The 71,443-nt window shown below is 40.1% G+C and overlaps 6 protein-coding genes across 7 annotated transcripts in view; 2 read left to right on the top strand and 4 right to left on the bottom strand.

The window, feature by feature from the left end:
• Window positions 1-8,881: 8,881 nt before the first annotated feature.
• Window positions 8,882-13,179, bottom strand: LOC130138496 (uncharacterized). Its single transcript, XM_056312718.1, has 3 exons — window positions 13,141-13,179; window positions 9,319-9,772; window positions 8,882-9,216 (listed from the first exon to the last, which is right to left on the bottom strand). The coding sequence occupies exons 1-3, from the start codon at window positions 13,177-13,179 to the stop codon at window positions 8,915-8,917; spliced, it is 795 nt and encodes a 264-aa protein (XP_056168693.1). The 3' UTR covers window positions 8,882-8,914.
• A 171-nt stretch (window positions 13,180-13,350) lies between these two features.
• On the top strand, window positions 13,351-22,550 carry LOC130138495 (protein LEAD-SENSITIVE 1-like). Its single transcript, XM_056312717.1, has 4 exons — window positions 13,351-13,483; window positions 13,566-13,645; window positions 20,189-20,393; window positions 22,054-22,550. The coding sequence occupies exons 1-4, from the start codon at window positions 13,351-13,353 to the stop codon at window positions 22,548-22,550; spliced, it is 915 nt and encodes a 304-aa protein (XP_056168692.1).
• Window positions 22,551-40,794: 18,244 nt separating this feature from the next.
• LOC115690795 (anthocyanidin 3-O-glucosyltransferase 5-like) lies at window positions 40,795-44,117 on the bottom strand. The gene is made up of 2 exons (XM_030617258.2): window positions 42,712-44,117; window positions 40,795-41,479 (listed from the first exon to the last, which is right to left on the bottom strand). Exons 1-2 carry the CDS (start codon window positions 43,775-43,777, stop codon window positions 40,953-40,955), a joined length of 1,593 nt encoding a protein of 530 aa, XP_030473118.2. The 5' UTR covers window positions 43,778-44,117; the 3' UTR covers window positions 40,795-40,952.
• Window positions 44,118-54,061: 9,944 nt separating this feature from the next.
• LOC115690829 (protein LEAD-SENSITIVE 1-like) lies at window positions 54,062-55,369 on the top strand. Its single transcript, XM_030617304.2, has 2 exons — window positions 54,062-54,260; window positions 54,649-55,369. Exons 1-2 carry the CDS (start codon window positions 54,140-54,142, stop codon window positions 55,044-55,046), a joined length of 519 nt encoding a protein of 172 aa, XP_030473164.1. The 5' UTR covers window positions 54,062-54,139; the 3' UTR covers window positions 55,047-55,369.
• A 6,863-nt stretch (window positions 55,370-62,232) lies between these two features.
• Window positions 62,233-67,982, bottom strand: LOC115690800 (probable serine/threonine-protein kinase PIX13). The gene is made up of 6 exons (XM_030617277.2): window positions 67,555-67,982; window positions 66,376-66,671; window positions 63,984-64,119; window positions 63,732-63,874; window positions 63,103-63,226; window positions 62,233-63,010 (listed from the first exon to the last, which is right to left on the bottom strand). Exons 1-6 carry the CDS (start codon window positions 67,616-67,618, stop codon window positions 62,685-62,687), a joined length of 1,089 nt encoding a protein of 362 aa, XP_030473137.1. The 5' UTR covers window positions 67,619-67,982; the 3' UTR covers window positions 62,233-62,684.
• Window positions 67,983-70,516: 2,534 nt separating this feature from the next.
• LOC115690799 (probable serine/threonine-protein kinase PIX13) overlaps window positions 70,517-71,443 on the bottom strand; it is a 10,214-nt gene continuing 9,287 nt past the window's right edge. For both annotated transcript variants that reach the window (XM_030617275.2, XM_030617273.2), the window contains exons 5-6: window positions 71,071-71,194; window positions 70,517-70,915 (exon numbers count right to left, since the gene is read on the bottom strand). In XM_030617275.2, the coding sequence (XP_030473135.1) occupies window positions 70,581-70,915; window positions 71,071-71,194 (459 nt within the window). In that variant the 3' untranslated portion in view covers window positions 70,517-70,580. The remainder of the gene's footprint in view (window positions 70,916-71,070; window positions 71,195-71,443) is intronic.

The following is a 71,443-nucleotide window of genomic DNA, read 5'->3' as shown; positions in this document are numbered from 1 at the left end:
AAAAATTATTTTGGAGAAAATTTATTACAGATATATCAATTTGGGGTTTTTCGTGATATTTACTTTTTTTATAAAATGAGTTCATCGAAAACCTTGAACTGACCACCTAAAGCTTCTCATTATCTCTCTCTCTCTCTCTCTCTCTCTCTCTCTCTCTCTCTCTCTGCATGATTGAGGATCCCCAGGACCCGGGACGACCACCTGAAGCTTCTCATAGTCTATCTCTCTCTGCACGATTGAAGACCAGTAGGACAGACCAAAAAGAGTAGCAAGATTCACTTGAAAGACTTCTCTCTCTCTCTCTCTCTCTCTCTCTCTCTCTGAGACACTTTACGAACCCTTCATACCATCATCCTCATCGCCATCGCCCACTTTCTCCCAGTTCATCCTCACTCACTTCTACCTTTTCCCTCTCCTCTCTCTTTCGACAACACCGCCATCTTTCTCCTCTGTTTGCCATCGACCTTTTGGAAGCGCAGGTAATCATTTTAGCTTCCTCATCCTAAGTCTTCTTGTTCTTCACTTCACTGCCATAACTATCTGAGATCTCAACCCGATACATCTTCAGTTTGGGGTTAATCAGCTCAAGCACAAGCCCAGGAGAGTGAGCCAAAAGCGAAAATGGTGATGGAAATCATCAGCAGGGTATTAACGACGTTGATGCAGTTGGTGTGGACGGTGGTGAGACCTGAAGATCTGAAACTTGGAGATCACATTCATAGATATGGGTTGTATGGCTTATACAGCCATCATGGTAAATCCAATCCTCATCATCTTCCTAATGTTGCACTAGTCCTTTTTTTTTCCTTCGTCTTTTTCTGGCCAATATTTTTGCTCATTAGCCAATCAATTTTACCCTACCTCCCTCCCTCCTAAAAAAACCAAGAAAAGACACAGTTAAAAGTAAAATATTTCCAGCGGATAGTCCGTTGATATTGACGCCACCAGAGGACAAAATACTGCAAAGATTTGTTGCCAAAGGAGATTCAATTTAATCGTAGCAGATGTCACCTGCCTGTTCATCTTGTTGTTTATCCTCTTCAACTCTACTCTTCCTCTCCCCATGATTTTCTCTTCTTTCTCTCGCCAAACAAATACAGTTTGATCGTAGCGAATGTCACTTGCCTGTTGAAGAGGATCGAGAACAAGTGGCCAGTGGACATTCGGATCAACCGCACATAAATCTTTTTTCAGCAATCAAGATTTGGCGTTTCAATTCCTTCTCGGTGTAAGTGAAGTACAATGATTAATATCTATGCACCTGTGGTTTTTGGAATCCACTTTCTCATAACAAACTTAAACGCTTCCCCTCAGCACAGAATGAATGATACAATCAATCCCCACCCTCGAAGAATCCCGGGATGAGACGCACCTAAACCCGGGTCACCTTTTGAGACTCTATAGTGTTGAGTTTAGTCCATCCCACGGTTTCACTCTCCTCTCAATTCTTATTCATTTATTGCAAGGCAATTCATATGTGAGGTCAGTCAAACATGCCATCATGCCAGAGAAAAAGGCCTGAAAGGTTCTAATGGCTATACGGAAACCCTAGAAACTTGGGAGAGAAAGATGAGGGAGAGAGAATTTATTACACGGATTTTGGCCTTGCAAAACCGACCAATCAACCGTAAAATGCTAAAATGTCAAACCCAACCCCAAGATGAGTCCATCTCATATCAAAACTACAATTATCTCTTCATTTGCTCAGCCATAAAACATTAATAAACATCAATTGGTTTGAAATGGTCTGATTGGAAGCGCTATCATGAAATTAATAAGAGTGTTTTTCCATTCACACCAAATGAGAGAGTGATGATTTTACTTAGAAAAAGAGACTGAGAGCCTGTTTGATAACCACCGTGTTTTTCTATTTTTTTATTCTTTTGTTCTCCAAAACATAAAAACAGAAATATGTTTAGTAACGTCAGTTAATTTTTCTATTCCCTGGAATAGACTAGTGGTCAAGGAAGAAATTTGGAACAGAAACAATAAGTAAAAAAATATACCTTTTTTGTTTCCGAGAATAATTTTTGAAACAAGGTCATTTTCTTTTCTTTTTTTTTTCCTTATTCCTCCTCCTCTAGCTGGTCGCCAGGCCTCGGCGATGGCCGACGACTAGCTAGAGATGATGGCCGGTGACCGGCTAGAGGAGGAAGAAGAAGGGAGGAAAAAAAAGAAAAAATTCAAAAATTAGAAAAATCTCAAAAAATTATTAAAAAATTCCACGTCAATAAAACAATTTAGGGTTGTACCAACGCTTTTCTATTCTAAGAATAGAAATTTTGTGCAGTTACCAAACGCGTTCTTCTGCTCAGAAACTCGTCCAAGGAATATAAAAAAAAACTATTTCTACAAAGAAATTGTTCCTTAGAACATAAATATTGCCAAACGCATTCTAAAATAACTGCCAAAGATGTAGCCAGATGAGCTATAGATAAGTAGAACTGGGAAATGGCAGAGAAGAGTTAAAAGCACAAAAAAAGGTACAGAATGAGAATGAAATGGACAAACTGTATCCTTCTTTCGGAGAAAGATTGTAATTAATTTAGTAAGCCAGACTATAATTAATTCATTATAGTAAGAGAAGTAGAACAAAAGCAAACAAATAATATTCTCTTTGAACTGAAGTTAGCATTTCTAAAGTTTCTTAACTCAATACAAGTCTCACCTAGCATCGAGATTCAGCTATTTCGGAAAGCTACTTTTAGGGTTAATGAGTTTTTTTCGCCAACTTTACCCACACTAAATTATCTAAATTCCAATTTCATCCTCAGCCTCACTTTCTGATTCAAATCTGACCGGCAACGCGTGTCATTGGCAAAAAGCTCAAATGACCGGCGTTGCCTTAGATCTGCCACCAGTGGTCGATGACAATCGATTGAGGTCACATGGCCCAAGCACCGCCTCGTCTAGGCTGCGCAACCTCGAGCAAGGAATTGCCGTGTTCAACCAAGGCTACTAGCTCCAACTGCTTCCAGTTGGTTTTCTTTGATTCTCTCCATTCTCTTTTTCTTTATTATTTTAAAAAAAACTTTACAAAAAACCCTACTCTAAAACAAATAGTATTTACCAAATGTTATTTGTATTTCATGAGAACCCTTAGTATTAAGCTTTTTGCAATTATGCAAATGCATTTGGCGAAAGCTCTCCCAAATACACGCTTAACTATTTTGATTGTAGCACGTCTTCTTTCTCCACCATGCAGTGAACGTGCCCTACTTAGCTTGTCCGTGTATGTACATGTTTATGTGGAGATATATTTATAACTTTATAAGCAACTACTTGTTGGCGTTTGGTGTTCCTGATGAGCATAGGCGGGTCATCTTAAGTCAAACGTGCTGATGGAATCTCACATTCTAATATCACTTCTTAATTATGATATTTGGGGAAAAAAAAGGAAATGTTCAGGATGGTCCCCATGCAATTTTTTTTAGTAGGGTTGGAAATGACTCGCGGGTTAACAAGTGTTTAATGAGAACTCGTCATATAATTTCGCAAGTCCATTTTGTATTTATTTATCTCTGGACGTGTAAGCAATATTTTCTACTGTGAAAGAACAGCTTAGTGTGGACTGATACTATATATAACGTCTAGAAACATGGCCGATGACAGTATATTGATGCATGTATCGGAGTATATTTTCGGTTGTCACATTCAACTTAAGTTCTCATCATTTCTTTAAGCGAGGGAATTCAAATTCCACACAAAAAAAAAAGTATCAAAAGGGGTTCGAGATTATTCTTGTTACAAATAGAAAACCTCTCAAAGCCATTGACACCTTTTTATAATTTTTGCCCAAAAATTAATTACTGGAGGTCGGTCGCGACAAAAACCATTTGGATCGAAATGAATATTTTCGCAAAGACTCGAAAGAAGAAAGTATAGCATTTGAGAATGCATGAAATCGATCTTTTTCGTCCATAAACTTTCTAGTAAGAGCAGGTTATGGAGACATATTTTATTTCTATTGAATGAGTGGATATACAATTTCTTTTAGCAATTTTGTTTGTTTCCTTTTTTCTTTTACTGTGTTTGTTATCTTGATAGAATACTTCTTGATGCGTAGGAGGCCATTCACTTAAGAAAATATGTCATGCAGTGAAAATTTGACATATATAAAATGTAATAACAACCTATATGACATATATCATAATATGTATGTGAGCGAATAACTTATATTATTATTAGTTATCCAAATTAAATTAATAGCATAAATGATTTTCGCGACGTACCAACTTCGTTAAATTCAGTTTAGGGGTAGACTATGTAATTATCATTTAGTGATTGTACAAACAGTAAGAACCGCTGAGTGTGCCAAAATACCTGTTTTTTTTTTTTCTAATTACAATTAAAATAAACTCAAGTTCCTTGATCGGCCTTATTTTTTTTCTATTTTTTAATCACAAAGAGACAAAGAAAAGATCCTTGGTTTCTGTTTTTCTCTTCAATGATTAGTGATGGGACGGGCCCCACGCGCGTGAAACAGATATTATTTTGAAATCAGCTTTTGTCACGACAGTTGGACTCTTTCTGTCTGGGATGCAGACGTGGGAGGAATGTTAATGATGAGAGAGTTCCAAAGTATAAATATTACAACTTCTTCTCTCTCTTTTTTTTTGGGTATGAATACATATTACTTTTCAATAAAAGTACTCGGTTTGAGACTTCTTTTAATTTCTGGTTTCTGCTTTTGGTAGGCCTCTCTTAAGAGTTATTTTACATTCTGGACTCCTCAAATATTTATTAAAATAGGACTTAAAAGACGATTTCAAGTAAAGCGAGACCATAAAAATATTTCAAAGTTCGGAGTAATTTCTGTATCTTGACTCAAAAAATTCATGAGCAAAGTTAGAATCCTGTTCGGACACACTTGCTAATAATCTAAAGGCATTTCTTTTATATCACGGTAACCACACCGGTTGCGTAAGTGCCGTTGTGCCCATCAATATTTAAATGGGAAGACCTGAAGATTCCAAATACTTAAAAAAGTAAATGATAAAAAAAAAGGGGGAGAAAGATGAAAGAAGATGACCCAAGTTGACAAGAGTTCTTGGCTTTAATTATCAATGTAGAAAGTGGAGATGAGAAATTCTACACTCTTTTCTGATTTAAAAAGTAAAAGAGAAATAGTGAAGCTCCGCCCTTGGGCAAGAGGAAGGTGCTGAGAGGCCCACGTCCCTTGACTAGCTGAGAAGAGAGATAGATTTGAGATTTCCCTCACATCTCTTGACTAGCTGAGAAGATTAGATAGATTTGAGATTACCCTTTATTAATTTTTTTAATCTTTTCCTGGGATTTTCTTTCTATCTTTTTGTCTTTTTATGATGATGATCATTACGTGACATTTCCAAAACCAGCAGCACGCAACCATTTTAAATTTTTAATACGGTCATCTATTCTCTCTCTCTCACTTTTCATACAACACATGTTGCCATCCTCTTTCCATTCACGTTAAGATTTTCGAGAAATAAAATTGTTAACTTGTCCTTTCCATTCCCGTCAGATTCCATGATTCACTTAGAGACAAATCCTCGAACCGTAGTTCTTTATATTTTTTTTCATAATTTATACATAAAATTTCGCAACATGCAAAAACTTAAAAATTTTACAATCAACGGACATAATTTACATTTTCGTAATTCTTTATAAAACTTTCCAACGCACAAAAATTTAAACAATATAAGACCAACGAGCATGATTTACCTTTTTATTGATGATTGTCGAAAAATTGGAGATTGGGCGAGAAACACTGCTCTCTCTCTCTCTCGTATGCACGATAACGGGGGAAATTGTCCAATCAAATTGCTTCTTGGCTAGCCAATGTAGTAGACCAATAGAAATGTCACGCACGCCCGTAGGATCGAACTACCTTCGCTTCCACAGCAAGACTAACTTTATTTGCTCAACTGAACCATGTAAATTGCTTCCTAGTATCACACTAAGCAATTATTATTTTTTTTGGTAAGTGACACTAAGCAATTATTGATAGTGCACGCATCAAAGAAATGCCATGGCGAATCATGTCGAGAAAAGGAATCCGTTTTCCCTGATAATTAACCCAATGCCTCAGCTAGATGGTCCGGAAAAATTCGAAACACTCAGCGTAAGGACCTTGGACTCATTATAATGACCGCCAGACCTTCCCCAACAAAAGTTAATTGAAATTGACATGTTTGTTGGACCCAACCAGAGGTTTAATGTGGACAGCTTGAGTGCAGTGTTCATGTACAGAAATCTCATTACTCCAAATATGATTATTGTCATCATCTTCAGAGTTTTTAGTCCCATGCATTAGCCAATATTTCACGCTAGCAAAATTTCTTTTCACGCTAGATCTGGCCCTCTCCAATAGATACATGAGTTTCAATTAACCAGATTAGGAGTCTGAGAGACTTGATTAATAAGAAAAAGTCTTGGGAATTCAAGAACTTCATTTTGGACAAATTAAAAATTAAAGGATTTGATTCGAAAAAAAAAATGCTAGTTTAGGGACCAAAGTAGACGTTTACCTTTTAAGAAACACAGGACACATGTCATTGTTATTCACTTCAGATCTCGATACTTCATATGTACGCTTCACCTTATCAAGCATCTGAGTGTTATGAATGAGTATATATTCAACGTGTTGTATTGTATCCACGATCAGAAGAAAGGGCAATTTTTTATGATTTCAGTTGAAGTTTTTCTTAACAGACATTGGGCCCATCCAGCCTCGTTTGATGACTTTGGGCCTACGAGATTTCGGCAAGCCTGAGCTAAATCCATCAAATTAATCTTGTAAAGTCAGTCATCAAGGTTGGACAATATACGCATGCATCATGAAAATTGCAAGGGCCATGCATGAAAGCATTGTTTCTTTCTAGTTTCCAAAGTGAAGCATAATGAAAGCGGGACGGATTAGGATGAATTTTAGTGAAGTAATCTTGAATCCTCAAGGGAAAGAAAATCTGGTTCACCAGAGAAATATGAATGAACTCAAATATTATTGATGCAAAAGCGAATTATAATCGAAGAGAATGTACGCAACAGGAGACCATGCAAAATTCTGCCTCAAAAGGTGCACGTAATAGCCCAAGTTGTTTTGGTCGTGCAATCATATGGGCGCCCTGAAGGACAATCATCTTCGTACTTTTGGTCTATGATCTTTAACTCTCTAGACCTTTCTATCTTTGTGAGGACTTGATCCTTGAGTTTGTACAATTTGCATGTACAAATCAAACTAATTTGAGCCATTAAACTAGATAGGCCCGGGAGATCCACATGATATAATGGAATATATGCCCCGGGCTCACGCGCATAAAGGTCAACTCTTGGATTGCCTATAATAATTATAATGCCATATCGTAATTCAATCTTGGGCATACCCACGAATCGTAAGATAGGATGTAAAACTTTTGGGTAAAGTTGGTATACTAAATAAGTTAGACAAACTGTATTGCAATAGGTCTTTAGTAGGCAAGATACATTTCTTTTTAGTGATAATTACAAAAAAAAAGTCTTAAATCTATTATACGAATGCTAATTCAATCATATACCTTTCAATTTTGCTTATTGAGTCATAAACCTTCGGACAATTGTGGTCAGCAATCGCTGACATAGATTCTGGTCGTCCTATATGGCACGGTATGCATTCACGTGGACAATTTTTTCATTTTTCATAAAATTTTTTGAATTTTTTATAATTTTTTTGTTATTTCTTTTCTTATTCTTTTTCTTTCTTTCGTTTCCCTTTTTTATCTACTAAGTCCATCGCCGGTGTCACAACCTCCCCGAACTGGCCTCGCCACCTAGGGGATTTGGCTAATGGATTACTAAGTTAAACCTAGCTCGAGCTCTCCCAAACTCATACCAATTCGCGACTTAGGTTTTGAGTTATTAACACGCAAATCAATTTCATCTAGGAGTCGCCACTAATCAGTTTTTAGTGGATCGACTAGACACCCAAGTAAAGCACGGGAGAAATGCTTCACTTCTACGAACTAAAGATTCAATGAGTTTGGGAACTTGATTACACTAATTAATCAACTAGTGCCCTTTCGATACCTAACCTTGTTCAATTATTGCCTAATGTGTTCACACTAATTGGGAGTCTAAAAATTCCATTCCTAACCAAGCTAGGGGAAGCAGCAATCAACACATGAACCTAACATGCATAATCAACCACGTGCAAGGTTAAATTAAACGCGCAATTCAAGGTGTGTGAATCAAGTAATGTGCAATCAAACATGATGCTAATCACACGAAGAGTGCAAAAAAGGGGCAATTCCAAAGCCCAATTTTCAATTTTCGAAATTTCTTTAATTTTTTAATTTTTTTTAATAAAAATATTAACTTTCAATCTGAAAATAGGGAATCGGGCAGGGCCTTGGAGCCCAATCCGAATATGGACTGCGAACAGGCCACTTGATCGTGCCATAGACAAAAGTGGGCCCTTTCTCAAGCCTACTCAAACCAACAACAAACCCAAAGAAGCCAATTTAAACTCAACACTCACTGCTCTTATGATAAAAACTAAGCCCAGACTCACCAAAATAACACTCTAAGCCCAAGGCTCACTAAGTCTAAATGAGCCCAAAGTCCACTACTACGGTACTGCTCTCGGCCCCTCCTTCACAAATTTCCAACCCACGTCTCCTTCTTCAAGCATGCCCAGAACACCCAAAGATTTGCTTACCGACTCCAGAACAAAAACATTCCAGCCATGAACATTATGTTTCACAGTCAGTCGATACGCGTCCATTCATCGGACCTCTACCGTCTGCCACATATTCGTCCATCGCCTATTCTCGACTACCGAACATTTGACATTCAAAATCACAGGATAAGAGGACCGAATATAGTAGAGTTCAGAGAAGCAAGCCAACGCAAATGTCTCAAAAGATTGACGTTTCAAGCATGGACATTTATCATTTCCTCATGCACAAGAATGCTCAAAGAAAATCTCATGCTCAGACTTGGTTCGACGATGAAAGTAATGCTCAACAAGCAAAAAAGAGTTTATAATGACGTCGAACTTACTTATACGCACGTAAGAACAAATGGAAATCAGCAAAGCCAGTACACGGGCTGAGTTGGGCATATTGTCAAACACGTGGTGAGCAAGAGCCGAGCACAAGACATCGAACATTTTTAAAACTCGAATCGAGATATAGACCCAACGGAAACCATCACCAGACCAGCCAAATAACCACGTCAGCTCACCCAAACTTAGCACACCTATGGACCCCGAACAAAGAATGAGTAGGTTTTACGGTTCGGTCAAAACAGGGGAAGACGACGAAAAGTTCGCGGCGCGAGCGTTTAATCGCAGACCCCTACCTGGCTTGGAGACGATGGTTAAAGGGTGCGCTCGACACAAATCGTGCCATGGCTGACTGCCTCGACGCCTCCGAGCCGAGATCCTCGGGTATGGGGGTTCAGGACCAAGAAAAGGGCTCACCGGAAACACGGACACCGGGGGGGTGGCATGTCGGGGACGTTGGCCGGGAGAGGTCGTCGTCCAAGGTTCGGCCGCGATGGTCGCCGTAGGATGCGTCGTTCGTTCTCGACTCCGCTTCTCACTCTCGCCGATCTCTCCTCCCGTTCTCTCTTCTTTTTTGCTCTCTGTTCTCTTCCCTTTCTTCCTCCCGTCTCTCCTCTCGCTCTCCTTCAAACCAGCCCCCCAGTATCTCTCGCCGAGCCTCCTCCTTTTAGACTCCCGCCGGCCCTTTCTCTTTGGCGTCCCTCCAAAACGGTCCCCGGGGTCAGTCAATGGATCCAGCTCTTTTTCTTTCTATTTCCAGCTCGAAGCTGCCACTGATCAGTCTGCCCTCACTGCTCTGCTCTGCTTCTTTGTCTTGGTCAGAACGCATACGGGGAGGAGAGAGGAAGAGAGGAAGAGAGGCTGGGCTTGGGGGAAAGAAGAAAAGAGATGGGCCGAGCTGGGCCCAGACGCGAAGAAAGAAAGAAAAAAAAGGGGAGCTGGGCTGACACGGCCCCGATTCGCGCCCTTTTTCTATTTTTCTAATTTTTTTTTAATTTTTATAATGATTTTTTAAATAAAATAAATTAAAAGGAAAATATGTTTCACTAAATTCTATTAATGCAAATGCGCCTAATATCTATGTGCCATGTAATTTAATGAAAATATTTTTGCTTAAGGGTTAAAAATAAACCCCTAATTTTCTACACACTTAAACCCTAAATGACTTGGCAAAATTTAGGTGTCAACAGCCGGCCGACCCTCACTGGCCTTAGACGAAAAAAAAAATGGAAATCAAAGAAAGTAAAAGAAAAATCAATAAATTTATGAAAAAATCATAAAATTTAAAAAAATTGTAAATATTGTTTACATCAGCGCCAATTGTATCACGTAAGACAACCGACATATATGTCGGCGATACCCTGACTAGAGAAGTAATTTTTGGAGGCCAAAATTCGCTGAAAGGACTATATTGACAAATCGTCAAAAAGTTTATAACTAAATTGGCTATATTAAAAGATTTGGGATTGAATTGACATCCGTATAATAGGTTTATAACTTTTTTAGTAATTTTTCCTTTTTTTTAAAAGGGTTAATACCACAAAAAACCCTAAACTGGTACACTTGTGACACATTTACCCCAAACTACTTTTTTTTACAAAAAAAAACCCCAAACTGGTACACCTGTGACAATTTTACCCTGAACTATTTTTTTGACAATCAAAAACCTCAAACTGGTACACCTGTGACAATTTTACCCTGAACTTACCAAAAAAAAAACCCTAAACTAGTACATATGTGACAATTTTACCATGAATTAAAATTTTAATTTTAATTTTTTATTTTTTTTTCGAATTTTTATTTATTTTTTATTCTTTTCTTTTCTTTTTTTTTTTTCATCTTCAAACTCTGGCCGGTCGCCGGTCCGGCGACCGGCCAGAGGCGGAAGCCGGCAAGGGCCGCCCTCGCCCGCCCAGGGCAAGGGCGACCCTCGCCCGGCTCAGGCGAGGGCGGCCCTCGCCCAACGCAGCGAGGGTCGCCCTCGCCGGTATCGGGCGAGGGCTACCCTCGCCGAAATCGGCGAGGGTCGCCCTCGCCGGTGCTCGGCGAGGGCTACCCTCGCCGAATCTGGCGAGGGCCGCCCTCACCAGCGTCGAGCGGCCCTCGCCCGACGCCTGATCTGGCGAGGGCGACCTTCGCCTGCGTCGGGCGAGGGCCGTCCTCGCTTGAGTCGGGCGAGGGTCGCCCTTGCCCTAGGCGGGCGAGGACGGCCCTCGCCCAACGTAGGCGAGGGTCGCTTGACGCAACCGAGGGTCACCCTCGCCCGATACCGGCGAGGGTCGCCCTCGCCGGATCTGGGGAGGGCGGCCCTTGCCCTACGCCGGCTAGGGCGGCCCTCGTCGGCTTCCGCCTCTGGCCGGTCGCCGGCGACCGGCCAGAGGTTGAAGGTGAAGGAAAAAAAAAAGAAAAGAAAAGAAAAGAAAAAAGAAAAAATTCAAAAAAATTCAAAAAAAATAATATTAAAAATTAGTTCGGGATAAAATTGTCACATGTGTACCAGTTTAGGGTTTTTTGTGGTATGTTTGGGATAAAATTGTCACAGGTGTACCAGTTTGGGATTTTTTATAGTCAAAAAAATAATTTGGGGTAAATGTGTCACAAGTGTACCAGTTTAGGGTTTTTCGTGGTATTAACCCTTTTTAAAACAAAAGGGCAAGATAGTAAGTCAAACAAGATATTTTACAATCATTTCCAGATGAAGGTAACATAAACTAGGATTAGATGGAAGAATTTTAGTGTAGAAATTCTTTACGCTCACACCGGACCTGTACCCGATTATACTCCTGTATCATGCTTTCGCTCATGAATGGACGAACGTACGTACTTAACATTCCAAAAAAGAAATATCAATCTCTGTGCTTTCATGAACACATGCAATATTCCATAGATGCGTACGATACTATATAATATGGACCGACTGATACATTTCATACACGTGTATCGGAGAATCGGGAAAGAATGAATTTTCGAACTCGTAACAGATACTGCACTATGTAACGACGAGATATACAGTCCAACCTCTGCTTGTCATTTCGTCAACTGTCGGTAAGCGTTCAGCAAGTTAGCTTAGTGCAGATCTCATATTTTTCATCTTCTGTACAAATCAGCTTGCTTTAATGCAGCACGTACGACTAGAGAATCACTCGGGTTTTCCTTAGTTTAGTTCACCACCTTAAACAGCTCACTGACAAAGACACTGATGGAGACGCGATCAATTTGTTGTATCCATCATCTTTCCATTGATCAAGTCCTACGGCCTTTCGAGAACAATGAGAACATCGATCGCATGAAAGCGATGCGCAACTTGCTCTACCACGAGACATGGAATTATTTGATTAGTTTTTTCCTTACGTAAATATTCATCTGTGATCCAAGTGCAACTCCCTAAAAGCTCTCGGTTACCAACTTGTGATCCCAAATTCTATTTCCTTTTTTGATCAATCAATGAGTCTTATGTCCGATTATGTTGGTATCTCCGTATATATTATGCAGATACGAGAACATTACCGACACAAAAAATAAAACGAGACAGTTCATTTGCATCCATGAAAATTAATCGGGCCATAGGTTTTGTCTGTCGTATGCTATCCCAAGAATACGTGTTCAATACGATTGAGAGCTCACCCGGATCGCGTTCTGTTTTTCCAAGTCATAGACAGTATCGCTCTTTTCTTTTTGTCTTGTGCCTCAACGTTTTATGCCGAACCCAACTAAATCATGTGTCCTCTTCAACGGGTCAAATCACGAGTGCTTATATTGCATGCCATCTTTATCTCTTTGTTATGAGGTTTTGCATGATCTAGAATTGCATGCGTTGCATTTCTCCAACTTGCGATCTAAGTATACCACATAATCCTGCAGCCCCCAGCTCGCTTTCTTGTTTTTTATCTTTTTTTTCCTTCCTTAATTTTTGCAAGGAATTATCTTTTACAGCTGGAGGAGTTATGTATGTTGAAAACAAAAAGAATGTCGTGCCAAGAAGAGCGGCAAGACTTCAACATCAGAGACCGACCCCTCTCTCTCTCTCCCTCTCACACACACACACACATTGACCCACCCTCCTCATACTAATATCCTATGGCCATCCCCCGCTGTCCCACCGGTTTGTTCTCACTCACTTCTTCCTTTTCCTTTCCTCGCTCTTCAGACGACGCCATCTTTCTCCTCCGTTTTCATCATTGCGGGCATCGACCTTTTGGAAGCGCACGTAATCATATTAGCTTCCTCATCCTGAGTTGTCTTGTTCTTCTCTTCAGTTGGTGGGTCTTTTGCAGGTAAATCAGCTCAAGCACAAGGTCAAGAGAGTGGGAAAAGAGCCACGAGAGAAAATGGTGATGGAGATCATTAAGGAGGTACCGACGACATTGATGCAGTTGATGTGGAAAGTGGTGGGACCTCAAGATCTGAAACTTGGAGATCACATTTATAGATATGGGTTCTATGGCTTGTACAGCCATCATGGTGAGTCCTCGTCATCTTCCTCATTTTGCACTAGTCCTTTTTTAACCTACTTCTTTTTCTGGCCAATCTTTTTGCTCTTTAGCCAATCAATTTACACTGATCAACTCCAATTCCAACAACACCTACGAGCCTCAGGAGAAAGTAAAATGTTTCCAGCGGATGGTCCGTCATGTTGAAACCACGAGAGAAGAGAAAAACTACAAAGATGTGTACTCCTAAGCAAACGTCACTTTCCTGTTGAAGAGGATATAGGGTGCGTTTAGTTTAGTTTTCCAAAATGACTTTAAGCCTCTAAAATTCATTGGGAAAAGTTAGGGCCTTTGGTAAAAAAATTTCAGAGTATTGAATAAATGCAATATTGGTAAACCTGAAAACCCAAGGCAAGAGCCTAAGTCAATACCTGCCTTGGGCTCTTATCATTTTAAGAACTCTATTGTGACGTTTAATGACTTTCTTTTCTTCCAATCTTGCCCTCACTAAAAATTGGGTATTCCACTATTGCCCTCTAAAAACTCTGTTGATCTTCTTTCTCATACACTCTCCATGTGCTCGCTAGTTGCGCTGGTCACTGAGGTTGAGGTCGTCGGTCGTCGTAGTCGAGGCTCACTTGGGGTCATGCGAACTTGGTGGCGGTTGCCTGGGGTCACACGACCTCAGGGCGACCCAAATCTTGCCCTTCGGTAGTGGTCATCGAGGTCACGTGATCTCGGCGTTGCCTTGCCTAGCGTCATGCATTCTTGGCAGCCCATCGCTTGGGGTCGCACAACCTTAGCGGCCCGCTCTTGGGTTGTGTCAACCGTCAGAGGGCCAAAACTGGATTGCTTCCTAGCGACCCTCACCTAGGGTCACATGACCTCGGCAACGGGCCGTTGCCACTCTTTTAGGCTTCGCCTCGGCTGCTGTCTTTCATTAATCTATGCTTCCACTTTCATTCTTCTTCTCTTTTAAACTAAAGTCCTTTGTAAATTTGTGGCAAATAGTGATGACCCAAATACTATTTGCATTTTGCGAAACCCATTTAACCTAAACTCCTTTGCATTTATGTAAAGGTAGCTCACAAAAGTTAAATCAAACGCACCTTTAAAACAAGTCCACGGCAAGTGGACATTTGGGTCGACTGTGGTTTGTGGAGTTCATTTTCTCAAGCTATTTCTCCCAAGCCAAACTTCAACGTTTGCCCTCAGCCCAAATTAAATGATAAATCAATTCCCACTTGTCATCTCGAAGAATTCCGGGTCGAGCCGCAGCCCCACCCGGTTTACCTTTGGCTTTGGAGGCTCCATTAGTGTGGAGTTCAATCAATCCCCACGGTTTCGCTCTCTTTTCATGCCATTTTCTTTCATTTCATATGTCTATTCCTGTAGCCAGAGAAAAGGCATGAAAAAGTTCTGATAATCTTTCCTTTTTCTTCAATCAATCCTGGAGTGAGAGAATTCTAGAGCTGAGCTGGAATTACAACAGATTTCATTTCAATTGAACCTGCCAAAAAAAGATTAGAAATTAATTTAGATTGCTAATCCTTTTTAGGTAAAATCGGCCTACACGTCTATCAAAATCAGATGTTTGTGAATATTTCTTGCATGTTCCACAGTTCGAACCAAGATCGTCTCTAACCAAAAGTCAATCTTCGTTCATATGGATTAAAATTTGATTCCTTACCGTGTTCCATACGCATATATATAATAGGAATTTACGTCGGCGACGGCTACATGATTCACTTTACCCGAACTCAGAGCCAAAAAACAATAGTCCCGTCGCTGTCCAATATTAGCCACAAGCAAGAAAATTTGCCTCCCTGCCCAAAATGTGAATACCAGGAGAGCATCCACCGTGGCGTTGTCAAAACTTGTCTCGATTGCTTTCGGCGGGACGGCAAAAAACTTCGATCCCTTCACTGTTATGAATACGGGTGGCCAGTACTAGGGTTTAAGCTCGCGAGGCGAGGAACTTGCACCACACTACTCGATACCAAATTGCCCCATGAAGTCGTCGTCAATAAGGCTCACAACCTTCTTGCCAACGGTGCGTTTGGCAACTACAGCCTAATCAACAACAACTGTGAGCATTTTGCCACATTTTGCCGGATCGACGTTCGTGCTAGTGAACAGACGACACTTGTCAGTGATTGTGAGCAGAAAATTGGGGAAGCTAAAGAATGGACCATGAAGTTGCTGCAGAGAAACTGAATTCAAGTGATCCAATCTTCCTCCAATCTTGTATTGTCTGTCTGTCTGTCTGTCTGCTTTTTTGTATATCTGTTTCTTTGTATATTCAATTGCGAGAGACATCCACACGTGCACAGAAAAACAAATTTGAATAGAAAAATGTGTCCCACTTAGCTTATTCGTGTATGGACATGTTTATGTGGAGATATATTTTTTAAGTTTATGAAAAGGGTCTAACAATGGTCATTATATTCCATGTCCAGAAATATGATTAATTATTTGTTGGCATTTGGTGTTCCTTATGAGTAATGCTTTGTGATATTTTTTGAAATCACAGCCTAATGTTCTAAAAGTTTAAACCTTCGCATGAAAATTTGATTTGATATCTATATCTCTAACACTCCCCTCATGAGTAAGCGAACTTTGAGCTAAGACTAAGCGTATACATGTACAAGTATAATATATATATATATATATATATATATATATATATATGTAGCAGGCAAATAAGGGGTTTGGAAAGATTTAAACACAAAACCTCCAGCTCTGATGTGATGTATGATTTTGTGGAACCGTTGCCAACTATTATAAACACTTAGAATATTAAATGAAAGCGTGTTGTGATATTTTAATATTCTCACGAGGCGAACGGTCCTCCCAGTCAAATATGCCGAAAGGCAAGAGCAGATGCTGATGGAACCTCACATTCATATACCACTTCATGAATAATGATATTTGGCACCACATAAAATTGATCTATCGATGACAACGAGGTGAGTTTTTTAGTAGGGTTCGAAAAATGACTCGCAGGCCAACGAGTGTCTAGCAAGAACTCATCCTATAATAATAATACAAGTAGACGTAGAAATACAAAACTTTCGAAAACGATTTGAATTGCAGCATATGTACTAATTTTGATTTTTTATTTCCTTCGCTTCAAACCCATTTGCATTGAAAATATTGGCAAAAACCCAGAAAGATATTTGTAATTTTAGAATGCATCATTTATCTGTTTGGTCCATAAACTTTCCAATTAGGGCGGGTCATGGAGACACAGATTTAATTTCTATTAGATGAGCAGATATACCTTTTTAGTATTGTTGTTTCTTTTTCCCTTATTTTTTTTACATTAAAATAATACTTCTCAAAACCAAGGAGTTCCATTCATTTAAAAGAGGTAATACTAACCTATTTTTTATTTTAACGTAATGCCTTCCCAAACTTGTGGGTCTCTTCAACCTTTGATAGATGTTCATGCTGAACATTTGTAATATTCCATGATACAGACCGACTGATACAATTCGTACAAGTGTAGCACAGAATCAGGAGAGCATTATTATTTGAACTCTTAACAGATATTGAACTGCGCAACGACATAGATTTATAGTCTAACCTCCGCTTGTCATCTTATCAACTGTCGGAAGTGTTCTTCTTCTTCTTTCTTTTGTTTTTGTTCTTTGAGTAGAACAAATCAGTTTGCTTTCAATTTTAGTGCAGCATGGACGACAAGATCCGCTTGGGTTTTGCTTAGTTTTGTTCACCACCTCGAACAACTCACTGACAAAGACACTGACAGAGACAGGATCAATCTGCTGTATTTAATATTCATCATCTTCCCATTAATTAAGTCCTATCGCCTTTCAAGAAGAATGGGGACATTAATCGTATGGAAGAAAGTCGCTTTGGTATGAAACCTGAACATGCATAACTTGCCCAACAAGACCCGAAATTACTTGATTAGTTTTTTTTTTCTTACTTAAATATCAATTTGTATCGAAATAATTTCTTCATAAAGACGAAAAGGAGCTATACAATTTCAAGGTTCCTGTCAAAATTCTGTTTCGTGCGGGAGGCCTGTAGTACTTAGTGAGACCGAACCTTCGAGATGTATTTTTCATTTCATTGTATGAGTGGGAGATACATTAATCGATCGTCTCTTATATTTTACTTTTGAAAAGTGTATCGTAAAATCGAGGATGCAATTTCACTTAAGATAAAAGTAACGTCATTCTTATAAATTTCGAATCATGTATTAGATATAAAACTGACCCCCTGTTTTAATATTAGTTCCGATGCCTTCTCATGAAGTTTGAAAAGTATAATATACATCAACAAATTTGAATGAGGCTATCTTAGCATGGATTGAGTATGATATGAATGCACAACTCATGTATTATGTAAGATGTATTCGAAAAAAAAAATCTTATTGAAGGGAAAATTACAAAAAATCATAAACCTTTTCATATGTGTCATTCAGTTTTAAACTTTTTACTTTGACCAATTTAGTGCTAAACCTTTTGACATTTTGCTAATATAATCCATCATGCCAATTTTCGCCTGACATCACTGATGTGGACGTTGGCCATTCTACATGACATAGCCGGTACTAACATAAATAATTTTTTTAATTTTTCGATTTTCGTTTTTTCTTCTCTTTTGCTTCTTCTATTCTTTTTCTAATTGTGGTCGGCGAGCTTCGGCAAGGCTCGTCCAATGGGGCCACGAGGCCTTCGCCGGCCATAGCGAAAGGTAAAAAAGAAGGAAAAGAGAAGAAAAGGAAAAAGGAAAGAAAAACGTAGGACGGTCACCATCCACGTCTGCAATTTTTTACCAAAATTCAGTGGAAAATTTTCAAAAGGTTTATGACTTTTTTTGGTAATTATCCCTCTTATTGCACTACATTGATCAAGTCGGGATGGATGCAGATGGTTTGAACTTGAGCACTATTAATATCCCATCTTATCAAGATAATTACATAATTTTTCCAACGGACCCAATTTCACGGTGAAATTTACTATATATTCTTGTGTTGTATTGGGAATTGCCAAATCCACATCTTCGTGTTATTAAAAAGCAAAGTAGATTTTTATTTTATTTTATTATCTTTAATATTTTTAGGAATCTCAAACATATTGTTTATTTTGATTTAGAATTTATCAGTTTAAGTTAGGATCATCTTATTAGAATTTTATAGTTATATATTTCCTAGATCGAACATATCAGCTTTACCCTTTTTGTAGTTATAAATATTGCTCTAACTGCGTTTGACCAGCAGACAATTTCTTCTTTTTGATCCATCGATGAAACTTATGTCCGATTATGTTGGTATCTGCCGAATATATCATGCAAATACAAGAACATTACCAACACAACAACAAAAAACCCAAAACCGGTATACTTGTGATAATTTTATCCCGAATTAATTTTTTTACCATAAAAAACTCCAAACTGGTACACATGTGACAAATTTACTCCAAACTAATATTTTGACCACGAAAAATCCAAAACCGGTACACCTGTGATAATTTTAATCGGAACTAAGTTTTTGACCAAGAAAAACCCCAAATTGGTACACCTGTGACAAATTTACCCCGAATTAATTTTTTGACCACCAAAAACCCTAAATTGATACATTTGTGATAAATTTACCCTCCGTTAAATTGGATTAATATCACAAAAAACCTCAAATTCGTAAAATTTTGATAAACAGAGGATAAAACCCCAAATTGGTACACTCGTCCACTATTATATGTCATCAAACTTAGCAATTTGAAAGTAAAATTTAACAGAAACTAACATAGGGTAAATTTATCACATGTGTATCAGTTCGGGGTTTTTGATGGTCAAAAAATTAGTTCGGAGTAAAATTGTCACAGGCGTACCAATTTGGAGTTTTTCGTGGTCAAAAAATTAGTTCGAGGTAAAATTATCACTTGTGCACCAGTTTGGGATTTTTTGTGGTCAAAAAATTAGTTGGGGATAAATTTATCATAAGTGTATCAGTTTGAGGTTTTTTGTGATTTTAACCCCAAATAGAAATAAGACGGTCCATTTCTATTTATGGAGGTTAATCGGGCTGTAGGTTTTGTCTGTTCCTATGCTATCGCAAGAATACGTGTTCAATACGATTGAGAGCTCATCCGAATGGCATTCTGTTTTTTTCCAAATCATAGACAGTAGCCCTCTTTGCTTTGCGTCTTATGCCGAACCCAACTAAGTCATGTGTCCACTTCAACGGGTCAAATCACGAATGCTTATGGTTCATGCCATCGTTATCTTTTTGTTATGAGGTTTTGCATGATTTAGGATTGCATGCGTTGCCTTTCTCCCACTTGCGATCTAAGTATACCACGTATTCCTGCTGCCCCCAGCTTGCTTCCCTGTTTTTAATTCAATATTTCCTTCCTTTATTTTTGCAAGGAATTATTTTGTACAGCTGGAGGCGTTATATAAGTTGAAAACAAAAGGAATGTCGTGCTAAGAAGAGGAGCAAGATTTCAACATCAGAGACAGACCCTTCTCTCTCTCTCTCTCACACACACGCACATTGACCAACCCTCCTCATATACCAATATCTTATGGCCATCGGCCGCTGTCCGACCGGTTTCTTCTCACTTGCTTCTTTCTTTTCCTTTCCTCGCTCTTCTTCGGACGACGCCATCTTTCTCCTCCGTTTTCATCATCGCGGGCATCGACCTTTTGGAAGCGCAGGTAATCATATTAGCTTCCTCATCCTGAGTTTTCTTGTTCTTCTCTTCAGTTGGAGGGTCTTTTGCAGGTAAATCAGCTCAAGCACAAGTCCAAGAGAGTGTACAAAGGGCCACGAGAGAAAATGGTGATGGAGATCATCAAGGAGGTACTGACGATACTGATGCAGTTGATGTGGAAAGTGGTGGGACCTCAAGATCTGAAACTTGGAGATCACATTTATAGATATGGGTTCTATGGCTTGTACAGCCATCATGGTGAGTCCTCGTCATCTTCCTCATTTTGCACTAGTCCTTTTTTAACCTACTTCTTTTTCTGGCCAATCTTTTTGCTCTTTAGCCAATCAATTTACACTGATCAACTCCATTTCCAACAACACCTACGAGCCTCAGGAGAAAGTAAAATGTTTCCAGCGGATGGTCCGTCATGTTGAAACCACGAGAGAAGAGAAAAACTACAAAGATGTGTACTCCTAAGCAAACGTCACTTTCCTGTTGAAGAGGATATAGGGTGCGTTTAGTTTAGTTTTCCAAAATGACTTTAAGCCTCTAAAATTCATTGGGAAAAGTTAGGGCCTTTGGTAAAAAAATTTCAGAGTATTGAATAAATGCAATATTGGTAAACCTGAAAACCCAAGGCAAGAGCCTAAGTCAGTACTTGCCTTGGGCTTTTATCATTTTCAGAATGCTATTGTGACGTTTAATGACTTTCTTTTCTTCCAATCTTGCCCTCACTAAAAATTGGGTATTCCACTCTTGCCCTCTAAAAACTCTATTGATCTTCTTTCTCATACACTCTCCATGTGCTCGCTAGTTGCGCTGGTCACTGAGGTTGAGGTCGTCGGCCGTCGTAGTCGAGGCTCACTTGGGGTCGCGCGATCTTGGCGGCAGTTGCTTGGGGTCGCACGACCTTAGAGCGACCCAAATCTTGCCCTTCGGTAGTGGTCGTCGAGGTCACGTGACCTCGGCGTTGCCTTGCCTAGCGTCATGCATCCTTGGCAGCCCATCGCTTGGGGTTGCACAACCTTAGCGGCCCTCTCTTGGGTTGTGTCAACTGTCGGAAGGCCAAATTTGGGTTGCTTCCAAGCGGCCTTCACCTAGGGTCACATGACCCCGGCGACGGGCCGTTGCCACTCTTTTAGGCTTCACCTCGGCTGCTGTCTTTAGTTGATCTGTGCTTCCACTTTCATTCTTCTTCTTTTTTAAACTAAAGCCCTTTATAAGTTTGTAGCAAATAGTGATGACCCAAATACTATTTGCATTTTGCAAAACCCATTTAACCTAAACTCCTGTGCATTTATGTAAAGGTATCTCACAAAAGTTAAATCAAACGCACCTATAAAACAAGTCCACGGCAAGTGGACATTTGGGTCAACTGTGGTTTGTGGAGTTCATTTTCTCATGCTATTTCTCCCAAGCCAAACTTAAACGTTTGCCCTCAGCCCAAACTAAATGATAAATCAATTCCCACTTGTCATCTCGAAGAATTCCAGGTCGAGCGGCAGCCCCACCCGGTTTACCTTTGGCTTTGGAGGCTCCATTGGTTTCGATCTCTTCTCATGCCATTTTCTTTCATTTCATATCTCTATTCCTGTCGCCAGAGAAAAGGCATGAAAAAGTTCTGATAATCTTTTCTTTTTCTTCATTCAATCCTGGAGTGAGAGAATTCTAGAGCTGAGCTGGAATTACAACAGATTTCATTTCAATTGAACCTGCCAAAAAAGATTAGAAATTAATTTAGATTGCTAATCCTTTTTAGGTAAAATCGGCCTACACGTCTATCAAAATCAGATGTTTGTGAATATTTCTTGCATGTTCCACAGTTCGAACCAAGATCGTCCCTAACCAAAAGTCAATCTTCGTTCATATGGATTAAAATTTGATTCCTTACCATGTTCCATACGCATATATATGATAGGAATTTACGTCGGCGACGGCTACGTGATTCACTTCACCCGAACTCAGAGCCAAAAAACAATAGTCCCATCGCTGTCCAATATTAGCCACAAGCAAGAAAATTTGCCTCCCTGCCCAAAATGTGAATACCAGGAGAGCATCCACCGTGGCGTTGTCAAAACTTGTCTCGATTGCTTTCGGCGAGATGGCAAGAACCTCCGATCCCTTCACTGTTATGAATACGGGTGGCCAGTATTAGGGTTTAAGCTCGCGAGGCGAGGAACTTGCACCACGCTACTTGATACCAAATTTCCCCATGAAGTCGTCGATAAGGCTCACAACCTTCTTGCCAACAGTGCTTTTGGCAACTACAGCCTAATCAACAACAACTGCGAGCATTTTGCCACATTTTGCCGGATCGACGTTCGTGCAAGTGAACAGACGACATTTGTCAGTGATTGTCAGCGGAAAATTAGGGAAGCCAAAGAATGGACCATGAAGTTGCTGCAGAGAAACTGAATTCAAGTGATCCAACCTTCCTCCAATCTTGTATTGTCTGTCTGTCTGTTTGTTTTTTTGTATATCTATTGCGTTGCATATTCAATTGCGAGAGACATCCACACGTGCACAGAAAAAAATTTTGAATAGAAAAATGTGTCCCACTTAGCTTATTCGTGTGTGGACATGTTTATGTGGAGATATATTTTTTAAGTTTATGAAAAGGGTCTAACAATGGTCATTATATCCCATGTCCAGAAATATGATTAATTATTTGTTGGCATTTGGTGTTCCTTATGAGTAATGCTTTGTGATATTTTGTGAAATCATAGCCCAATGTTCTAAAAGTTTAAACCGTCGCATGAAAATTTGATTTGATATCTATATCTCTAACACTCCCCTCACGAGTAAGCGAACTTTGAGCTAAGACTAAGCGTATACATGTACAAGTATAATATATATATATATATATATATATATATATATGTAGCAGACAAATAAGGGGTTTGAAGAGATTTAAACGCAAAACCTCCAGTTTTGATGTGATGTATGATTTTGTGGAATTGTTGCCAACTATTATAAACATTTAATATTCTCACGAGGCAAACGGTCCTCCCAGTCAAATATGCCGAAAGGCAAGAGTAGATGCTGATGGAACCTCACATTCTCATACCACTTCATGAATAATGATATTTGGCACCACATAAAATTGATCTATCGATGACAACGAGGTGAGTTTCTTAGTAGGGTTCGAAAAATGATTCGCAGGCCAATGAGTGTCTAGCAAGAACTCATCCTATAATTATTATTATTATTATTATTATTATTATTATTATTATTATTATGATACAAGTAGACGTAGAGATACAAAACTTTCGAAAACGATTTGAATTATAGCATATGTACTAATTTTGATTTTTTATTTCCTTCGCTTCAAACCTATTTGCATTGAAAATTTTGGCAAAAACCTAGAAAGATATTTGTAATTGGAGAATGCATCATTTATCTGTTTGGTCCATAAACTTTCCAATTAGGCCGGGTCATGGAGACACATTTAATTTCTATTAGATGAGCAGATATACCTTCTTTAGTAGTGTTGTTTCTTTTTCCCTTTTTTTTTCCATTAAAAGAATACTGTCCATTCATGTAAAAGAGATAATACTAACCTATTTTTTATTTCAGCGTAATGCCTTCCCAAACTTGCGGGTCCCTTCGACCTTTGATAGATGTTCGTGCTGAACATTTGTAATATTCCATAATACGGACCGACTGATAAATTTCGTATACGTGTACCACACAATCAGGAGAGCATTATTATTTGAACTCTTAACAGATATTGAACTGCGCAACGACATAGCTAGATTTATAGTCCAACCTCCGCTTGTCATCTTGTCAACTATCGGAAGTGTTCTTCTTCTTCTTTCTTTTGTTTTTGTTCTTTGACAAGATCAAATCAGTTTGCTTTCAATTTTAGTGCAGCATGGACGACTAGATCCGCTTGGGTTTTGCTTAGTTTTGTTCACCACCTCGAACAACTCACTGACATAGACACTGACAGAGACAGGATCAATCTGCCGTAATCAACTTTCATCATCTTCCCACTAATTAAGTTCCACGGCCTTTCAAGAAGAACGAGGACATTAATCGTATGGAAGCAAGTCGCCTTGGTATGAAACCGGAACATGCATAACTTGCTCAACAAGACAAGAAATTACTTGATTAGTTTTTTTTCTTACTTAAATATCAATTTGTATCGAAATAATTTCTTAATAAAGACGAAAAGGAGCTATACAGTTTCAAAGTTCCTGTCCATATTCTTTTTTCGTGCAGGCCTGTAATACTTAGTGAGAACGAACCTTAAAGATGTATTTTTTATTTTATTGTAGTAGTGAAAATACATTAATCAATCCGTCTCTTATTTTTTACTTTTGAAAAGTGTTTCCTAAAATCGAGGATGCAATTTCACTTAAAATAAAAGTAACACCATTCTTATAAATTTTGAATCCTGTATTTGATATGACAGTAACCCACTTTTTTAATATTAGTTCCGATGCCTTCTCATGAAGTCTGAAAATATAATATACATCAACAAATTTGAATATCTATATTAGCACGGATTCAATATGATACGAATGGACAACTCATGTATTATGTAAGATGTATTCGAAAGAAAAGAAAAAAATCTAATTGTAGGGAAACTTACAAAAACTCGTAAACTTTTGCATATATGACATTCAGTCCTAAACATTTTGACGTTTTGCTAATGTAATTCATTAAGCTAATTTTCGCCGAAAATCGCTGATATGGATATTGACCATCTTACGTGGCACAGCCAATACTGAAGTAGATAATTTTTTTTCAATTTTTCAATTTTCCATTTTCTCCTTTTCTTTTTTTCTTCTCTTTTCCTTCTTTTCTTTCTCTTTTTAATTGTGGCCAGTGAGCTTCGGTATGGCTCGTCGGCCACTAGGCGAGGGCCAGGAAGCCTTCGCTGGCCACTATGAAGGGCAAAACAAGAAGGAAAAGAGAAGAAAAGGAAAAAGGAAAGAAAATCGTAAGACAGTCAACATTCACGTTTGTAATTTTTGGGAAAAAATGGCCACTATATTGGCAAATTTTCAAAAGGTTTATAATTTTTATTGGTAATTATCCTCTTATTGCACTACATTGATCAATTCAGGATGAATGCTGATGGTTTGAATTTGAGCACTGTTGACACTTAAATTTTAGCAACCCCCTTAACATTAGTTCACATTTTCATTATAGGCATTAGTAACACCTTCATAGCACTCAAGTGGGTCCGATCATGAATGACATTGGCTTGATCGGGGATTGCATTGTAATCGGCCTAATATTTCCCTTTTACCTAAATAAGATTGCATGCGGTGATTATGGTTGGCCGTGAATGGTGAATGAGAGAAAAAAGGAAACAATTCTGATCGGGAGCTAAGAAAAGAGAAAGAAAAGCTTGTGCAGATTCAGTCAACATGAAGGGATCAAGAAGCTTAACCATTGCAAGATTTTTGCGTGAAACAAAGAAGAAACTATGGGCTGACTGGGTTGAATTTCAATTGGGACAAGGGGACCAATCAATCCAGCAAATTTCGATCAGCTAAATGGAGGAATTGGTGGGATATTTTCCATGAATTAGATAGCTCAGTCAAAGAATTGGTCATGAAAAGATTGGGAGCTTGAAGTGATAAGAATGAACCAAATCCCCATTCTTTCGTGAGCACCTCCAGATTTGATGAAATTCTTTTTGGCAAGATACATTTTGGAGAATTGAAATCGTGATAGGAATCAATGGGATTTGTCCAGCAATATGAAAAGAATTAACACTCAAGAAAAGCCGAATTGAAAGATTGAGAGAAGAGGAAATTAAGGGGATAATGCTGTTCGTGAAATCGTAAACAATGGCAAGTGAATGTGGACACATTCAAGGCAATATGAGTGGGAGCGGAAAAGGCAACCTGAAGATTTCGAGGAGAGGCGATATTTGAAGCACTAATTCACGGCGACAAATCAAGTCTAAAATTCGGCAATCCCCACGATTATAGGAGCACGGGTTTAGACTTTCCAATGATAAATGGAAGTCTTTTGCTATAAAAAGGGGGCTGGTTGAGCCATTATAGAATAGGAAGTGGAACTCGAAATAGAGAGAGTTCAAAAATACGAGAGAAACAAGAGAGTTCTTTTCTGTGGCTATGGTTCTACCACATCCTTCTTCTCGATAATTTGCAGCGAATTCCTTTGTTCTAGCAGCCTAGTTGCGTCGCTCTTGCTATTCTCAATTCCGTGTCGCTGCTGCATCGCTGCTGTTTGCTGCTGCGTCACTGCTGCTCGCTGTTGCTCGTCGCTGCTGCTCGCTCTTGCTCATTCGCTGCTACTCGCTGTTGCTCATCGCTGCTGCTCGCTGTTGTCTACTGTTGTTCGTCGTTGTTATTTTTGTGTCGTTGCTTGTTTGTTGTTGTTTCTTTGCTGTTATTTCTTCTTTGCATCCTCACCGCCGCTGTTCGCCATTATTGTTGCTGCTACTCATCGTTGCTGTTCGCTGCCGTTTGCTGCATTGTTACTTCTCATCATTGTTTTCTGTTCATTGTCGCGACCGAACTCCCGAGCCCTTTTTTATCGAACATGCAAAAAAGGGGGGGCTCGCCTGGTACGTGCTAAGTCTAGGTTCAGGACTTAACTCGGGCTCTCCCAAGCCCATACCATATCGCGACTTAGGGTTTAAGTTTTTAACATGCAAGTGGTTTATATCGAGGAGTCGCCACTAATCGATTTGGGGTGGGTAGATTAGAAACCCAAATAGGGTGATGGGAGAATCACCCTATTCCTGCGAACCAGAGATTAACTGAATTCGGGGACTTGGTTACACTAATTGGATAACTAATGCCCTTTCGGTACCATTTTACCCTGTTCATTTCTGAAAACATTTGTCAGGCAATTTGAATTGATTTTAGGACCTTTCTCCTAACATGTGAGGTGATCAAGCGAGTGCATAATCAGAACCGATTAGCAGTCAGGAACACAACAATGCATGCAGCCTAAGGTTCTAACCTTAACTAAGTCAGATGACATTCAAAACACAACAGCTCATGCAATTGTATTAAAAAACATGCATAATAATACAGCGATAATAAAAACTAACATGCAAAATACTACCGCGCAACCTCAGGCTTGTCTAATTCAAACAAGACAAAAAAAACATGCATAATAATACAATAAATTAAAACACTTAGATATAACATATAAAAAAAAATTAAATAAATTTTTTTTTCTTTTCGGAATAAAATAATAATAATAATAATACAGAAGAAGGAAAAAAAAAATTTCTTAAAAAATTTTTTTTTTTAAATTTTTTTACAATTTTTAATTTTTAATTTTTAAAATAAAATAAAATAAAAATATAATATTAACCGGGTCGGGTCGGATCCGACCGGGTCAATCTGATCCGACCGGGCGTTGACCCGGTCGGATCGGTCAATCCGGTCGGTCGGAACCGACCGGGTCAACGGATCCACCCGGGCGTTGACCGGGTCGGAACCGTGACTGTCCGGGTCGGTCGGAACCGACCCGAGTCAACGGATCCGACCCGGGCGTTGAGCCGGGTCGGATCTGTTGATTCGGGTCGAATCCGACCAGAACAAACAGACCCGTGGGGAGGGGGGCGCCGGCGAGGCCAAAATTGGCCGTCCGCCGGCTAACCCAGGCCAGCGCCGCCCCCAAGTCGCCCGACTAGGACCGCCTGTGGGCTGTGCCACTCACCTGAGCCGCCGTCGGACCACCGTTCGCCGGCCGGCGATGAAACAAAAACCGGCGTGGTTGAGACATTTCGTCGAACGCCTGGCGGGCGCGTGGAAAAACGGGGGATTCCGACCTCCTCCGGCGATCCGGTCGACTCCAGCGGCTTGGGTTCATCTCCGACGGCGACTAGGAGTCGGGATCGACGACGGTATGGGCCGGGATTCGCGCGAAACGGCCGGCGCGAGTCCCGGCCAAACCGAGCCAAAAATCAGGGGAAAACAGGGGAGCTTCGCGGCCGAGGGGGGCTCACCGGTCGACAGCGCGTCTGGGCGGCTTCCGGCTAGTCTGGCGGCGTCGACGACCGTTGCTGGTTCTTCTTTAGCCCCGGTGTGACCTCGACTCACTCTCTCTCTCTCTACCCTCTCTCTCTGCTCTCTCTCTCTCTCTCGGTTTTTCTCTGAAAATCGCCGACCCCACTCTCTCTCTCTCTGTGTCGCCGTCGTCGGCTTGGCGACGGGGATGGATGGCTGAGGCGCAGTGGCTGCCGGAGGCTTCCTGTCTCTCCCGGCTCACGCTCTCACAATCCCTCTGTATTTTTCTCCAAAATGGCCGACCGGGGGCCTCTCTCTCTCTCTGGCCTTAAGGCGGCGTCCCTCGGCTCCGTTGCATCGGCAATGACGACGGCCTGCACCGGCCTACGCCACCCCACGACTTTCGTGGCCATGGCAGGCCGGTGCAGAGCAGGGGGGTCCGGTTCAGCGAGGCAGCAGAGGCGAACAGGGGGGGAGAGAGAGGCCGGGAAAACAGAGAGGACGGGACTGGCAATTAATGCCAGTCCCGTCGGCGTGCTCTCTCGGCCTTCCTCTGGCCGGATAGCGACGCCGAGGAGCGGCGCCGCCGTGCATCGGCGTGACGTCTCGAGCAGGGGAGAACAGGGGCGAGAGAGCGACCGGCGAGGGGAAGAAGAAAGGAAGGGCTGGCGGGCCGGCCCAACATGGGGAGGGGGAAAGAAGAAAAGAAAGGAAAGCGGGCCGGGCCCGCGCGAAGGAAAAAAAGAAAAGGAAAAGAGGCCGGGCCCGGGGGGAAAAAAGGAAAAAAAGAAATGGGCCGGGTCGGCCCAGCTCCGACCCGGCCCGACTCGATTTTTTTTTTTTTTTTTTAAATAAACTCTATAATAGACTCTATTAGTGCAAATGTACCTAATTTCTATATGCAATGCATTTAAATAGAAATATTTTTGTTTTAGGAATTAAATAAAATTAACTCCTAAATTTTGTGCAATTAATTTTGGGCAAATTAAAAATAGGTGTCAACATTCATCATTGCTGTTCATCATTCGCAATTGCTGTTGTGCCACTGTTGCCGCTGTTCGCTTCTGTTGTCCGCTATTGTTTGTTGCCATTCGTTGCTGTTCATTGTTGTTGCATATCTTTGGTTGCTTTTCGCGGTTCACTGTCAATTTCTTGCGGTTAGCTCAAACCAAGGTGAGGAAGATATCGGTTTAAATTTGTGGATTGTCAATACATGATTTTAACTACATGTCATTTAGTCAATAAAACCTTAGCTTATCTAGTTATATATTTTCTTTGCATTAACCAAGATATTTTAGGGCGTTTGGACCTTTAGACTCTAAGGTCAAACCCTTAATATTATCTGGACATAATTCTTTGATTCGAAAAAAAAAATTTAAATAAAGAAAAGGTACCGAGTCCCCGAATCCCTTGAATCTCTAGTTCGTGGAAGTAAAATACGCTCCCTTATTTTACTTGGGTATCTAATCGATCCATAACTAATTAGTGGCGACTCCAAAAGGTAAGATTAATTACATGATGGATTGAGTACCAAGTTGCGGTCGGATGGGCTTGGGAGAGTTCGCACTAATCTTGAACAATTGCCTCGTGAGAGAAACCTTCGTTCTCGTTTAGTAAGTCCGTTAACCTTCCCCTGGTGGTTCACCTCCGGAAAGGTCGCGACAAGCACTATTAATATTCCATCTTATCAAGATAACAACATAATTTTTCCAATGGACCCAATTTTACGGTGGAATTTACTATATATTCTTGTCTTGTGTTGGGAATTGCCAAATCCACATCTTTGTATTATTAAAAAGAAAAGTATATTTTTATTTTCTTATCTTTAATATTTTTAGGAATCCCAAACAAATTGTTTATTTTGATTTAGAATTTATCAGTTTTAGACTATTTTGATTTAGAATTTTATAGTTATATATTTCCTAGATCGAACGTATCAGCTTTAGACTTTTTGTAGTTATAAATATTGCTCTAACTGCGTTTGACCGGCAGACAATTTCTTTCTATTTTTTGATCCATCGATGAAACTTATGTCCGATTATGTTGGTATCTGCCGCCTATATTATGCAAATACAAGAACATTACCAACACAATAAATAAAATAAGACGGTCCATTTTTATTTATGGAGATTAATCGGGCTGTATGTTTTGTCTGTCCTATGCTATCCGAAGAATACGGGTTCAATACGTTTGAGAGCTCACCCGGATCGCGTTCTGCTTTTCCAAATCATAGACAGTATCGCTCTTTGCCTTTTGTCTCGTGCCTCAACGTTTTATGCTGAACCCAATTAAGTCATGTGTCCACTTCAACGGGTCAAATCACGAATGCTTATATTTCAGGCCATCTTTATCTCTTTGTTACGAGGTTTTGCATGATCTAGAATTGCATGTGTTGCGTTTCTCTAACTTGCGATCTAAGTTTACCACGTGATCCTGCTGCCCCCAGCTTGTTTCCTTGTTTTTAACAATTTTCATTCCTCCTTTTTTAAATATTTTTGCAAGGAACAAATTTTTACAGCTGGACGAGTTATATATATATATATTTTGGTGTAAAATGTAAGTAGTATATAACAGATGATGTACAGCAGCTTAGGGGCATTCCCCAGCATTACAATTAGTACCAATAATTCGAGAATATGGAGGTAGGAAGTCTCCATAAAGTAGCTAAAACAACATTAGCTTGCGAAGGTTTGATTTTTTGGTATAGCGAAGCTCTACCTCTTACATTTTTCCGCACCTTCGCCAAAATAATCTGAATGTCAGTTGGATTGTTTTGAAACCGCCTATGGTTGCGCTCCATCCAAGTGCAATATACAGTCGCTATGAAAGATATTTTGAGGAGTTTCGCTGTCAAATCTTTGCCTCTTGTTGCTCTAACCATCCATTGAAGCTCCTCATTCCATCCCCATACATTACGCCTGATCCCATGTTGCATAAGAATATTGCGCCAGATGCTACCTGTCCATTCGCATTGGAAGAAAAGGTGAGTCTTGTTCTCTATACTTGCCCTACAGAAGGTACATTGGACATCGACTGAGGTCATCCACCGTAATATGATCTCTGCTGTCGGAAGCCTATCCCTACATACTAACCAACTAATAAAATTGTGTTTGCTAACGCCGCTACTCCATATTAAGTTATACCACTCCACAGCCGGACTCTCGTGTCTAAGTTCATCCAAGACATCATGGCAGCAATATCTTGGATTAGACATGGCTGGGGTTAGGACATGACGAAGTTTGAGGAGACATCGCCAACTCCAGGTCATACTACCCTTCATGTCCATCTGCAAAAATGGGGTTCCTCTGCATTTTGTACTATGGACCCAGGAGCTCCAAAGTGAAGAAGATGGATGATTGATAAGATTCCACATTGTGCGCCCTAATAACACTTTGTTCCATAGGTTCAAATCAGGCAATCCTAACCCTCCTTCCTTTTTGGGTGAGCATACTACATGACATGCAACTTTGTGCGATCCACGGTTTGTTGAAGACCCAGCCCATAGGAAGTGGCGAATCTTCGTCTCAATCTCATAGATAGTTTGCTTCGAAAGAAGAAACATTTGCATCCAGTACGTGCAGATAGATATAAGGACCGATTTGGTTAGTTGTAACCGACTCGCATAACTCATATGCTTCATTCCCCAACTCTCAATTTTCTTGAATATCTTATCGGTAAGGCTTTTGCAATCTGAGTGGGTGAGTCTTTTAGTAATAAGAGGAACACCCAAGTACTTGATAGGGAGAGTACCTGCGGGAAAAGGGGTGTGGTCCAATATAAGAAGCTTTTCCTCCTCATTTAACCCAGAGAAAAATATTTGGCATTTGTCAGGGTTAAATCGCAGTCCAGTGAGAGTGGCGAATTCTTCAAGAGCTTCTACCAGGCATAGAACATAGTCTACATCTCCATGGGCAAATAAGAACAGGTCATCAGCGAAGCAAAGGTGTGTAATCCTTTGCGTTTTGCAGCGCCAATGGTATTTGAAGGAAGAACCAGCAACTTTTGCTCTTACAATTCTATTGAAAATTTCCATTACTAGAACAAATAAATATGGAGAAAGAGGATCACCTTATCTCAGCCCATTAGTGCTACTGAAATACCCTACCTGTTCGCCATTAAAATTCACTGAAAACCTCGGGGTAGTAATGCACTCACTTATCAATTCAACCAGATGCTGGGGTGTATTTAGAGCTTTTAGGACCCCAATGACTGCATCCCATCTGGACGAGTTATATATAAGTTGAAAATGGTTTTGTTGTTTTGGCGACTTCCATTTCGTTCTCCATTAAAACCAAAAAAAAATGTTGTGCCAAAAAGAGGGGAAAGATTTCAACATCAGAGACCACACGCATTGACCAACGCTCCTCATTCCAATATCCTCGTGGCCATCGACCGCTGTCCAACCGGTTTCTTCTCACTCACTTCTTCCTTTTCCTTTCGTCGCTCTTCTTCGGACGACGCCATCTTTCTCCTCCGTTTTCATCATCGCGGGCGTCGACCTTTTGGAAGCGCAGGTAATCATATTAGCTTCCTCATCCTGAGTTTTCTTGTTCTTCTCTTCAGTTGGAGGGTCTTTTGCAGGTAAATCAGCTTTAGCACGAGTCCAAGAGGGTGTAAAAAGGGCCACAAGAGGTGATGGAGATCATCAAAGAGGTACTGACGATATTGATGCAGTTGATGTGGAAAGTGGTGGGACCTCAATATCTGAAACTTGGAGATCACATTTATAGATATGGGTTCTATGGCTTATACAGCCATCATGGTGAGTCGTCATCTTCCTTGCTAGAGATATCAATCCTCTTTGACTGAGAGATATATATATTAGAGATATCGATCTTATCAATCAGGGAAGATCGATATCTCTAATATATATCAGTCAGGGAGGATTGATATCTTTAACAACCAAATTGCCCCATCAAGTCATTGATAAGGCTTCCAAGCTTCACGCCAGCAATGCTTTTGGCAACTACAGTCTCATCAACAACAAATGCAAGCATTTTGCCACATTTTGCCAGATTGATATCCATGCAAGTGAGCAGACAACATTTGTCAGTGATTGCGAGCGGAAAATTAAGGAAGCCAAAGAATGGAGCATGATGTTGCTGCAGAGAAAGTGAATTCAAGTGATCCAACCTTCCTTCAATCTTGTATTGTCTGTTTGTTTTGTATATATCTGTTTCATTGCATATTCAATTGCGACTGGAATGGGCGGCTTAGAGACATGCACGCGTGTACAAGAAATATTTTTGAAAAGAAAAAAGTGCCCTACAATGTGGAGATATAGTTACAAGCTTATGGCAAGTGTCTAACAATGTTCATTATATTCAATGTCCGAAAATATGAATAGTTATATGTTGGCATTTGGAGTTCCTTATTAGTAAACAACAGTCCTGTTATATATTGTGGAATCACAGCCAGCTATTCTAAAAATTTAAACTGTTACATAAAGTCGTGATTTAATATTTACATATTTTAGCACTCACCCTCAAGCGTAAGCTGGACTCTAGCTGAAGACAAAGCGTAAAAATATATATAAGTCAAGCAAATATTTGAACGTATAATCTCTAACTTTGACATAATGTAAGATTTTATAGAATGATTATCAACAGTTTTGAAAATTTAGGAAATTAGATGAAGATGTATTTTAATATTGTAATATTTTAACTACGCCAACTGTCCTCCCGGTCAAATATGCCGACAGGCAAGAGCTGGTGCTGATGGTGGGACCTCAAATTCTCATACCGCATCATTAATTATGATATTTGGTGCAACATAAAAGTAATATATTAATGACAACGAGGTGAGTTGTTTTAGTAGGTTCGAAAATGACTCGCGGGTTAACAAGTACTTCACCTGCAGTACAACTATGTAGGTGGACGTGGAAATAGAAAATAACCTTTTAAAAACCACTGACGAATAATGATCATCAAACGTACAAACAAATTTGACCGAACTATTAGCATAAATTAGAAATAATACGATGTACAGTTCATATCTCATGTAATATATATACAAATGAATACCTTATACAATTGGATAAATTATCCAAAAAGTCCTAAATTTAAATCACTTTTACCAATTGAGTCCTCAACATTTTCCCTTCTAGCTAATTGAGTTCATTTGGCCAATTTTGGCTGAAAATCACTGACATGGACGCCGATCAGCCACGTGACGCTAACCTGGATATTTTTTAATAATATTTAATAATTTTTTGAATTTTTTTATGATTTTTTTCTTTTTTTTTCCTTTTCTCTTATTTTTTTTGAAGTTAGGGCCAACAAGGGTCGCCGACCAACCCTCACCGGCCACAGGCGAGGGCCGGCAACCCTCGCTAGCCACAAGTGAGGGTCGATCGACCCTCACTTGCTCTGGGCGAGGGCCGCGAGAACCTCACCGGATCTTGCTAGACGAGGGCGCGCAAGCCCTCGCCCAAATCCAGTGAACGAAGCGGCCGGCGGAGCCGTGAAGGCTTTCACTAGATCTAGGCAAGGTCGGCAGTAGATTTTCTGGCGAGGCAAATTGTCGATGACCCTTAAGTGATTGATTTTTTAAATTTATGACACTTAAGTGGTCGATTTTTTCAAATTTGTGACACTTAAGTGAGCTAGATAAATTACAAAAACTGTCCACGTAGGCATCAGTGGTGCCACATAGAACAACCGACATCCATGTCAAATTTTCCAGCAAGATAAATCACCAATTACACTTATATGATCGATTTTTCAAATTTGTGATACTTAAGTGAGCGAAAAAAAGATTATGACATTCAAGTGAGCGCCGTACAAAAATTATAACATTCGTGCTGTTCTTATACCTATGAAATATATTAACATTAATTTGCTTTTTTGTATTAATTGGAAAAAAATTGGTATTAGCAAACAAACTTATACCAAGTGGCAATCCCTGAGAATCCCAAAAGAGACAAATTGTATATTGCTGAAAAGAAAATGTGGATAGGTACTATACTGAAAATAGTGAAAGATTATGATGGTCAAGATATAACTGTTTATAAAAATAAGATAAAGGAACTTGAAGAGAAAGAAAAGAGAAAGCCGTGAACACCATGACACAAGGAGGAGCATTCCTTTACTACACCCTAAAAGTTTTCTTTTTTTATCTTGTGTCGGATGCATTTTTGTCAGTCCATCCTTTCAGAGATTGGGTTCTCCCGGGGGGATCGAGCCCTATCTTTCTTTTCATATATGGGCTGCTCCGGTGGATTTCCTAGTCGATAGTTTTTTGTGAGGGCCTTACTCACTACCGAAATGGACTATTCCGCAAAAACAAAAGACATGCTGAGGATGCCGTCTCCTATTGATATCAAGGAATCGAGAGCCTCCTAAGCGTTGATACCCTATATAATTATGATTCTCGCCAACATATAAGGAAAGTGCCAACCTTTTCTCGCCTATAAGTCAGAAGCCTAGGGTACTAGAGGTGATAAAGAAAGGAATGGAGCAGAGGAAGAGTGAAGGAGATGAGTATCCGGATTCTATTCTTTGATTGAACGCCCTGTAGCCAATCGATCAAGAGTAGGAGCTGTACCAAGACAGATTAGCTCGCCTTCGGGTGATTAAGAAGAAAAAGAGATACCAAAGTTCGGTTTAGGAGAGAAGATTCATTTGACTTTCTTCTTAACCCTACTTGAAAGAGAGTGATTGCCAGATTCAGAGAAAGGCTATTCTTTTGCAGAGAGAAAAAAGCCTCTGAGATTTAGGAAGAAGCCATGCCATTGAATGGCTTGGTCGACCCTCTGTCTTAAGCAAAGAAAGATCTAGGGTTCTTAAATCTGACTAAGAGTCATTCTTTCTGGGAAGAAAGGAAGAAAGTCTCACACAAGCATAAAAATGGAATCGAGACCAGGACTTAGCCGGATGACTCTTCGGGAACATAGAGATAGAGCTATTCTATCTCTCCCCCTCTCGGCGGGAATTGGCTCTACTCTTCGAGAAGCTAAACCCTCCTGAAATTAGTGAATTTCATTGAATGAAGAGAAGCGGAAGAAGAGAATAAGAATGCGCAGCAGTTGAAATTAGCGAGTCAATTACATCCGAAGGGCGAGAGATCCTCATCGAAGAAGGAATTTTCAGTCCTTTGCCCTTATTTAATACTGTTCTAAGCAAATTCATGTACTTCTCGATATAACATCGACTAGTAAGCAGACTTCTTTACCCTAATGATGATGAATAAAAGAAGAAAGAAGGAATGTGGCAATGAAAGGACCTTAGGCTTAAAAGAGTGTTAGCTCTTAGTTGGCTTCGACCTCGCATCTTTCCTACCTTACTAAAATACTCTTAGTAGGGAAGACTTTAGTTACAGTTGAAACTATCCCATTTTTGTATTAGTTTTTTGGGTTATTACCACGAAAAACCCCAAACTGGTACACCTGTGATAAATTTACCCTCCGTTAGTTTCCGTTAAATTTTACTGTCAAATTACTTAGTTAAATAAACACATGGCAGTTGACAAATATACTAGTTTGGGATTTTTCCCTCCATTTGTCCCATGTGTACTAGTTTGGGATTTTTTTGTATTAATTCAATTTAATGGAGGATAAATTTGTTACAAATGTATTAATTTGGGGCTTTTGGTGGTCAAAAAATTAGTTTGGGATAAATTTGTCAAAGGTGTACCAATTTAGGATTTTTCGTAATATTAACCCTAGTTTTTTAAATCGATTCCACTTCTCTGAATGACTTATTCCTACTTTTTGCACATATTTTTCATTACTTCTGCACACATTCGTTACATATATATCGTAATACTGACCTATATCATCGATCTTACTTTCCAATTTCTCCCTTTCATTAGGGACCATTTCCACTGGTATATTCAAAACTAGGAAATATTTTAGTTGCTCAAGTGGAATTGGATTCTTAACCCAATGAATAGGTTCATCTATCTTACCCCTTAAGAGACTCAATAACTTATTCAATTGAAGAACTTTCGTTTAGAATTTTTCAGTTTCTCTTACGAGAAATCAAAATAATTTATAGGATAGATCATATTCGTATAAAAGAATTTGTTGATAAATTGAATTGGAGAACCAGTTTGATAAATTTATCAGTATATATTTTGTACACATCTTTAGCAAAAGGAAAAGTGGTTACAAAATTATCATGTACCGTGTACACGGTTGCTCCATTATTCAATAATTCATTCAAGACCTTCATTGCTGTAAAAGCATCTTTTTGATTAATAAGGTTAGCAAAAGTAGACACTTGCGTTTTGCGCTTATTCCTTTTTGTGGTAGGAATTTTGAGAGTAACACGATGTCTTTTATTGGTTAATCGATTATAAGTCTGAATATTTTCTGATACACTACACATATAATCCTGTATAGTAAAATAGTAATCGGTGTTTAAATGACAGGTTTATTAATTGCTGAACAAAACCAAGCAATTTTTCTAATCAACTTTGTTAAACTCACAATATCAATAAATTTCATGCAAAAAAAGTCATTGCAATTTTGAATTAGTTTTATACAATTCTTTCCATCGAGATATGAACCGAAGGTGAGCTTTATATCATTATTGATGCCAATAAGTGTCTTGCCATATATCAATGGCATGAAAATGCTTTTGACAAGCTTTCTTGTCATAAATTCTTTTTTTACTTCCATAATTGAATTTACAAATTTATCTTCTAGGAAAAGGAGTTCTTTTTGCAAAGATAGATACATATCTAGTACAATCCATCATCAGTGGGAATAAGATTCGTTAGCTTAGCCGTATCTATGTTAAACAATAGATAATTTGATAAGCAGACGCGAACGCAGACGCACCCTGACTTGCTGGTTGTTTACACAATTCAACTAAATCCCAAGATTGGATAGTCAGTACCTTGGACATAAACTGAAATTGATCACTAGCATTCAAGGCAAACTGAATAAGACTTTTGGGTTTATTACTGAATTTAGACTTCACGCTTTTATACCAACCAGAAGAGTCATTGTTCGTAGAGAAAGTATACTTAAAAGGATGCAGCACTGGCTAAATGATCACGTAGCATGCGTGGGTCACTTGTTTTTTTCATACTGTTTACTATTGAAGTTAACAAGACTTTTTGATAAATCTCGCTCATGATTATGCAAGACTCCAGCGCGGTACATTCTACCGCGGAAATCCGTGAAAGCTGGAAGATAAAAAGTATAACCCTCTAATGCTGATGCTAGTTTAATAAGAAATCCTCATACCTAGCGCTCTGCACACCTGGTAGCAAGTAGTCTAGCCTACAAGCAGTTTTCAAACAGGCTGTTGTCATGTTAATGTTGGCTAGTTTACACGGCATAAGAAGACCAGCTTCCTCTAAAGAGAAACGTCGTTCCTTAATGAAATGCAAAAGTGTGCTGTTGACCTCAAAGGGCACGAGTGAGTTTTTGCCGCTGTACAGTGCACCTATACTGTTGCACAGATTGAGTTTCATGGGCAGGAGATTGAAGTCAAAATTGCACGTAGCATAACATGGCAAAGGGAAATGAATTTTCTTATCAAGGATCGAATTAAAATTCACCTCCGTTGACGAAGTTATCAACTCTCTCTCCAGCAAAAATCTGACCAAGCCGGTCCCAATTGCAAAAGCTTCTCCATTGACTTTCTTTTCCCTTATCTCACCCTCTGTTGATTCAGAATCAACCACGTCTTTGTCCTTCTCTTTATAAACTACTTTATTACACGACCTTTCAATTTGGGATTGAACTCGTACAGCAGCATCCAGTTGGTCTATCAAAGTAAAGAGCTTAACAACCGATGATTCTTTTACACTGCTGAAGACTAATCCCAACACATAAACACGGATGGCCACCAGCGCATAGGTACCTTTTGAAAAAGAAATAACATACTGTTCCTCTTCTTTTAATAAATCCTTGATAAACTCTTTTGCAGTAGGAGAATCGACCGAAACCAATCGATTCAGCAAATAAGGTGAGGTCTTAAACACACTCTCCTCGTCATAATTCATTGTTAAATTTTCACATTTTCATTTGTAAAGAAAATAAATTTTCCATTTTGGTTATTTTGTTGTTAATTAACAACAGAGAAACCTCATCGTGATACATTTTAATATTTCTAGAACTTGACTCAAGATTTATCTTAAGATTGTCAATAAAATGATACCAGAACTTCTCAATGATCATATTGTTTGACTGGGATGAATTTTTTTCCTTTCATTTTACCTACTAACCATTGCTGGTAAGCAGACAAAGAATAAAATCGAATCCAATTTTTTTTTTTCCTGAAAGGAAGGATAGAATTGTGAAGGGAAAGAATATATCATACTGAAAAGTTTGACTATGAAGACCATACTAAAAAGTTTCACTGTGTAGACTCACATCTGTGAGTTTTGCTTTTCAGCAATCTAGAACTCTAAATAGGATTCTCCAAATTACTGTCTCTGATGGGGAACAAACCTATCCTGAATAGGTAACTTGCAGGTTGGACTTAGTATCCTACGGACAGGATGTGTAATCCGTAGGCTTCATGCTCATCCTCCTACACCCTTGCCAATCATAAGAGCTTTGAAGAACGAAGGAAAGAAATGGAATGGGAAGGAATTATCAGACGCACGGAAAAGATGCATGAGACTGGTTGCTCCACTCCATCATCAGACAGCAATGACAAGAACTTTTAGTGTTTGTGTGCCATATGTTGTACTATTGGTGCTTGTTGGCCATATGTTACATTATTGATGTAAGTTTGTTTTTTCTTTTCCTTTTGCCTATAAGGCATGGTTAGTAACGCTTCAGAGGCAAGAGAGCCTCCTAGAAATAAACCAGCGTCCTTGAATATAATGCAAGGCTAATACCACTCTTTCCTTCCCTTTAAATACCTGTCTAATATTAAAGACTTTAGAACGGTAAGATAGCACCTCATCTTGGTGGTATGCTCTACGCTCGCCTCTATAAGGACCTTGTGTATCAGAAATTGAGATCCGAAGCCTTATGCCTTGAACAAATATTAAAGCTGGATGATAAAAGTCGATCCAGATTGAGTAAGGATTGGGAGAGACCTTATTAGGGGACTGAATACATGCATTAGTTTTGATATTCTTCTGGGCATAGCCCCTTTTAGGCCTTTTAGAGGCCCAAAGAACTTGATAATGTGGTCCCAAACACACCTTAATTCATTGCTGCGGAGCGATGGCCGGCAGCGGCCGTATATGGTTGATAATGAGTGACTATAATGTTTTATTTTATTTTATTTTTGTATGTCCTCTCTCTCTCTCTCTCTCTCTCTCTCTCTCTCTCTCTCTCTCTCTCTCTCTCTCTTTGCAGAGAATGAGTGTCAAACCATACATCTCCCCACTCTATCCCACCCAATTCCCTTGCCCAGTGGGTGAGTGAATATAATGTTTGAGGTGCTAAGACTTTGGGATCAATCTGGGGCTTAATATAATTGGGATGTTTCTCAAGACAACATAATTTATCTTTCTAGGATTTTAGGAAAATAAAGGATGAAAAATAATTGCGAAGTACCCACCTGCGCATGGCCGAGTTGGTGGGAGCTTTCCTTCCCCGAGAGGGTTATGGGTTCGAATCATAGCTCGGTTAAAGTAATTTAAGTGGGGGCCACAGCGGTGGGTTCTTTGAATTTAGTCTCCCCGAGGTATAGGCGCCCCGATTACCTGTGTGCGCTCATCCCCGGGGAATGATGGCGGATCCTCGATTACCAATAATAATAATAATAATAATAATTGCGAAGCAATAGGCGTACAGACGGACTTTTGTCCTTTTCAATTAAGAATAAAATATCTTTATTACGACTCTCGAACATGAAATCTTATTGTCTCACGTCCAAAAAGGATATGACATCCAAAGTTATGAGCTCCATTCTTGCTGTATGTCCTCGTAGAAGAACACAAACGCAATCTACGAAGCACGATCCGCACAAAGCTCTTCCTCGCATCCTCTGGACTTCGTCTTCCAATCTTCACACACAACGGCAAGCGATGCTTGAGACGACCCGCCACGGGTCATGCTCTCGACCGAGCTATCTCTAATCTCTCGAGCCCTACGTCTCATTCTCTTCCCTTCTTCTCCCCTCATCACGGCCCTCACCACCCTCTCGATCTCCTTCCTTCCCACCACCTTCCTTCCCCCCTCGATTGACGGCCTAATGGCAACGCCGACATCTTCCACCAGCATCGTTGCGTTTGTCCTCTGCTCCGCATAGAGCGGCCAGGCTATCATCGGCACGCCTTTGGCCAAGCTCTCGACAGATGAGTTCCAACCGCAGTGCGATAGGAATGCTCCGATCGAGGGGTGGCTCAGTATGGCCACCTGGGCAGCCCAAGAGGACACCACCATGCCTACCTCTCGAGTCTTCTCCTGGAAACCTTGTGGTAGATACTTGGTCAGATCGTCTTCCTCGTCGCTCCCCACGTTGAAAAACGCAGCTGAGACAAATTGCTAATCTTTCAGTTGATTGGATAATACATAGAGTTTAAAAATACTACTGTAAGTCTCTAGTGTACACACAGATATGCACAAATATTCCAGGGTTCTTTCATTGTGAAATCAAGATGGACATGTTTCATGATGCGATTAAAAGAACAGTCAATAGATGCACAAATTGAGATTAAAGGATCATCAACTTAATGTATCAGTTAAAAGTATTATCAATATAGATTATATGCACCATACCGGTTTGATTCAACGGTCACCTAGAACAAATATCATCGTGTGTGGAATACCAGCTAGATGTCAACTTGCACTTTATTTGATGCATAAAATGGTTGGTCTCCCCCCTTATTCACCTCTCTCTAGAAAGCCCTACGAAACCCTGACTTTTGGTACACTGAATGCATTCCCTCTTTCAGCCTTTACCAGTCCCTGAAATGATTGCTCTCTCGCTTTTCATGGGAACTACTTTTCATATGAGATGTATGACAGATATGTCGGGTAATTAACAAAACCCCTTTCTGTTTTCGTTTTGTCACATCATTATTTTCTGTCGAGATTTGGCACTTTATGTAGCATTTCGGTAGAGCAAGTGATAACAAAGTCAAGGAATATTCCCAGTTGCCAAGCACGCAACTGTAAATGCAGAAAAAAAAGAGAAATTAAGATAAAAAATCTAATCTAAAATTAGGCGGATAAAATATTAGCAATCTCTTGGTTTGGATGAAGTAAATTATGTGAGCAAATTACGTCCTTCATTTAGAGCAACCTTAAGGTACACTTATATTCTAATTGGAATCATATACAAAAGATAAATGATTAAGTGATAATTAATCTACTGTGAGATTTACAGTATGTTCTTAATCATAAATAAATAATTATAAATTGTTATAGGGTTTACGTTTTCAAGAATTTGTGATTCATAATATGTTGTTATTTTCCAGTGGTCCAAAAACTGATATTCTAGCAAAATCTTATACAAAATAAGCGATAGGTCACTCATAATCATTTGCTCAAAAACCCACCTTATAATAGGAAAGAAAATTTGAGGTGGTTTTGACCCTCGGCTGTTACATTAACATTTGAAATTACCTCAAATTATTCGAATTATTGCTTAATTCGATATCGAGATGATAATTCTTATTTTGTCAGGAAATTCAGATATTGTCTCGTTGGCCAAATAAGAACATACGCGACACGCTCTCACTGAGGAGTTTCTTGGTCTTACCCGAGGCAGAGGCATCCGTGGGCTTCCGAACGATCCACAAGAACCTCTGTTGGCTCAGCTCCAGACCCCAGGCCATCTCCACCTGCTGCTCCCTCGTCAGCGTCCCGCCGCTTCCCAGCGACACCAGCACGACCGACTCTTCCGGTTGCCCGTCCAGCCACGTGAGGCACTCGGCATCCGTCGAGCGCAGCCCCTCCGTGTCACCATCGCCGTGCACGAGCGGCCCGATCGCGTGGACCGGTGGAACCGGCACCTGCCTATAGAAGGAGTCCTCGCTCAGCGCCCGGAGCGCACCTGGCTCGAGGCCCTCCCAGGTGTTCAGGAAGATCCCGGCTGCCGTCGGCAACCGGCTGACGTGGTACAGGTACCACCGGTACTCCTCGTTTTTTCGGTCCTTCACCTGGTCCAGCAGGTCGTCCGGTCGGATCGACGGGCAACCAGGGACCCGGACCAGCCCTGGCAGGTCCACCAGTTCGCCCGTCACCTCGCGGTCGAGCGTCGGCAGGTACAACGAGAACGCGAGCATCGTGGCCGACGACGTGAAGAACGAGTAGGTCGGGATGCTGAGCTTGCCAGCGACGTCGAAGGCTTGAGTGCAGAATAAGTCTACAACTAGCACCTTCGGGCTCAGCTCGATGAGCGTGGCTTCGAGGCTCTTGAGGCTTGCTTCGACGACGAAGCATATGCGGGTGAGGACACGGCAGTCTTCCGGGACGATGGAGGCGGTGTCGACGGCCGGGAGGCCGAGCACGTGCAGGTCATGCGGGAGGCCTGGCGCATTTAGTAGCTGGTCTTGAGCTGGGGTCGGGTCGACGGTGGTGACCACGAGGAAGGTGACGCGGAAGCCGTGGCCGACGACAAGGCGCTTCGCGAACTCGAGGAGGGGGATGACGTGGCCGAGCCCCGAGTTCGCCAGGACCGCCACGTGGGGCTTGTCGTCATGGTCGTCGGCGACGTGCGACGCAGTTTCCGGCATGGTGTGGGCTTGGGGGTGAACGGGGCAAGGGAAGCGGGAGATGGAAAGCAGTTGTTGTGGTGTTGGCTTTTTCGAAGCGTGCATGTGCATGCGTGTCTTCTTATAGACTGATGATTGATATTGCACTCCTGTCCCTCTACGTCAGCCTCCCACCACCACTCCTTTCATTGATCGCCACAAGTTCAAAGGGGGCGGCCCACTCTTCACCTTTACTCTCTCTAGCCTCCACCCTCCGTCACTTTCTGTTCCCCACTGTCTCTCTGCACCTTCTCCTCTGCTGCAATCTCTCTCTCTCTCTCTCTCTCTCTCTCTCTCTCTCTCTCTCTCTCTCCCAACCGAGAATCCAAGAAGACGATGAGCCCCCCATGGATAGAATCCAAGCCGAGAAAGAAGGTGAAGGAGAGCACTGGAGAGAGCTGCTTCGGCTTAGATAAATCTGGAAAATGGCCCCATCAGCTAAAGGAAAAGCTTTAGCTAAAGGAAAGGGAGTGATGGTGGCCGGAAACGAAGAAGAAAATGCAGGTGCGAAAGAACTCGAAAACTGGAGCAAGAGTGAAAATGGAGAGGACTTTGTACTGTTATATCTTCTTTCTCTCTCTCTCTTCCTCTCACTGTCACCATCATGCACAGTGTTCGTTTCTCTAAGCTGTTCACGAACAGTTTACAAATCTAATTGAAACTATGTAGGTTTATTTGCTTAAAACTAACTTCATTTGCTCATCTGAATTGTGCAGGTTTACAAATCTACGTCTCCTGTTCATGGCATCACACTGGCATAAAGCAATTATCGACGGTGGGCGTGTCTGAAAAATGTCATGGCTTTACATACCAAGAAAAGGAATACGTTTTCCCCAAGAATGAACCCAATGCCTCTTCTGGATTGGTCCGGAAGCATCCGAAACACTCAACCTGAGGTCCCTAGACTCATTAAAATGACCACCGGACCTTCCCCAACAAGAGTTGATTGAGATTGACGCGTCTGTTGGACCCAACGAGTGCTCGTTACTCCAAATTTGATTATGGACTCTTATCTTCTGTGTTTTTAGTCCCATACATTAGTTGATAGTTCTCAGTAGCAAAACTTCTTTTCACGCTAGATCTTGCCCGCTCCAACAGATACATCCGCTTCAATTAACCGGCTTAGGAGTTTGAGAGACTCGATTAATTAGAAAGAGTCTTGGGAATCCAAGAACTTGATTGAGAAAAAGTTTGAGGTTTTGATTAGGAGAAAAAATGCTAGTTCACTGACCAAACTAGAATTTTACTTTTTCAGAAATACAAGACACATGCAGTTGTTATTGACTTCAGGCTGGTAGCATGGCCAGTACATTCGATAAGTAAGTTCTTTACTTGTACAAAAGTAAAAACTCATTGTAATTTACCATAGTTTCTCTATCCATAATACGCGTGCTTCAACTCATCAAGCATCTAAGTGTTAATAATGAGTGTTCATTCAACGTATTGGATCGTATCCACGATTAGAAGAAAGAGCAATTTTTATGATTTCATTTGCAGTTTTTTCTGAACAGACATTGGGCCCATCCAGCCTCGATTGATGACTTTGGGCCTGAGGATTTTCGGCAAAGCCCAACCTAAATTCGTCAAAATCAATCTTGTAAAATCAATCATCAAGGCTGGACAATAGTACGCATGCATCATGAAAATTGCAAGAGCCATATTCTTTTCATTTCCAAAGATTTGAAACCGGGACGGGCTAGAATGACAGTGAAGTAACCTTGAATCCTCAAGGTATGGAAAATTTGATGCACCGAAGAAACATGAATGAACTACGATGTTCCAGAATATTAAAGGTATATACGTGCGTACAACATGTTAGAATTATGTACAGAGATGATCTACGGCGCCGGTATGTCAAATATACACAAGTTAGTATTTAACATGTAATGTAGGAATGCTAAGTACGTTGGCAAATTGAATTGCAATTGATCTTTAGTTGCCAGGATATATTTCTTTTTTATAATACGGTGGCGCTACCATAAGTAGGCTAGATATTGTTCCACCATTTCCAAATGAAGGAAAAAATCACGAGCTCACTAACTATCTAGGATGTCTATTAAGTTCGTTGTCGGTGTAAGATTTTTCTATGCATTCATCATTGGACAAAACGTACGTAAAAAATTCATTATGCCGGACAATGGACCTGATGATTACTCTTATATTTATATATAGTACCTGATTATATCCATGTATTATGCGTTTCGCTCACGGACCAAAATTCGAGACGTCCGTAACATTTCAGAAAGAAATTGATGGCTTGAAAAGAAAACGCACGCTTAAACGTAGATGGTTGTCCTTTCATGAGCATTTGTAGTATTCCATAAATGTGGATGATACTATATAAGATGGACCGACTGATAAATGTCGTACACGTGTCCCGGAGGATCAGGAGAGTATTATTATTTGAACTCTTATTGCATATTGGTCAAGGTAACGACGACATATATTGTCCAAACTCCGCCTGTTATCTGTCAACCGTGGAAAATTTCAACAAGAAACAAGTTGGTTTTCTGGGAACTAGTGCATGAACCATATACCATTTTGAACAAAAATATAATGACACAAATGGTTCATGAACTTTGACTTAATATGCAATGTGGTCCTTGAACTTTTAATTTATTCAACGTGATCCTTGAACTTTAGCTTAACATGCAATGTGATTCTTGAAATTTTAATTTGTTTAATATGGTCCATGGACTTTTGATACATGTTCAACTCAATATGAGAATGTTCAATGTTTTCCTTCCATTAATTCAAGTTCATGGACAAATTTAAACATTTCATAAAGTTCAGGAACTAAATTGAATATGTACAAAAAATCGAGAGATTATATTGAACAAATTGAAAATTCAGGGACCACATTGCACATTTGTATACAGTTCAGGAATCATATTAAACAAATTAAAAGTTTAAGATCATATTGTACAATGGGCCAAAGTTCATGGATTATTTGCATCATTTTCCTTTGGACAAAGACCCGAAGGTGCTCGTCGTCATATCTAGCTTGCAATTTTCTGAGTTCATTTGGGCCTTCACTCGATTGTAACTCGGGTCAAAATTATCGGGAGGAAGATTGGGTCCAAACGTGAACCGGTGTGGTTGAGGCTCTTTGGAGTCACCATCTATCACAAGTTTCATTGTGCGGCCCAAGGTCTCTCAACTTGAATATACCTTAGATTAAATATGAAGAAGAAACCTATTGAAAGAAATCGAGTGCACGATGACGTAACGACAGTGTTTTCGATTAATGTTCAAATTTCTTAATTTGACCAAAAAGTCAGCCTTTAACCTGTGCATGCGTAATCTAATGAGATACAACCTAAATACTGTTGGGGTGTAATGCTCCCAATGTCTACATGCGGAAGGGATGCTATGAGTGCGGGACTATATAAAAATTGACTATTTTTTCACCAACGATCGATTCGCGCCACTGATGATGAATTCGATCCTTGAAACGATGTTCTATGAAAATATATGTTTCACTAGCCGGCGAAATTCAGGTGTCAAAAAGCCAGTATGCCAAAAAACAACAAATTAGTATTTAATATGTAAAGCCCATATACTAAATAAGTTGGCAAACTATACTGCAATTGATCTTTAGTTGGCAAGATATATTTCTTCAGATGATATAGGGGCACGATTGTAAGTCGGACAAGATATCGTTCGACAGTTCTCAATTGGAGGATTAAGATTCACACACACAAACTAGGATTAGATAGTCTTTTCGAAAAGCAAATTACATTACACGAACTAAATGATGCTCCATCAAATTCGAGACGTACATAACATTTCAAAAAGAAATTGACAGCTTAATTCAACAAGGAAACGCGTCCGACACAAAGAGGGTGGGTCCCTTCGAGGTATATATATAGATGGCTTGTCCTTGCATGAGCATTTGAAATTATTCCATAAAAGGGGGACGATACTATATGAAATGGACCGACTGATATATTTCATACCGGTGGACCAGGAGGGCATCATGATTTGAACTCTGCTTGTCAATTTTGTCAAATGTGGGAAGAGTTCCACGAGAGACGAAGTTGGTCTTCTTGGTGCCAATTGCCAACATGTATTAACAAAAATTTCCACGCCTTCTTTCTCCTTGAACGTTTCTTTTTTTCCTTACGCTTCTTTCTGTTTCAACTAAATAGAGTTGAACTGTTGCACACAACTTGCATTTGAATCATATGATATTCGGAGAAAGTCATGGTACAGCCTTTAGCCGCAAGTTGCGAATGTCTTGTTACATGTGTGGATACGACTAGGGGAGAGCGGTTCTAGATTCCAGATAGGTTTCACCTAGAACCTGGAACCTATCCATGGGAACAGGTTTCTCATTTTTTGAAACCCGGAACCTACCTTGTCACAGGTTCCAGGATCAGTTTCAGGGCCTATACAGGTTCCACATGTATTATTAATTGAATAATTACAGTAAATCATCACCTTTAATAACCACCACTTGCTACTATGATCCACTGATCACAACTTATATTTAGACACATAAAGAATGTGAAACATTAATAAGTCATAAAATGAAATCTCAAACTAATAGTTCCAGATTATATATTCATCATCTAATACTATGGAACACTGCAAGATAATGAGACGATATAGATCAAGAAAAAAACACAAAAAACTTGTTTAAGATTTCAGGTTCTAGGTTCCACCTACCAAGAACCCAGAACCTACCCGTCGAAAAAGCTTCTCCGATTTTTGGAATCTGAAACCAACATACAATCCATGGAACTTACAGGTTCCCACTGGTCAGATTCTCAAGTTTTAGGGTTCCTGGAACTAGGAATCATGCTCATGCCTAGATGCGACCTTCCATTTGGCTAAGATTACTATGAAATAGTGGAAAAGCACAAAAGGTTTTGTAGATTGGTGGAAATTGATGGGATTAGCTAGCGAAAACAAATATGGGAAGACATTTACCAAATATTCAAAGTTAGGCTGACCATTTTTTTTTTCCCTTTTTCATCATTCAATGGGCACGGTTAGAATCGTTAGACTCGACAAGATTCAACCCATTTATGTGGCTTATCAGGTCTATTATTTAACATTTGACATGAGCCCAATTTAATTAAATATATTATGGGCCATATATTTGTGATATCCAATTAGGCATATCTTAAACTTTGATGGACGGTTGAGATTTGATAGTGCCAGGATTGGTCCCATCATCCCTCTATATAAGGTCTCTCTTTGGTGGTGAAGATTCATATCCATAGGAAGACATCTTCTCTCTCATTGGATCAATAATGGTTTTCTTTGATTCGGGTACGCTATATATATATATCAATTTAATCTCATGTTCATGTGATTGAAAAATCCTATTGATCTAACAAGAATTAGCCAGTTTCGTGTAGGGAGACTAGCACAATAATCTTACCACCATGACCCTCCCACTTAAATCTAAATCACTTAAGATGCACAAATCAAACTACGAACATTGAATTCCTTAGTCGAAAATATGGAAATGCCTTCACTAATAAATCAATTTCAATGTGTGTCAAAGAGAGCACTAACTAATTTAGTGTACGTTGACTACATTGAGAGGTCCGAGTGATCTTTATAAGATAAAAAAAAGATAAATATCCATTATTTTCTAAGTAATATAAATTAGACAAGGGTATTCACACGTTTCTTTGACTAGAGAATTTTGATTAGAAAAAAAAATTCACGTATTAAAGATGGGAAAGTTTATCACGGGCGTCAAACGTCGAACCACTTGGGTTCCCTCAATAGAGTCCGGGTTCCCACCACCTTGAACAACGTCGCTGACAAAGACACCAAAGCTGGTCGTTCTAATCATCATTTCCCATCAATTATATCACATCGTACGTAAGTTACGAGCCCCGTAAGTTTTGACCCGACGGGAATAAAGACGAGAAGGAGCTGTAGGATTTTAAAAAGGGTTCTATACAATTTCACTTGAGACAAAAGCAAAAAAAAATTATTAAAAATTATCCAAGTTAGCATCGATCGTGTCACGCAGGACGGCCGGCATTTACATCGGCGATTTCTGGCCAGAATTGATGGACTCAATTGGCAAAATACGAAAATAATTTAAGACTCAATTAGCAAAAATTAAATATATTTAGGAATTTTTAAACTATTTCCCCCTAAATAGGTAGGTAAACTGTATTGCGATTGATCTTTAGTCAGAAAGACATAATTCTTTCTGATAATATAAGGGCGCGACCGTAAGTTAGACAAGACATCATTCGATCATTCCCAAACGGAGAATTAAATGCGCACACACTAACTAGGATTCGAAAGTCCTTTGAAAAAAGAAGAAGAATTGCACGAATTAAAGTACGCTCCACCTTCGACCGAAAAAATAAAGTACGCTCCATCAAATTTGAGACGTACGTAACGTTTCAAAAAGACATTGACGGCTTAGATGGTTTGTCCTTGCATGAGCATTTGTAACTATCACCATGGGATGAGACTATATGAAATGGACCGACCGATGATTTTCGTCCAGCGGATCGGGAGAGAATTATGATTTGAACTCTGCTTGTCAATTTGTCAAACGTGGGAAGATTTCAACGAGAAACGAGGTTGGTTTTCTTGGCAAGTTGCAAATGTCTTGCACTAGGAACTCACATGTGTGGACACGACCTTTCTATTTGGCTAAGGTTACTGTGTCTCGTAGTGAAAAAGCATAAATGGTTTTCTAGATTGTAGAAAATTGATGGGACTAGCTAGGGGAAAAGCAACGTTACATCATGGCCCCTACTTAAATCCGAGTCTCCCTGAGCGCATGAATCAGACTACAATCATCGATTCCTTAATCGAAAGTATGAAAACGCACTTGCTACTAAATTAATTCTAGGGTGGGTCATTTAATTTAATACACGTCGAATATATTGATAAACCCAATTGATCTTTACAAGATTAAAGATGAAAATACATCAATTTCTGAATAATATAAATTGGACAAGGGTATTCACATGTTTCTTTGACGCAGTAATAAACTTTCCTTTCTATTTGATCCGTCCCATCGGTAAAGTTACATCCAACATAAGTTACAACTTACAAGCCCATGCTTTTGACATGACGGGAGTATATTTATGTTTTTGGATCGATCTAACTTCTTAATAAAGACGAAAAGGAGCTACACGATTTCGAAGTTCCTACTCATGTTCTTTGTCATCTAGGCCTCTAGTACTCAGTGAGAACGAATCATCGAGATCAATTTGTCCCTTATCTTTTTACCTTTAAAGAGTATTTCCAAAATCAAGGATACAATTTCACTTGCGATAAAAGTAGCATCAATCTCATAATTGCCGAGTCGAGTTACTACACAAAACAATAACCCGCATTTCAAGATCAATTGCACTGCCAGAACATGAAGTATGAAAGGTATCATGTACGTCAACAAACTTGAATGAGACTTGTTGACACATATTTTAATTGGCCCAAAAATTAATTACACAAAATTTAGAAATTAATTTTCTTTAATTCCTAAAACAAAAAAATATTTCTATTTAAATGCATTGCATATAGAAATTAGGTACATTTGCACTAATAGAGTCTATTATAGAGTTCAAAAAAAAAAAAATCGAGTCGGGCCGGGTCGGAGCTGGGCCGACCCGGCCCATTTCTTTTTCCCTTTCCCCCCGGGCCCGGACCCTTTTCCTTTTCTTTTTTCCCCTCCGCGGGCCTTGGCCCGTTTCTTTTTTTCTTCCTTTTTTCCCCCCGCAGCTGGGCCTAGCCCGGCCCAGCCCTTCTCCTTCCTTCTCCCCCATCACTCTCGCTGCCTTGTTCACCTCTGCTCACTGACGGCAGCATGACGCACGGCGGCGCCGCTCCTTGGCGTCCCTATCCGACCAGAGCAGGGCCGAAGAGGCACGCTGACGGGACTGGCATTAATGGCCAGTCCTGTCCTCCCCGTTTTCCCGGCCTCCCTTATCCCCTCTGCCCTCTCTTCTCCCTGTTCCTCTCTGCGCCTCATTGAACTGACCCCCCTGCTCTGCACCGGCCTAAATGGCCGCGAAAGTCGCGCGCCAGAGTAGGCCGGTGCAGGCCGTCGTCATTGCAGACGTAACGGAGCAGGGGGGCACCGTCGTCGCCGGCTATAAATAGCCACAGAGAGAGAGAGGCCGGTCGGCCATTTTTGAGAGAGAAACCGAGAGAGAAAAACAGAGAGAGAAAGAGAGAAAATAGAGAGATAAAGAGAGGAGAGTTGGTTTTTATAGGTTCCCAGCCGCGTCGCCATCGCCCCCCGATCAACCGGAAACCCCCCAGACGCGCCGTCAACGGTGAGCTCTCCCCCCGGCCCGAACCGCTCTGTTTTCCCCTGTTTTTGCTCCCAGTTTGGCCGGGACCTGCGCCGGCCGTTTCGTGCGAGTCCCGGCCCATACCGCCGTCCCCCGCCGTCCGTGCGTCGTCGCCAAAGGTAAGAACGGGTGTCCCGAGGACGGCGATGCCTCGAAACAGGTCGGGATTCCCTTTTTTTGCGCTGCTCACTGTCTGTTTGATAAAATGCCTCAAAGAGGCCGTTTTTTAATTACCTCACCGGCCGGCGAGCGACGGTCGGACGGCAACCCAGGTGGCCGACGAGGCTTGGCAGTGCTCCCAGAAGTTGATTTGAGGGGCGGCATCGGTTTGGGTAGGCCGGCGAGCGGCCGATTTCTGGTTTCTCCGGCGTCCGCGACCGTCGGATCGGCCTGACCCGGGTCAACGCCCCGGGTCGGGTCCATTGACCCAGGTCGGATCCGACCGACCTGGTCCCTTTTTATTTTATTTTATTTTTTTATTTTAAAATTTAAAAAAAATTAAAAAAAAAGATTTTCTTTTCTTTTTTTTCTTTTTCCTTCCTGTTTTTTTTTTATTTTAAAAAAAATTCGCATTTATTTTTTTATTAATTTTTTTTAAAAAATTTATGTGATATATTTGTTGATTTAATTTGTTGTGATATTATTATGTAAGTTTTTGTCTTGTTTAAATTAGACAAGCCTAAGGTTGCGCGGTAGTATTTTGCATGTTATTACCGTTGTATTATTATGCATGTTTTTAATACAATTACATAAGTTGTGTTTTGAATGTCATCTGACTTAATTAAGGTTAGAATCTTAGGCTGCATGAATTGTTGTGTTCCTGACTGCTAATCGTTTATGATTATGCACTCGCTTGATCACCTCACATGTTAGGATAAAGGTCCTAAAATCAATACAAATTGCTTGACAAATGTTTTCAAAATATGAACAGGGTAAAAAGGTACCGAAAGGGCATTAGTTAACTAACTAGTGTAACCAAGTCCCCGAACTCGGTTAATCTCTGGTTCGTAGGAATAGGGTGATTCTCCCATCACTTTATTTGGGTTTCTAATCGACCCACCCCAAATCGATTAGTGGCGACTCCTTGATATAAACCACTCGCATGTTAAATATTTAAACCCGAAGTCGCGATATGGTATGGACTTGGGAGAGCCCGAGTTAAGTCCTGAACCTAGACTTAACACATACCAGGCAAAACCCCCTCTTTTGCACATGTTCGATAAAAGAAGCGGGAGGTCGGTCGCGACAAGACTACATTAGCGTAGATTTGAGTATGATATGAATGCACAATTCACGTCTAATGTGAGTTGTATTCGAAAGAAAATCTTATAACAATAATACCTTAATCGATTTGGTATAGATGGGTTGAATGTTTTTTTTCTGACACTTTCCCATTTTATCAAGATAGCTAACACGATTTGTCCAATGGACCCGATTTCATGGTGCAATTATACATTCTTCGTTTTGTGATGGGAATTACAACATCCACACGAGGGCATCGTAAAAAAAGTTAACTTAAGTACATAAAACTATCCGACCAAAAAAAAAAGTACATAAAACTATATTTTTTAACGTGATCATCAAGCTTGCTTAAAATCATGCCAAGATGGAGTTCTATTACACGATGCGCATGTAGAATCATTGTGAAAATGGTCAAATATATATAACAATATATAATTTTAGAAATAATATGAGATTAAAAGATGAAGATGGAATGTTATAGATGATTAAACAGAAATTAAATTAATGGAGTAGTTGAGAGGATGAGAGAGTATAATTGAATGGCTAATCCCGCTTTTTTCCTTCTAAAAACTGGACTTGATGTTGTCTGGTTATAGAAAGTCGTGTGGTTATAGATGGTTCTGTAACCTGTCAACGTTAAGCACAGTAACATGCAGATTAGACATGTGTAATCCTTGGAGTAGAACCTTCTATAACCATTCGACGTTAAGCACTGTTTGCACATACCCTTCAAGAATATCTCCCATCATTTCTATTCTCTCTTTCTATATATATAACCCTTCGAGGAGATCTTCCATCATTTCTCCTCTCTCTCTCTCTCGTCAAAGCTTATCCAAGACCAGCTCGAGCGCACGAGTCCAAGAGAGTGAAGAAGGGCCCCAAGAGAGAGGAAACGGTGGCTCAGATGATCGACAAGGTGTTCACGATATCGATGCTACTGACATGGAATGTGGTGAGACAGGAAGATCTCAAACCTGGGGATCACATCTATACTTATCGGCTATATGGCTTGTACACCCATCATGGTTAGTGACTCACCATCGTCTTCTTCCTTTTCCATTATCCTTATTATCTTTTCTTAACGTGGTTATGTGAAGTGGCTCGACTAAATTATCCTTTCTTATCTTTCGTTTTTGGCCAAAGAACAGTAGTTGTGCGTGCTTGATAGATCATTTCAGCATTATCTTGCTGTTGTCTTCTTCTTTTCGTTTCAAGGGCTGTTCATATTGTGAGGTTTTGTTCATTTGGATTGCACGTGGATTTCCATAAGAGGCAAGTCACAAAACCATGAACAGTTCATGGTTTGGATATCCATATCTATTCGCTTCTCATTCCCTATTTACAATTTGATTGGGTATTATTTGGAAAACTGATTCTTTTTCTATATTGCATACTCATTATTGATTATAACAGGAATCTATGTTGGAGAGGGCTATGTGATTCACTTCACAAGAATGGGAGTCGACAAGACGAGTCTCGATTGCTTCCGGCGAGAAGGCGAGAAACTCCATCCCCTCCACTCATATGCATATGGGCGGCCACCACTAGAGTATTGGCTGACGAGATGGGGGACTTGCACAACCTTGCCCGTTACCAAATCCCCCCAAGAAGTCGTGAACAAGGCTCGCGAGCTTCACAAGGGCGACGGTTTTGGCGAGTACGATCTCATAAATAACAACTGCGAGCATTTCGCCTCGTTTTGCCAGACCGGCGTTCGGGCAAGCGCACAGACAGCACTGGTCGGTGCTTGCAAGGGAAAAATCAAGAAAGCCAAAGAATGGTTGGCAATTTATATTGCAATTGATCTTTAGTCGGCAAGATATATTTCTTTATGATAATGTAAAGGGCACGACCATAAGTCAGACAATATATCGCTCAACCATTCCCAAATGGAGAATTAAAATGTGCACACACTAATTAGGATTAGATAGTCATTTGAAAAAAAAATTACATGAATTAAAGTACGCTCAATCAAATTCGAACCAACAATGAAACGCCAGGAGAGAATTATGATTGGAACTATGCTCGTCATTTTGTCAAATGTGGGAAGATCGAGTTCAACGAGAAACAAAGTTGGTTTTCTTGTTGCACAACTTGCACTTGAATTTCATGTAAGTATTCTTACAAAGTTATGGTATAGGCTTCAACCACAAGTTTCAAATGTGCCGTGCTAGGTACTTAGATGCGTGGATCCCACCTTCTATTGGGCTAAGGGTAATGTGTCGTGGTGAAAAAGGATAAGATGGTTTTGTAGATTCGTGAAAAATTGATGGAACTAACCCAGGGGAACTAATAGGGAGAGACATTACCGAATATTCAAACAAGGCTAATTCTTTTTCCTCTTTTTATAATTCAAGAGCACTGTTATAATTAGCCGGTCTCGTGTGTAGCGGAACTAGCACGGCAACCCATCATGGCAACCCTCCCACTTAAATATAAGTTACTTAAGGCACATGAGTCGAACCACAACCATTGATTCCTGAATTGAAAATATGAAAACACCCTCACTGTTAAATTAATTTTCGGATGGGCCGAATAAATGGCGCTAATTAAGTCAGTACACGTGGTACACATTGAGAGGTCCGAGTAATCTTCACAAGATAAAAGATGAATATCCATCAATTTCTACATAATATATATTGGACGAGGATATTTACACGTTTCTTTGACTAGAGAGCGTTTGTTAAGAAGAAAATTTCCATGTGTGAAAGATGGGAAAGTTCATTACGGCGTCAGTCGTCGAACCAACACGGGTTTCCTTAATAGAGTCAAAAGTTCCACCACCTATGCTCAACGTCGCTGACAAAGACACTAAGGAGACGGTTCGTTCCATTCATGATGTTCCCATCAATCAAGAGACGGCAACGTAATTTATATGAGCCCGTACTTTTGACACGACGGCAAAGTTCTTGTGCGTTGACTCAAATGTTCGTGCGCATCAAACGGACTTCTCAATAAAGACGAAAAGGAGCTATACAATTTCAATGATTTTAGGCCTCTAGTACCCGGTGAGAACAACCACTCGAGATGAGTTTTCAAATCTATTAAATGAGTGGGAGATACATCGATCGATCGATTTGTCTCTTATCTTTTTTACCCTTAAAGAGCGTTTCTTGATGTCAAGGATGCAATTTCACTTGAGATAAACATAGCATAGTCATTAGACGGAATAATAACCCACATTTCAAGATAAATTCCAATGCCTTCTCATGAAGTATGAAAAAGTATTACATATGTCAACAAACTTGAGCGAGGCTACATTAGTAGAGATTTGAGCATGATATGAATGCACAATTCACGTATCATGTGAGATGTATTCGAAAGAAAATCTTATAACAGTACATTGATTGATCCGGGATAGATGGGTGGAATTTTTTTTTTGACAAATGATTGATGAAACATTACTAATTTCCCATTTTATGAAGATAGCTAACATGATTTGTCCAGTGGACCCAATTTCACGATGCAATTATACATTCTTGTGTTGTGATGGGAATTACCACGTCCACATGAACGCATTATAAAAAAAAAGTCAACTTAAGTACATAATAATATATTTTATAATGTGATCAAGCTTGCTAAAATTATGCCATGAACAAAATCGAGTTCTATTACGCAGCGTGTATGTAGCATCATTGTGAAAATAGTCAGATGTACAAAGATATATAATTTTAGAAAGAAAATGGAATAATATAGATGATCAAACAGAAACTAAATAATGGAGTGGTTGTGAGGATGAAAGTATAATTGAAGGGTTAATCCCTCTTGTTTTCCCTTCTAAAAGCTAACACGTCTAGATTTGATCGAATTACAAAGGGAAAAATTGTAATAGCAGTGAGATGGTCACTCGACTTGCTGTTGTCTGGTTATAGAAAGTCGTCCGGTTATAGAAGGTTCTATGTAACCTGTCAACATTAAGCACAGCAACATGCAGATTAGACATGTGTAATCCTTGGAGTAGAACCTTCTACTATGACCCTTCAACATTAAGTTTTGAATATAGACGCCTTTCGAGTATATCTCCCATCATCTCTCTCTCTCGTCAAAGCTTATCCAAGACCAGCCTGAGCACACGAGTCCCAGAGAGTGAAGAAGGGCCCCAAGAGGGAGAAAATGGTGGCTCAGATGATCAACAAGGTGTTCACGGTGTCGATGCTACTGACCTGGAATGGGGTAAGAGAGTCCCGTAACTAGAGGCGGCAATATGAATCACAAACACATATATTAACTCAGATGTAGTGGGTCTAGATTGAATATGAGTCACTTAAAATTTTAAAGTGGATCAAAATGGATTTGAAACATTAAAGTTTAAGTTTATATGGGTCTATATGGATTTGCAACAAACTCATATTCAACCTATTTAACAAACCTATATAGACCCATCTAACTTATTTAACTCTTTTTTGGACAAATATAATTTATTAACTTGAACCGCCGTTTGTCGGTCGCCGCCGCCGCCGATTGCCTACTGCCGTCTCTGGTCACTGCCACTGCCGGTTGTCCCGGTCATTGCCGTCTCCAGTCACCGGTATCCGCCAACACTAGTCATTGCCGTCACCACCAGTCGTTGCCGTCGCCCGTTGGTTCCATGAAATTAGTCCCCAATCCCTATAAAATTGCATTAATCAATTAATAGAACACATAGTAAGAAGCAACAGTCCGCTTTGCCATCTCCACTCGTCCTTCTCTCAAAACCCCTTGAACTCAAAACGCTTCAACCAATCAAACTCCCCACATTACCAACACCTGTGCGGGAAACTTTGTCGAGATCGAAACTGCGCACTCCAAACGCAACTCGAAGGAAATGCTGATCGCTGCTCCTCAATACCGTGGGCACAAAATCCGAAGAAACCTAAGAGAAACTATAGCGTGAGAGAGAAAGCATTCGCCGACTATAGGTAGGAAAATCGTAGGGGAAGATGACAAACAAGATTGACGTTTTACTAAGATGCCTCAGTTCATTCCATCCAAGGATTGCCACGCAAGAGAGAGAGGGAAAATGAGGGGGAAACAGCGAGAAAATGAGGGAAAATGCGGGAAAAATGAGAGAAAATCACAAAGGAAGGGGATCAGTCGCAAAGAGCGAGAGAGACAGAGTGAATGTAGAATGTTACGAACAGGAGGCATGAAAGAGAAAATAAAAGGGAAAAGGCTCACTTTCACTTATAGATTTTTTTAAATATATACCGATCCGGTCCGGGTGGGTGGATGGGTGGGCAAACCAAGAATCGGCAGGTACTCACCAGTTCCAGTAAATTGGAATCGGGAATCGGACTGGTCTCTGCAAGAATCGCCGATTCCAGGCCGGTTCAGTCTGATTCTGGGCGGTTCTTAGTTTCTTTGCACACCTCTAACTGCAACCCTCGCCAGATTTAGAAGAAAAAAAAGAAAAAGAAAGAAAGAAAAATAAAATATAAAAAAAATTATAAAAATTGTCAACTAGCATGAAAGTATTTTAGTAATATAATTTTTTTAAAAATCATGAGAAGCATTTTTCTATATTTGGTTAAATATGAAAGTGTTTAAGTAATATGAGTTGAGTATAGGTCGAAAAATTTGCATTGCACTAAATGGGTCATAAACGGGTTAAATATGTCAATTTAGGTCAGATCATTTATAACTTGAACCAAACCCAACCCGACCCACCCATTTGATAGGTTTAGTCGTAACCTTCCCAAAGGTGAACTACTAATGAGAAAGCTAAGTCCAAAGACTAAGTACAGGTTCTCCTAAACCTATATCAACCGCAACTTTCGGATTTTAATCAAATCATTTAAACATGCAAATTAATTCATTTAGGAGTCTCCATTAATCAATTATTAGTAGGTCAATTAGACACCTAACTTGAAGGAGGCCACGTCAACATAAATTTGAGCATGATATGAATGCACAATTCATGTATCATGTGAGATGTATTCGAAAGAAAATCTTATAACATTACATCAATCAATTCGGATGGATCAATTTTTTCTTTGACAAATGATAGATGGGTTGAATTGGAACATTACAAATTTCCCATTTTATCAAGATAGCTAACATGATTTTTTCAGTGGACCCAATTTCATTGTGAAATTGACTGTACATTATTGTGTTGTGATGAGGATTACCGCATCCATATGAACGCACCATGAGAAAGTTAACTTAAGTACATAAAAATATATTTTTTTGACGCAACCACGGTTAATAAATTCAGGCTTGCTAAAGTTATGCCAAGATCGAGTTTTATTACACGATGTGCATGTAGCATCGCTGAGGAAATTGTCAGATACATAACACTATATAATTTTAGAAATAATATGAAATGAAATGAAGAAAATGGAATACTATAGATGATCAAATAGAATAGTGTAATTGAAGGGTCAATCCCTCATTTTTCCCTTCTAAAGAAAGCCCTCTTAACGTCTAGATTTTATCGAAGTAGAACCTTCTACCTTAAGCCTTCAACATAAAGCACAGTATATGGAGATTGGACATGTGTAATCCTTGGAGTAGGACCTTCTACTATAAGCCTTCAACATGAAGCACTGCATATACACACCCTTCCAGTAAGAGTATGTCTCCCATCATTTCTCTTCTCTTCTCCCTCTCTCTCTCTCTCTATGTATATAACCTTTCGAGTAGATCTTCCATCATCATCTCTCTCTCGAGCTCTCGATGTCAATCTCGAGGGAAAATGGTGGCTCAGATGATCGACAAGGTATCCGCAGTATTGATGCTACTGACATGGAATGTGGTAAGACAGCAAGATCTTAAACCTAGAGATCACGTCTATACGTATCGGCTATATGGCTTATACGCCCATCATGGTTAGTGATTCATCCTCCTCTTCTTCCTTTTTCATTATCATTTTAAGTTCTTATGGTTATGTGAAGTGGCTCGACTAGATTATCCTTTCTTATCTTTCGTCTTTTGCCAAAGAACAGTAGTTGTATGTGCTTGATGGATCATTTCAGCGTCATCTGGCCGTTGTCTTCTTCTTCTCTTTTCAAGGGCTGTTCATATTGTGAGAATTTTTTTCATTTCGATTGCACGTGGATTTCCATAAGAGACTAGTCACAAAACCGTGAAAAGTTTATGATTTGTATATACACATCTATTCGCTTCTCATTCCCTTTGGAAACTCGCTTCCCTTTTTATATAGTGCACACACTCATTATTGATTATAACAGGAATCTACGTGGGAGATGGCTACGGAATTCATTTCACAAGAACGGGAGTCGACAAGACGTGTCTTGATTGCTTCCGGCGAGAAGGCGAGAAACTCCATTCCCTCCACTCATATGCATACGGGTGGCCACTACTGGAGTATTGGCTGACGAGATGGGGGACTTGCACAGCCTTACCCGATACCAAATCGCCCCAGGAAGTTGTGAACAAGGCTCGCGATTTTCACGAGGACGACGGTTTCGGCGGGTACGACCTCATCAATAACAACTGCGAGCATTTTGGCCCGTTTTGCCGGACCTACACTCGGGCGAGCACGCAAAAAGCAATGGTCAGTGCTTGCGAGGGAAAAATCAAGAAAGTGAAATAATGGGCCATAAAGCTTCTGCAGGGCATCAAGTTCGAGTGACCCAAAAATTTGTGGGTAAAATCGACATGGTCCACATTTTAAACTTTGGGCATGGACAGGTAGTTCACAGACAAGTTCTTTACGGCCCAGACAATCAAATGCACTCAAAGACACGACACTTGATGAAGCGAGAGATGCAGAACACACAACAGACGCAAAAGTGCTACAACAATTTCCCATCCAATCCTTATACATGAAAAATTGTTGTCTCTACAAAGTTACAAGATCTATGTACAGAGCAATTATTGACAAAGTGCGTCGAATAATCGCCGTGCCGGAGACATGTCAAGAAAAGGACTGCAATGTTTCTCCAAGAATTCAAAAGTGCCTCGTTGGATGGCTCGGCGACATCCAAACCATTCACTAAGAGGACCGTGGAATTCTCTATATTAACTAAACCTTTCCTCCAAGAAGAATGTGAATAAGCTTACGCCGATTTCTAGGATGACTCAACATAACTTATCAGGGCTGCTGCTGAATAGTTACAACAGAGACCTTGATAACTTACTCTACGTTATCCGCGTGATGTAAATCTCACCTTATTTTTTTTTTGGTCGAAATTCCACCTTATTTGATGTTATATTTATACGCATCTTCCTTTTAATTGGTTGACTATACCATCTCATATCGGACATAAACTATATTCAAGTGAGGTAGGGTCGTCCATGATGGAGCCTCCTCTGACTTGGGACAGTTGAAAGAGGAAGGCCTGTTACTATCTACCATGTATGTGCGGGATTTAGGCTCCGCTTGTTTTACGAAAAATAAATTATTTAAAAAATATTTTCTCAAAAACAATCATTTGTATTGTTTAAAAAAATGAATGGACAATAAATATTTTCATTATCTACGAAAATATTTAAACATAAATTGTTGTCAATAATAAAAATATTTTCCATTGACTAATTGAAAACACCACACGTGTGTCTTAAGAAGAGAGCGAGAGCGAATTTCTTTTCTTTTTTTTTTCCTTCTCTCTTTTTTCTCTTCTTCACTCTGCCACCATCATGCACAGTGTTTTGTGTGTGAACACAGGGGTGCCAAAAATATTCGAACCGAACCAGTTTGTCATATGTTAACTTGATCATTGAGTAGGCTCGAACCGCTCGCCATGACTCTTACACTTGAAGGCGGGGGCGGGTTTCGGCGCAATCGTGGCGGCTCAGACCTTCTCTCTGTCTCTCTCAATGAGACACCAATAAACCCACAACTTAAAATTGAAGTATGGACGGACTACCAGCCCGACATGGGACAATGAAGTGAATCAATCGGCCTAGCTATAGCCCATATACAAAAGCATTTTGGCCCAGCCAGACATGACACGCACACAGGATCAAACTACCTTCTCTTCTGCGGCAAAACTAACTTTATTTGCTCAACTGAACTATGTAAGGTTACGAGTCTGTGTATCCTGTTCTTAGTATTACGCTAGCAGAAAGCAATTATTGATAGTGCGTGTGTCAAAGAAATGCCATGGCCAGTACATATCCATAAAAGGAATACGTTTTCCCCAAGAATTAATCCAATGCCCCGTCTGGATGGTCCGGAAATATCCGAAACATTCGACCTGAGGACCTTGGACTCACTACAATGACTGCCAGACCTCCCCCACCCCAAAAGAATAATACAAATAGTATCAGAGCCGATTCCTAGCACGACTGAACATATCTGGCCAGGCTTGCTGAGTCACTACGACAGTGACATGGATAACCTATACTGCTTTACAAAATCTAAATCCTGAAATGGAAGGAGAAAAGTAGTCGCCTGGACAAACAGCATTTACATAGAGTAAGGACGATGAAGCTGCAGTGAGAGGAGGTGATGAATAAAGAATGTGACCATGCCTGTGAAACTTTGCTGAGTTGGGATCAATTGTCTAGGCACCAGTTTTTTCCATCAGCTGCAAACTAATTTTTTCTAGTGTTTTCACAACTTCGTTCATTGATGGCCGGTACTTGGGCAAAATTTCAAGACATTGGAGTGCGAGTGCAGCTACGTCACGAGCATCCTTAAGACGATATCGCCCGTCCAACCGAGAGTCCATGATTCTTGTCAATTTCCTTTTAGAAAGATGAGGCTTGACCCACTCCACCAAAATCCGCCGATGAGTCGGACGATTTGCATCGTATGCTCGCATCCCCGTCAAAAGCTCAACCAGTACAACCCCAAAGCTATAGACATCACTCTTTACATACAAATGACCTGTTCAACCAGAATAATGTGATAATCTAACATGAGTTGCAATGTTCTTGGCAATGATCACCCCAAGCAATTCAGAAAGCCCATCATATTACCTGTGGCTATGTACTCGGGTGCTGCATAGCCCAAAGTTCCAATAACCTGTGTTGACACATGTGATCTGCCTTCATCTGGACCATTTCTTGCCAACCCAAAATCTGATATTTTGGCATTATAGGACTGTCGAAACACATGCCAAACAAAAGGTCAAAGTGGATAAGGTCTCTTTTCTACTGCTAGTGTGATCTATGTATTAATGAACTTGGACTATGCAGATTTAATAAGCTTAGCTTGGGCCAATGATTGGTATTATAAACTAACTACAAACAGAGTAGCTTGGGATTATACATTTTTAAACGGCCATAACAACAAAGCCTCCCGACCAAAAAAGAAGGAAAACATACATGGAAGTAAGATCTGGCGAACAAGGTTATGCGTCATTTTGAAGATGCTTTGCAATGATAGCTCCCATGTTTTATGTGAAAAACTTGACAGAATGAAAGCCTGAAATCGTGAGGTTTCAAATTCTTGCTGCTTCCAGAATGGCAAGAGAGGATTGTGGAAAGAGGGATGTTGCAAACATATGTGCATTATTTCAGCACAGGAGAAGACTTGGAACCAAATTTTAAATGTAACAACAATGTGTTATTGCTTAATTTAATCTAAACAACGAACATGTACTTACTGAGTCCAGCAATATGTTTGAGGACTTGAAATCTCTGCAGATTATTTGCCTCTCTAACTGGTGCAAGAACGCAAGACCTCTGGCTGCTCCTATTGCAATTTTAAGCCGCGTGGCCCATGGAAGTGGATCCATAGTCCGGCCCCCTGCAACAGGAAAGACACTTGATTCATATAGTACATTGAACCAAGAAAAGATCGTATTTGCCATAAATTCAAAGCCAGGATCTATATATCACCCAAGAAAGAACCTTACTTCGAAAGAGGTGGTTCTTTAGGGTACCCTTTGGCATGAACTCATAGACAAGAAGTAGTTCATTATCCTCCAAACAATATCCCAGTAGTCTGACAATGTTTGGATGAGATAAGCTGCCCAGGAACTTCACCTCTGACTGCAAAAAGTCATCACTCCCAGATCAAAATAGGGCAAGACCTCATAATTTCTCATTTTATTTAAGTATAACGAAGTAAACAAGCATAACCTGGAGAAAGAGAGAGGAGACAGGACGATGTATTTATGTGATAAGAAATAGAAGAAACCCACAAGGGCACCCTAAGAGCCATCTGGCATGGATGCACCCTAAGAAATTTAGATGGTAGCAAATAATCTGAGATAAAAACTGGGATGAATATCCAATGATGCATCATCACACCTGTTCAATAGTAAATCCTGACATGTGATCCGCAGGGTTGAATTTCAAATGCCTTGCTTTAAGCACACAACCTCATATTCATGAAAACAAACAAAGGAGCAAGCAAATCTTAAGTGCTTGACCTATTTATAAAGCAAGTAATCACCCCTCACATGATTTTGACATTGGCAATGACTATAGAGGATAAAATTGATGGCTGTAAGGGTGACCATGTAGAGTCTAAAACATAGAATCAGATGAGCTCCGATATGCAACATGATAGAAAAGAATGCACTCATCTTGTGTTGTGCACAGTAGATGTCCACCTTCCAAGAAAGACAATAGCATCTCGAGTGATGATCAATTTTGAAAATTTAAATGCTGGCTAATTTATGTGGAGGCTCAGTCCCTCCCTCCTCATCTTTTACCTTTTGAAAGACTTGTATGCTAAATAACATGTACTGTCATTTATTAGGTGACTCACAAAAAGTAAATGGCAGGATCTTATTTATTCTTTCAAGGATAATGGAGCAGAAAAGTTATGTCCAGTTTCTCCTACTGTAGCATAAGTTTGGACTCAAACAATTTTTTTACCTCACTTTCAGGGCCGGTCTGCATATTTTTCCACAAATAGATAATCCTCACTAAGGCTGATTTTAGTTCCTAGCACTATGTTGAGAAATTACAGAGTAAACAGCACTAACATCATAGAACTCAAATTGGGATTTAATGTTTCAGGTACATTGTAGTTTAATCCTCCGAGTTTAGCTTATAAGGCTAGGATATAAGTCATAATATTTCTGATGCAGGGCATAAAGTCCTTCTCTGGGATGCAAGAAGAGTCCCTACATTTTGAAGCTTACAAGCCATCATGGGACTTTACTATATTACTTATAAACAATGAAGATGATTCAGAAGACATTTCTACTCCAGCTCTCAAGGATCTAAGATATAGAACCAAAGCTGGCTAGCTTCTCTCCTCCACCTACTTGTTTCCTCCACTTCCACACTGTTTGGAAGCTGGAAAATAAACATACATGCAATATGCACTGCACACCATAGGCATATTAATAGTAGGACAAGATTGTGGAATCTCAAGATTTAGATCAAGAGCACAGTTTCTCATTTAAGGTATTTATTGATCAAATGGTCATAGGATTTACAGTAGCTTTCCTTCCCATCCACACAACCCCTCACAGCCGCTCAGATGTGCTTTCCAAAACGGATATGCCTCAACCATTTGTCTCTCATGGCTTTTCATCCCGCTAACCTGTTCAGCAAATCTTTGAAAACAGCTCTTCTCAAAATGTTTTGACTATTTGAAGGTCTAATTGTACATGCTTTTGGAAACTTATATGGGCCATATATTTCACCCAGCACTGTGCCTGCTGTATTGACTGGAATAGAGATAAAATAAACCTTGAAAATTAATGGCACCAGGCACAGGATAAGCAAATTTTTACCATTGCATGTCTAGAAAATACTTGCAATAACCCCAGAAGTCCTTGAAAACGGAATCTCACAAGATTTTTTTAATGTTTTTTATGTGGACTTGTCCCATAAAATGGAAAAGCAAGGCCACTTTTCTCCAACCTTTTGCCTACAAATGCTCCTGGTCACAGGACAAGCCACGGACCCTAAATAAAGGATAAGAGGAGCACGCAGTCTTATCCTAAATAATGCAATCCTAAACAGAATAATCTGGTCCACATCATTGGTAAAACCCCAGAGATATGTGTTCGGTTGGGCAATGACGTATATTCTTGGAAGGAAGAAAGCAAACTAAGATAGTGAGCTTCAAATGAAAATAGCCGGACAAAACCAGAACAATCTCTCCCCAAAAAAGGCCACTAACATCTATCATCCCGTTCTCATTGTTTTACAACAAACCACATATCTGGACAGTATACTTCTCCCACCATCATAATAGAGCTTCTTGCTACAAATGCAAAGTGATAACATTTAATTCTGTAAAGCACATGCAACCCGAGATTTCCAGAGAGGAACTAAGATTACCTCACATTCGTTGAATCCTTGCATGCCCTCTTGGTGCAACCTTTTGATGGCAATTGGATTCATTCTCTTCTCATCAAGGTGGCCTTTGAAGACTCTACCAAAACCACCCTCACCGAGAAATGCATCAGGTCTGAAGTTTCTCGATGCAACTTTCAGCTCTGCAAAACTAAAGACCCTAGTATCTGAAGTGGGAGCAACAAAACCATTTGGAATAGACTCATTCAATGTCCCTCCCAAGGTCCTGCTAAGGGCATCCTCAGAAGACGACGAACTGCTTATAGTCAGAACAGATCCTCCTGTGATTACACAAGTGAAGAGAAAACGGTGAAGAAATTGCCATGAGCTGAAGACAGATGCTAGAGACAAGCGGGAACTAATTGAGTTTTAGAGATGTCAGCTGATGGGAAATGAGTTAGTTAGTGTAGTTAGAATCTGAAGTTGCTATTGGACATGTATATTAGCATACTCTTTGATAATCTGCTTTCTCTGTAAGTTGAGGCTTGCATGAATTTCAGGATAAATCAGAAAGCAGGAGCACGATAACTATAAAAACATGCAGAATATCTAGAAGATGTACAGCTAGGATTCAATCTCTTGCATTGAAACTCTGACACCATGTTAAACTGCCCTTCATTTCAGCCGCTCAAAATGTTGGGAATGAGTCCATCTTGTATATCAAACATTTTCCATAAGTATGCCATGACCAATATGTTTCATTGTCATAGCAAATGCCTTCATCTTTTCCTTGTTCAGATCCTCTCTTTCAATCAGATTATTCTCATTTCTCGCCTCAATTCCTTTCTAATTTTCTTTTACCTCAGAATTCTAGCTAAAGCATCAAAACTCAATTCTATCCATCCAATGAAATGCCCGATCCAAATGTGAAGGGTAACAAAGTCCAACCACAGGAGGAAGTAAAATCAAAATTCTGTAGCAAAAGTTCCTACATGCTAACTCAAATCCAACAATAACAACTAAAATATCAAAGCTTTAACCCGTGGAATCACAATTAGAAGTCCAGAATTATCATAAGGGGACAAAAAAAACCTGCATTCTCAGGAAAGGACCAGCTGCAGATCACATCCTATAAACGCACGAGCCATGGTGAAAAAGACACCAAATGAAAACAAAACAAGAAAGCAAGCAAGAAAAGAATTGCAGAGCAAACAAGGGAATTACCAGGCCTAAGATGACCAGTGAAGCTAGGAGTTGGGTAGTCAGGAACTCCCCAGCAAATTCCCATCGGATGATTTATCTTCCCTCCTCCTCAAAACAGAGCTTCAACAGCACAAGAAGAAGATGGGTAAGTGTGAAAGGAGGAAAAGGGCTCTTTGTCCCCTGGTGCTGATCATGGTTCATGAACCAGTATCATTCGAATCGTTTTTGTCAAATCTTACAAACAATTTCGATTCATGGGTGTCTCATTTCTTCGCTCTTTCTCTCTCTTTATTTTCAATTTTATATTCTTTTGGTGCGATGATAAATTAAGAGGAAGGAGAGGATCATCTTCTTTGACTTGTGTTGCTCGGATTCCGCTGGTTCAAGTCGCTGACTTCGAGTCCGCGTGGGGAAGGAGGCAAGAAAGCGAGGGAAACGGGCGAGAGGAAACGGAATTTTAACTGTCCGAACTTCAGTAAAATATATTGATGTCGGAAAATTCGATGGTAAGGGAGGAAAAAAATTTAACGTCGGATGGCCGCAGAAAAAAAGGGTTAATATCGTGAAGAACCCCGAACAGGTACATCTATGACAAATTTATTCAAACTAATTTTTTAAACATCAAAAACCACAAACTAGTACATTTGTGACAAATTTAACCTCCGTTAGTTTATGTTAAATTGGATTAATACCACAAAGTAGTAGACTTGTAACAAATGGAGTGTAAAACCCCAAATTGGTACACCAGTAGACTACCACGAATCATCCAGCTTAGTAATTTGACGGTAAAATTCAACAGAAACTAACAAATGATAAATTTGTCATGAGTGTACCAGTTTGGGATTTTTTGTGGTCAGAAAATCAGTTTGGGGTAAATTTATCACAGATGTATCAATTTGAGGTTTTTCGTGAAATTATCCCTGGAAAAAATAGTAATTGACAAACATTTAAGAAAAAAAATCACTATAAAATTGTCAATTTTACTGTTAATAAGAAAAATTCCAATTCATGGAGATAATTACTCAATAATAGGGCTCTTAAATCTACGAACTGTAAAGACAAATGTTATGATCATTGAGCTAAGTTACTGAGAACTGGGAAACAAAACTTACCGTAAATTTAAGTTGTTTACGATATTTGAACCATGCGAGACTTTGAGATAAAATTGTAATACTCGAAGGATGATTGCCAACTTAAAAGTAAGTTCATTAGTTATAAATGAAAATGAGTTATGACGATTCAAAATAAATTACGACCCATAAAGTTTAGTTATCATCTCATACTAGACCCGTCCCGGACCCAAAAAGCGCCCTTTCGATTCTAGTCCTAATTTACTTGTTCTTGAGATGGAAACATGACGGACAAAATTGGCAGAATTCGATCCAACTCTATGTAATACTGACATGTAATTTTGCACGATTTAAGGGTCATTTGCTTTTGGAAAAATCGGAGGGTAATTTAATTTAAAAAACAAAAATATTTGTTCATACTTTATAGGGAAAATGTCAAATAAGGACCCAAAGTGGGTCTCTTTTCTCAAATAAGGACCCCAAGTGGACAATGTTTCAATTAAGGACCTAAAGTACCAAAACTAGTCTCAAATAAGGACCCAGCTCACCGGCCGGTCAAATGTTCGCCAGCCGGCAACCGTGAGACATTTTCCGGCACAGGAATAGGGGCAATTTTGTCTTTTTCTTTTTTTTTTCTTTTTTCTTTTTTCTTTTCTCTCTTGTGGCCATCACCGGCGACGTCCGCCGGCCTCAGGCGAGCGCCGCCGTCGCCGGCAGGGCAGGCAAGGGTGGCTCTCACCCGCCCAGGCGAGGGCAGCCGTCGCCCGACGTCGGCAAAGGCCGCCCTCGCCCACCCAGGCGAGGGCCCCCCTCACCCACCCCGCAAACGATGACGGCCCTCGCCTGAGGCCGGCGGACATCGCCGGTGATGGCCACAAGAGAGAAAAGAAAAAAGGAAAAAGAAAAAAACAAAATTGCCCCTATTCCGACGCTGGAAAATGTCTCACGGTCGCCGGCCGGCGAACATTTGGCCGGCTGGCGAGCTGGGTCCTTATTTGAGACTAATTTTGGCACTTTGGGTCGTTAATTGAAATATTGTCCACTTGGGATCCTTATTTGAGAAAAGAGGCCCACTTTGAGTTCTTATTTGACATTTTCCCTACTTTATATTGAGTAACACTCCCTTAGCATGGGCACCCGATCTTATACATCACAATAGTCAGAAACTAATTTAAGTTAACATTAGTTTTGTGCCGTCGAGATTTCAAATTTCCAAATCGCTGCAGCTTTTCGTATACCATAATTTCCGCCTTCGGCTTGTATTGTTACTTCCATGTTCAATAAACTGTTTACAGATTGAGCCTAGATTATTGTGCTTGATTTGTAAACTTGATCCTGCCTTCAATTGACTGTTATCTTTTTTCAGGGAAAAGAAGAAATGATAACAAAACAACTCGACATGTCTTAGCTGAACCATGAATAGCACCAAATGACATATCTTGTTCATTCTGAACGAATGGACAACTGAGCAGCTATTTGCTTCCATCGATAACCCAACCATGCCTCAGAGCTCAAAAATCACTGTGAGAATCGGACCAAACCGTATAACACTTGCTGGAGATTGAATTTGGACCGAGTACCATATTAACAAATTCACGACAGCAATAAAAAGGAGCTTCTCCTGATGTTCAAAGCCTAAGCATGAAAAAAACGAAAGAGGCCGGACTCTTGAAGAGCTACGAACTTGTTTTGTAAACCTCAGATTGTTGACAGAATCGAGGATTAGACATAGAAAAACCGTTCCTCTCTTAAAGAAAGCACAATAACAACATCTCAATTTACCAGCCGGTGGACGTACTGATATACACGTCATGAATATTCCAAAGATCTTACAAGAGAACACAACAACTAGTAACTGTTGGGTACAATGGAGATGCACATTCAGAGCCCAAGATTAATCCTGGTAAAAATGGGAAAATGTGGAGCAATAGACTTTGATTTACATCACATGAAGTACGAACAACATAATAAGTGAGTTCAAGCATCCCGTGGTATTCTATTAGCACTGGCAGCTTCTACTGATTCCAGTTCTTCCACGACTTCAATCATGGAAGGCCAACCCTTAGGAGTCTTTTGGAGGCATTTCAAAGCTAGCTGTGCTATTTGGAATGCAGAATCTATACAATAGTTGTCCTCCAATCTAGAGCCCACTATAGTCTTCAGTTTTCTTTTACTAGATAAGAGTGGTCTGACCCATGTCACTAAATTATGTTGTTTTTTCGGACGGTTCAGATCAAATGCCCTTAAGCCTGTTAGTATCTCAAGCGACACAACGCCGAAACTGTAAACATCACTCTTCAGATAGAGATGCCCTGCAAAATCGAAGAGTTTTATGTAATGTCGCAGCAAAGAGTAAAAAATAGCTTCCTGATACACTTCCTATTATTGTGGAAATTCAAGACTGACCGTCCTTCAGCACTAAGTCAACGAAAAGCACTTTTCACTGGAAAACGTTATATTGGATTACCAGTCATTACGTATTCAGGGGCAGCATAGCCCATGGTACCCATAACCCGTGTTGAAACATGTGACTCGCCCTCTGGAGGACCAGACCTCATCAATCCAAAATCCGTGAGTCTGGCCGTGTAAGACTGCAGAAGAAACCGACGGTGGATTAGACTCAGTTTCCAGCCTAAATATAGATTGCAAACTTTCATGAAACTAGCAAAAAACCATATGGAGATATATATATATAAAAGCAACTGGGACTGGTTCATGGTCTCGTCTTGTTTAATATCAACTGTAAGGAGATTTGCAATCAACTATAGCCCTTTCATCAATTAAGCAGAGGGAAGCATAGGATCGCCACTTCGTATTATGACTCTTTTCTCCTGGTTAGA

The sequence above is a fragment of the Syzygium oleosum genome, unplaced genomic scaffold, assembly GCF_021117445.2.
Source record: "Syzygium oleosum isolate NSW1041296 unplaced genomic scaffold, Sole_v2.1 Sole_v2.06, whole genome shotgun sequence".
Classification (NCBI taxonomy): Eukaryota; Viridiplantae; Streptophyta; class Magnoliopsida; order Myrtales; family Myrtaceae; genus Syzygium; species Syzygium oleosum.
This window is presented reverse-complemented; position numbering and strand designations above follow the sequence as displayed.

Bases quoted from the DNA above. Each gene is read 5' to 3' on its own strand.
- LOC130138496 (XM_056312718.1), bottom strand. From the start codon at position 13,179: ATGGCGTCGTCTGAAGAGCGAGGAAAGGAAAAGGAAGAA. The intron at 9,773-13,140 runs GTGAGTGAGAAC...AGCTGGAAATAG, and splicing joins GAGGAAAGGAAAAGGAAGAA to AAAGAAAAAGAGCTGGATCC. The intron at 9,217-9,318 runs GTAGGGGTCTGC...CGGGGTCCATAG, and splicing joins AACCATCGTCTCCAAGCCAG to GTGTGCTAAGTTTGGGTGAG.
- LOC115690795 (XM_030617258.2), bottom strand. From the start codon at position 43,777: ATGCACATGCACGCTTCGAAAAAGCCAACACCACAACAACTGCTTTCC. The intron at 41,480-42,711 runs GTAAGACCAAGA...AATTTGTCTCAG, and splicing joins CACGGATGCCTCTGCCTCGG to CTGCGTTTTTCAACGTGGGG.
- LOC115690800 (XM_030617277.2), bottom strand. From the start codon at position 67,618: ATGGGAATTTGCTGGGGAGTTCCTGACTACCCAACTCCTAGCTTCACT. The intron at 64,120-66,375 runs GTAATCTTAGTT...GACTTTTTGCAG, and splicing joins AAGGATTCAACGAATGTGAG to TCAGAGGTGAAGTTCCTGGG. The intron at 63,011-63,102 runs GTAATATGATGG...CTGGTTGAACAG, and splicing joins ACCCGAGTACATAGCCACAG to GTCATTTGTATGTAAAGAGT.
- LOC115690829 (XM_030617304.2), top strand. From the start codon at position 54,140: ATGATCGACAAGGTGTTCACGATATCGATGCTACTGACATGGAATGTG. The intron at 54,261-54,648 runs GTTAGTGACTCA...TGATTATAACAG, and splicing joins TGGCTTGTACACCCATCATG to GAATCTATGTTGGAGAGGGC.
- LOC130138495 (XM_056312717.1), top strand. From the start codon at position 13,351: ATGGTGATGGAGATCATTAAGGAGGTACCGACGACATTGATGCAGTTG. The intron at 13,484-13,565 runs GTGAGTCCTCGT...TTTGCTCTTTAG, and splicing joins TGGCTTGTACAGCCATCATG to CCAATCAATTTACACTGATC. The intron at 13,646-20,188 runs GTCCGTCATGTT...TCTTCTCTTCAG, and splicing joins TAAAATGTTTCCAGCGGATG to TTGGAGGGTCTTTTGCAGGT.